The sequence below is a fragment of the Grammomys surdaster genome, unplaced genomic scaffold (genome assembly GCF_004785775.1).
Source record: "Grammomys surdaster isolate TR1022 unplaced genomic scaffold, NIH_TR_1.0 125769, whole genome shotgun sequence".
Lineage (NCBI taxonomy): Eukaryota > Metazoa > Chordata > Mammalia > Rodentia > Muridae > Grammomys > Grammomys surdaster.
Genome location: NW_021620600.1, coordinates 2,332,820 through 2,403,516, shown reverse-complemented (window position 1 = coordinate 2,403,516; position 70,697 = coordinate 2,332,820). Strand labels below are relative to the sequence as shown.

The window sequence follows — 70,697 nt, the reverse complement described above, 5'->3', positions numbered from 1 at the left end:
GCCCTGGGATTTTCTATTTCAGATTGTTTTGGTTTTTGATACAGGGATACCATGCTGGCCTTGAACTCAGAGACCTACCTGCTTCTGTTTCCCAAGGACCACCCCCCTCTTTTTAGGGCAGGTGAAGGGCGAAGACAAAGTTTTTCTGTGTAGTCCTGCCTGTCCTGGAACTCACTCTGAAGATCAGGCTGGCCTCAAACTGAACAGAGATCTGCCTGCCTCTGCCTCCCAAGTGCTGGAATTAAAGGCGTATGTGCCATCACCACCCGGCTCACTTCCTCTTTCTCGATAGTCTAGTTTCTATATGTGAGAGAAAACAACACTTGTGTTTGTGTCTGACTTGACATGGACTGCAGTTCTGTCCAGTTTCCTGCAAGTGACATAATTTCATTCTTTTTTTAATGCTGGATGCTGGGAACCAAACTTGAGCAATGTGGTTAGGATGTCTGCCACCATTCCTAGTTCATAAGATAGCAGGGATCCACCCAGGGGTTTGTACAGCCAGGCAAGCACTCGTATCAACTGTGCTATTGTATTGGTTACTTTCCTAGTAACTGAATCAGGTGACTGACATAGTGAACTTAAGGTATAGGTACCTCATAGTTTGGGAGGTAGTGTCCATCTTGACAAGGAAATCAAGGTAGCAAGAATATGGGTCACATTGCATCTGCAGCCAAGCAGCTCGTTACTCAGCCTGGGACCCTAATCCATGGAGTGCTGTCACTCACAGTTAGGTCTTCGAACCTCAGTTAACCTAATGTAGATTAACCAGGAGAGCTGTGTTCACAGTTGCATTAGAATTCACTTTCCACAGACTTTATAGATGCTACATAAACTAGAGTTGGCAGAGACTTCCTTCTGTTCTGTGGGCTGTCTACTCTCTTGTGCAGAACTTTTTTAATTTGATGTGGTCCCATTTGTCACTTGGTATTAACTGAGCTGTTGAAATCAGATTCAGAAAGTCACTGACAGCAGCTGAAAAAATGTCTCCCTCCCATCTTGAATGGTGAAGTCTCTGTCTCTCTGTCTGTTTCTCTGTCTCTCTGTCTGTCTCTCTATCTCTCTCTCCCTCTCCCTTTCCCTCCCCCCCCCCCCCCCCCCCCCCCCGGGGGGGTGTGTGTGTGTGTGTGTGTGTGTGTGTGTTGGTTCTCATTTTCACTTGTTGAAGCAGGGTCTCTCTCGTTTCTGCTGCTAGCCTATGAACTTCCATGCAGTTCAGTTGCTGCCTCCTATCTCAAGACAAGAGTGTTGGATGAAGGCCACTGCATCAGGCTTTTTACTTGGGTTCCAGAAGTTGAACTAGGGATGTCACGATTCAATGGCAAGTGCTTAGTGGTGTTAATGAAGCTTAGCAGTTCCATGGCCACCTCAGTTCTAGCATTCTGTAGAAGGATTTACACAACTCTTCAAACTCATACAGCCGCTTACAGCGAAAAGACACAGATTATAATTGGCGAAGTATTTGTGGGGAAGTTCAAGGGTTCTGAATGCCGGACTCCTACCTGAGCCTAATGTCCAGAGTTTCTGCATTATCTCCTGCAGGTCCCAGCAGAGACGGCACAATCAGCGAGGACACTATTCGAGCATCTCTCATCTCAGCAGTCAGTGACAAACTGAGATGGCGGATGAAGGAGGAAATGGATGGTGCCCAGGCAGAGCTTAATGCCTTGAAACGAACAGAGGAAGATCTGAAAAAGGGCCACCAGAAACTGGAAGAAATGGTCACCCGCTTAGATCAAGAAGTAGTAAGTAATGCATTGAAGACATATATTGTGGGTTGAATTACAGTCAAGGCAAAGGGTTCTGTGCGTACCTTGATGTACAAAGTAAAAGTTCAGTGAACGGTAGATGTCTTTAGATATCTGAACATATCTCTCTAAGCAGATTGGTGAATGTACCTATAATCTCAGTTCTCAGGAGCTAAGGCAAAAGGTCATCAGTTAGAGGAAGTACTATAGCACCTGAGGTCTCAAGTGCAGCCTCGTTGGTCTCCCACTGGAAAGTGCTATCTGGAATACTGTACTTCCTCCAGGTTAAATTACTGCCAGTTAACAGACAATAGGAATTACCGAGTACTGTGAATGGCAAAGACATACCGGCCTCGAACTACATACTTAGGAGAATTGTATTTCTAAACATTTAAGTCAGTATTAGAAATACCTTTCAGGGGCCTGGATAGATGGTTCAGTGGTTAAGAGCACATACTTTACCCAATATTGTGTGTGCGTTCTCTCTCTCTCCCTCTCTCTCTCTCTCTCTCTCTCTCTCTCTCTCTCTCTCTCTCTCTAATAAAAATGTGTCTCATCAGCTTCTTGGTTTCATCATCCAGAGACATTTGACGGCCTGAGAGCCTCATATCAATCCAGCCTGTGCCCCTTCCCTCTTCAGGCTTTCTCTTGTGTATGTATAATATACGTCATAATAGGCAACCATTTCAGTTTAAGAATGTGGTGCCAACATGATGCAGAGCCAGAGCCACCATCTGCAGTGTGTGTTGTAGCTCTGAGAATCAAATCCTTTACATAGATGGAAGGAATTTCTTGTTTCATGGTTATCTGAGGGGAAAGACTTTATTTTGGACCATGTCTGATGGCAGTACCATGTATCACTTTCACAATTATGTTCATTTTGGGGAATTTTCATCATTCCTTCACACATTGCACCAATAAGTTATTGGAAGCATTAGTCAGCTGCTTCAAATACCATCAGAGTTCGCGTTGTAGATGTGTCATAGCAAATAACCATGTACAAATCAGTATAAAGTTATGCATGGACTGTTCTGTTTTCAGGCTGAAGTTGATAAAAACATAGAACTTTTGAAAAAGAAGGATGAAGAATTAAGTTCTGCTCTGGAGAAAATGGAAAATCAATCTGAAAATAACGATATTGATGAAGTTATCATTCCCACAGCCCCACTTTATAAACAGATTCTAAATCTGTATGCAGAGGAAAATGCTATTGAAGACACTATCTTTTACCTTGGAGAAGCTTTGAGGCGGGGAGTAATAGACCTGGATGTGTTCCTGAAGGTAGGCATCCTTCCTTCACCTTCAGGGCTTTGGAGTCTGTGCTGCACTGTCAAAGTCACATCATCTAAATTTCAGGTTATTGCCCACCCCCATTTTGTTTTGGTTTTAGTCCCTTAATGGTCTTAGAGTTGGATAATTTTAGATTAGTTTTCCCAGATCAGATAATTCTACAAAGAAGTAGGCTACCCTTTTTAATGCAGATTATCTCTGACTTGCTAATAGTGTACATTCTTAGTAAGCTTTGCTTATTGTTCCTGGAGAAGATGGTTTTAGGAATAACATCCAGATACTCAGTATGTTTGACCTTGCTCCTGGTAATACCTTAGCGTTTGTGCAGGCTGGGCAGGACACTCAAGTAAGTGGCTAAACCATGTGCTTTGGATCTAGTGTAAGCAATGTGGATGGCCAAGTGTACACTAGAGATCACAAAGAAGGCTCTCTACCACTGCCTTCTGGCTGGGTGGCGAGGCATATGAAAAGAGTGAATACAGAGGCAGGAGAAGTAAATTGTTTTTGAAACATTGAGCCGGGGTAAAGTTAGTACCATTTCTCCTCAGCCCTTCTCTTCCTTTTCTCTTAATAAAGGGACAGTTTGGTAACTTGTATTAAGCATGCAGCATGTTTTCCTGGCATCTTGGTATCTCAAGATGTAGGTAGGGGCTGGGGATACACCTCAGGGAATGTTGCGTACAATGTGTACAAAGCTCCAGATTTGATCCTCAGTATGCAAAGCCAAACAAAGCATCCCAAGCCAGAACCTGCAATATAGTAGAGTTTTTAAGTTTTTGTAATGTGGAATTGTTCCAAAGGTTGATAGATGCTGTCTGACATCGTGGCTGGATCAAAAACCATTCTGAAATGTTAACATTTTCCTCCTTCCTAGCACGTCCGCCTCCTGTCCCGTAAACAGTTCCAGCTAAGGGCACTAATGCAAAAAGCAAGAAAGACTGCAGGCCTTAGTGACCTCTACTGACCTGTGCTATCAGCTGAAGACCGGCCTCTTCGTAAAGCATTCTTTTCTTCTTCTTTTTTTTTTTTTTCTCATCAGTAGAACCCAGAATAAGTTATTGCAGTTTATCATTCGAGTGTTAAATATTTTGAATCAATAATATATTTTCTGTTTCCTTTGGGTAAAGACTGGCTTTTATTAATGCACTTTCTACCCTCTGTAAGCTTCTGTGCTGTGCTGGGACTGACTGGGCTAAATAAAATTTGTTGCATAGTATTTCTCTTTCGTGGACTTGAGGAAAGATACACAAAAGAAGCCTAGATTCTCATTAATAATCAAAGCACAGTGTTCATCGTAAGTTGCAGTTTGGCATTCTGTAGGATAAAGACAGTTCCATTTAGTGTAGGGTACAACACAGAGAAATGTATATATTGGAGGACATGTTTATTTCACTCTAGAACCAACTGAACCATGGTTCAGAACTTTTTAAATCAAGAATTCAATTCCCAGCACTCGAATTAGGCAGCTCACAACTGTCTGTATTTCTAGCTCTGGGGAATCCAGTATTACTTCTAGCCTCTGTGCCCGCTACGCTCATATGTACTTTAACATAGATATATATGTTAAAGAAAAGGCTTGGGAAAATGTAGTAAGACTGTTTCAAACAAGCAAAACACTGAGCATGTTGGGCCATTTAAAGGAGGTACTCTTTGTAAACATATTTTAGTTGTTGAGGAAAAGTATGTTAAAATGTCAGGTGATTTCTAATTGATTTCTTCAAAGCTTTCCTCAGATTCCACTGTCACTGCCAACTCTGACCTAATGACAACCACAGTAGGTGCATCCCAGTGTTTTGTGCAGCAGAAGGTAGTGTCCAGCTCCCAGCTTGTAGTTCAGCATTCCCTAATGGAGTACCTGCTGCAGATGAGTGTTGTTACCAAGCAAGGCCTTGGTAACAAGGCCGTCTCTAACCAGGGAAGTTTTCCTGGTGATTTTGATGATTTTCACAGAAAGAATTTGAGAATTAAATCTTAGGCTACCAGTCACATTTCAGATCTTTATATGTTATCATTGTAACACGAGACTAGTGCTGTGTGACCAACATATGTCATAGTGAAGATGTCTTTAAACTGGTGTTGTCATCTGCATTCTTAAGACTGCTAAGGTTTGTGAGGAGTGAAGCAGCACCATGGGGACAATGAGACGTTCCACAACTGTTGAGAGCTGGGAGCACAAACGTTTGGCAAATCCAGGGTGGACTTTAGAGATGTTATGCTGGAGTTCCGGTAGTTACATGGGGTAATGATGAGACCCACCCCCAAAACACCCCTCTTACACTTAACTGATAAAATGATAAGTTTTTCTTTTTTTATTGGTTATTTTATTTACATTTCATATGTTATCCTCCTTCCCAGTTTCCCCTCCACAAACACCCTATCCTATACCCCCACCCTGCTTCTATGAGGGTGTCCCACACCCAACCCCCAATCCCACCTCATCACCCTGGCATTCCCCTATGTTGGAGCATTGAGCCTTCACAGGACCAAGGGCCTCTCCTCCCATTGATGCTAGATAAGGCCATCCTCTGCTACATATGTAACTGGGGACATGGGTCCCTCCATGTGTGCTCTTTGGTTGGAGGTTTACTCCTTGGGAGCTCTGGGGGGTCTGGTTGGTTGATATTGTTGTTCTTCCTGTGGGGTTGCAAATCCCTTCAGCTCCTTCAGTCCATCCCCTAACTCCTCCATTGGGGTCACCATGCTCTGTCTGGTTGGCTGCATGCATCTGCATCTGTATTGGTCAGGCTCAGGCAGAGCCTCTCAGGAGACAGCTGTATCAGGTTCCTGTCTTGGCATCAGCATTAGTGTCTGGGTTTATTGGCTGCATATGGGATGGATCTCCAGGTGGAACAGTCTCTAGATGGTCTTTCAGTTTCTGCTCTACTCTTTGTCCCTATATTTCCTTTAGACAGGAGCAATTCTGGGTTAAAATTTTTGAGATGGGTGGGTGGTCCCATCTCAACTGGGGGCTGTGCCTAACCTAGATACAGTCTTGACAGGTTCTCCTTCCCCTTTGTGGGGTATTTCAGCTAATGTCATGCCCTTGGGGTCCTGGGAGGCTCTTGCTTTCCTGGCATCTGGGACTTTCTGGTTGCTAACCCCAGTTCCCCATTCCCCATTGCTACACACGTCTGTTCAATTTCCTGACTTTGTACATCTCCATCTCCCACACCTGATCCTGCCCCACCTTTTCCCCTCTCCCTTCTCTCTTCCTCCCAAGTCCCTCCCACCCTCTACCTCCCCTGATTATTTTGTTCCCCCTTTTAAATAGGACTGAAGCATCCACACTTTGGCCTTCCTTCTTCTTGAGATTCATATGGTCTGTGAGTTGTATCATGGGTATTCTGAGCTTTTTTTTTTTTTTTTTTTTTTTTTTTTTTTTTTTTTTTCTAAAATCCACTTATCAATGAGTACATACCATGTGTGTTCTTTTGTGACAGGGTTATTTCACTCAGGATAATATTTTCTAGTTCCATCCATTTGCCTGCAAATTTCATGAAACGATTGTTTTTAATAGCTGAGTAGTACAATACTCCATTGTGTAAATGTACCACATTTTCTGTACTCATTCCTCTGTTGAGGGACATCTGGGTTGTTTCCAGCTTCTGGCTATTATAAATAAGGCTGCTATGAACGTAGTGGAGCATGTGTCCTTGTTATATGTTGGAGAATCTTTTGGGTATATGCCCAGGAGTGGTATTGCTGGGTCCTCAAGTAGTACTATGTCCAATTTTCTGAGGCACTACCAGACTGATTTCCAGAGTGGTTGTACCAGCTTGCAATCCCACCAGCAATGGAGTCGTGTTACTCTTTCTCCGAAGCCTCGCCAGCATCTGCTGTCACCTGAGTTTGATCTTAGCCATTCTGACTGGTGTGAGGTAGAATCTCAGGGTCATCTTGATTTGCATTTCCCTGAAGACTAAGGATGTTGAACATTTCTTTAGGTGCTTCTCAGCCATTCAAGATTCCTCAGTTGAGAATTCTTTGTTTAGTTAGCTCTGTACCTGAATTTTTTTTTTTTTCAGGACAGTGTTTCTCTTAGCTGTCCTGAAACTCATTCTATAGACCAGTCTGGCCTCAAACTCACAGAGATTCATCTGCCTCTGCTTCCCAAGTGCTGGAATAAAGGCCCTGGCTGCCACTACAACCACCACCACCACCACCACCACCACCACCACCACCCAGCCCAATCGTGCCTTCAAGTAGGGAGTCAGGTAAATAGGTCTAGAGGAAAGAAATCAAGATGTTTAATTGGGATGTATTAAAGTTGGAGGCATCTGAAGATGCCCCAGAACTGTCAAGTGAGATAGCTGATGATCCTGCAGCCTGGAGTTTGGGGCTTTTTGAATGACTGTGTTCTAGAGGCATTTGTTAGTTTTTAACCTATTCATAGGCTAAAACAGGGAATCTGACTTTGCTAATTCATTTGTATTTTAAGGAACATGGGTATTTAACCATGTTGTATTTACTAAAAGTTTCCATGGCTCCAGTATCCAATTTCAAGAGTTATTGCTGACTCTAGCTTTTAAGCAGGTCTACTTTGGCCCACAGCTTGCATTTTGAAATCCTAGGCAGTGGTTCAGTTGGTTACTGTTATATACAATTCCTTCATCTTTTATTTTAACTGTGTCATGAAGCTTATTCCACAGCACTTATGGATATGGTAATCTCTGTAGTTTTGTGACAACTTTTGAGGTGTTAGGCCCTCTAACTTTGTGGCTTTTTCAAGATCATTCTGCTCCTTTGGATTTTTTGCATTTTTATATGAACCTAAAAATCAGCTTGTCAGGCTGGAGTGATAGCTCAGAACTGCCACTCTCTTCCACTGACTGCTCTTCCAGAGGACCTGCGTTCAATTCCCAGCAAACACACGGTGGCTCACAGCATCTGTAATGGGATCGGATGTCCTCTTCTGGTGTGTGTCTGAAGACAGCTATGGTGTACTCCTATAGATAATAATAAATAAATCCTTTTTTAAAAAATCAGCTTGTCAATTTCTGGGGGAAAAAAGACAGTAGAGATTGTGATAGGGATTGCATAGAATCTACTGACCATTGTGATAGTGTTTCTGTATTGTTTTCAATCTGTCTTGATGTCTTTCCATATCGCCTAAGTCTTTTTCCCCAGTAACGTCCTAGTTGTGTACTTCTGTTCACTTCTCAAGTTGGAGCTATTCTTCAGCATTGTGTTTGTAATGCATGCCATCATGAGCACAGTCCTTTTAATTTTTTAATTGTGTTGTGTAAGTACATTGGAATATTGAAGGCCAGAGATGGCTAAATGGGTTAAGAAATTTGCTCCAGCCAGGCACATCCCTTTAATCCCAGCACTTGGGAAACAGGTAGATCTCTTAGATTGAGGCCAGCCTGGTCTAAAGATCGAATTCCAGAACAGCTAGGGCTATACAGAGAAACCTTGTCTCAAAAAAAACCAAAAACCTTGTACTAAGCCTAATGACCTGAGTTTTAATCCCCTGGACTCAAGGGGACTTGTTTCCCATACATTGTCTTCTGACCTACACACACACACACACACACACACACACACGTACACACAGTTAATGTAACTGTAATACGATTAAAAGCTTACTATTGTACGTGTGCAGTGTGGGTGTGGAGGTCAGTTCTCTCGTGCTTATGTTGGTTCTGGAGATTGAACTGCAGTCATGGAGCTTTCCCAGAAAGCACATTTACCCACTGAGCCACCGCAGTGGGTCGGAGCTGTCGGCCATGTCAATGTTGCCACTCTACTAAACCTACCAGTTCCATCTCAGTATGCAGGAAATTCCTTCAACAAAATCATGTTTGGTAAATTTTCCCCTTTCTAATCTAGATGCCTTTCCTTCTTGCCTGATCACCTTTCCCAAAATCACAACATGAGAGGTGAGACGAGGTACCCTTGCCTTGGTCCCTAAGTATGTAAAGTGTTTTGTTGTTATTAAGAATGTTAGCTTTTAAGTTTTTGAAGAGAGTTCTCTTCTGTACCTGTTTGTTTCCCCTATAATTATTAGATGTTATTTGTGTATATGTTTTGTTTTTCAAGACAGGGTTTCTCTGTATAGTACTGACTGTAGACCAGGCTGGCCTCAAACTCAAGAGATCTGCCTGCCTCTGCCTCCCAAGTACTGGGCTCAAATGCACGTGCTATCACCGATTGTCAAATATTTTTGTCAGTACCGTTAATAGAGGCGTATGTGACTTTTGAACTTCATTTTAGCATACTATGGCAAGTGGATTTTGGATGTAGGACTAGCTCTAGAAGTCATAATGTTGATGACTCCTTTTGAACATTTGTGGGTTGTGTTTGCTGGCATTTTGTAAAGGGTGTCCACATCTAGCCTCTTGAGAGATACCATTCTCTAGTTCTTGTTCTGTAGACTCTGAGGATTGAATCCAGGGCCTTGGGCATCTAGGCAAGCACTCCACCACCATCTCATTTACAGGTTTGGGGTTCTCTTTTATGTGTAATATAGACACACACAGACACACATGTATAGGTCTGTATACCATGTATGCTTGGTGTTGGCAGAAGACAGAAAAAAACGTGGGACCCCCCTGGAAATGGAAATATAGTTGTACGCTGCCACGTGGGTCCTGAGAATCCAACTGGAGTTCTTGGAAGAGCATCCAATACTCTTAACTGCTGAGACGTCTCTCCAGCTCCCTGGCCTACAATGTTGCCATATCTTTCTTTAGTATCAGGGTAACAGTGGCTTCACAGAAGTAGGAGGGTAGTTGTTCCTCTTTTTTTTAATGTGTGTGTGTTATATTTGCCCAGAGGTTAGAGAACAACTTGAAGAAACTAGTTCTGTCCTTTGACAGCGTAGGGCCCAGGGATTGGACTCAGGCCACCAGGCTTGGCAACAAGCTCCTTTTCCCCACTGAGCTATGTCACTTACTCAGGACTGTTTCTGGGGGGGGAGGGGAGTGTTTTGTTTTTGAATGTTTTGGTGAACTGCTCTGGTGGATCCAGTTAGCTCTAGCTTTGCTGTAGAGAGGGTTTTCAGATTATGGACTGCATCCGTGTTTGTCGGACCTTGTTTTTGAGTCTGTCTCAAGGGTATCTTTTTTTTTTCAAGTCCTCTGGGAGAGCAACAAGCGCTCTTATTAAATAAATAAATAAATAAATAAATAAATAAATAAATAAATAACTTTTCCGTCCTGATTATGGCCCCCCTCCTTCCTCCCAGTCCCACCCTTAGAAATTCCTCCATTGTCCCCTCCCCTTAGATGTCACCCACCCTGGGTCATCTCATCCCACCAAGACTAGGTACATCCTCTCCCACTGAGGCCCAACTAAGTAATTCACGTAGAGGGGCAGGGGACCAAATGTCAGGGAGCAGAGACTGAGATAGCCCCCCCCACTTCACATGTCAGGAGACCCACATGAAAACCTAACTCAACACTTGCCACGAATGTCTAAGGGGTCTACGTTCTGCTCCTGCCTACTCCCTGGTTGGTGGTCCAGGTTCTGTGAGCCCCCATGACCCCAGGTTAGTTGACTCTGAAACTTCTTGTGATAGCCTTGAGCAGCAAGTATTCAATCGGGGAGCCATTTCTCTAGTCTCAAACTGTTATGTACTCGAGACATCTTGTGCCAGTTTCATAAATTCCTGGGATTACAGCCGTGTACCACTGCCCAGCCCCTAGTAAACATTTCAGGAAATCAGTACTGAAGAAGATTAAAATGAGATGCCTAGTAAAGGAAGAATATTGCCTAGACACATGTGGTATAGCAGACCTTGTGGTTGTCAAGCACGACGAGCTTAGCTTTGGAGTTAGATAATCTCGGTTCACATCTGTACATCGTACATCTTTATTAACTTAAGGTCACAAATGTGCCATTTGTAAAGAGCTATGCTCAGAGTTTAAAGCTACCCGAAGTGCTGAGGACAGCGCTGGCACAGGATGGTAAGGACTTCGCAACCACCAGTGCTGCTGTGAGGAGCTGACTGTGTTTATTGTGAGAGGCCTGTGGACAGAGCACAACCTGAGGAGACCTGAGCATGGGAGACCCAAGTGGGAAGCACCCAGCTGTAGTACGAGAGCTGAAGAAGTCCTCAGAAAGTTAAATGAAGATAGTTTTCTCACATTTAATCATGTAAGAATGCTTATAATCTTTATTTGCAAAAGTAACAGCAGGGCATAGCAAAAACTGATTTAAATGGAGCCCTCCCAAGTGCTGGGACAAAAGGTGTGGGACACCACATCCCGAAGAAGAAACATTCTGAGCACTTCTGTTCGGTTTAGTTTGGGGTTTTGGTTGTTTTGGGGAGTGGGAGGGGCAGTAGTTTTTCAACAGAGGTTTTCTCTGTGTGGCCCTAGATGTCCTGGAACTCACTTTGTAGAACAGGGTCCCCCTCAAACTGATAGAGATCTCCCTCTGCTTCCTGAGTGATAAGATTAACGGTGTGTGCCTCCATCCATGCCCAGCTTCTGAGCACATTTTTTAAATTTTGATTTTATCTGTATGGGTGTTTTGCCCCTCTCTCCCTTCCTCCCACCTCCCTCAGGGTGTGTGTGTGTGTGTGTGTGTGTGTGTCTAAGGTGCTAAGTCCATGAATGAAGACCAGAAAAAGGGCATTAGATCCCACAGGACTAGAGTAATAGACTGTTCTGAGCTGCCATGTGGTGTGAGTGCGGGAACTAAACCTGGCACTCTTCCAGAGCTATTGCTCCATTCCCTTAAGTATAATTTTTTATATTGTTTTCCCGAAAGAATAATGCCTTCATGTTCTATGTTAAGCACAAGCCTGACTTAGATTATTCAGTTTATTTTACATTAATCCATTTAGCAAAAAATCCAGAGCTGCACATTTCACCTTTTTGGTTGCTTGATTGCTTGTTTTTTTGAGATATGGTTTCTCTGTGGCCTTGACTGTCCTGGAAGTTACTGTATAGACCAGGCTAGCCTCCAAGCCCCAAAGATCTGCCTTTCCCTTAAGTACTATGAGTAAAGACGAGTGCCATCACAGCCTGGCTATACACTTCACATTTTAAACTAGATCGCACCAAATTATCTGAAAAATCTAAGGTTTGTTTCAAGAAACAGGCTGCTGCTTTGAAGAGCCAAGTAAGAAACCTCCCCGTTGGGGGGGGGGGGAGGACATGTGTTAGCAGTTCAGCTGAGTGGTTCAGCCCTGTTAGTCCCAGTTTCTGGAAGGTTAAGGCAGAAGCATTACAAATTCAAGGCCTAGCCGGGCAGTGGTGGTGCACGCCTTTTAATCCCAGCACTTGGGAAGCAGAGGCAGGCAGATTTCTGAGTTCGAGGCCAGCCTGGTCTACAGAGTGAGTTCCAGAACAGCCAGGGCTACACAGAGAAACCCTGTCTCGAAAAACAAACAAAATTTCAAGGCCTGCCCATACCCCACCAGAGAGAGCGAGAGAGAGAGAGAGAGAGAGAGAGAGAGAGAGAGAGAACGAGGACAAGGTAGGGGGTTAGAGTAAGGCCAGACTGAACAGTTTAGCAAGACCTTGTCTCAGAAATAAGTGGACTAAAGATACAAGCCAGTGGTAGAGCACTTGCCTAACATTCATGAGGCTTTTGATTCAGTTCCCTCTAATAAACACATACAGCCAATATTACAATCTAAAGGTAAAATAAGATCCATGAAGCAATAAAGCTATTGATAAATAACTAGGATCAGAGCCAAATTTCCCATGCAAAAGAAAATAATACTTCAAGGGGAGAAAACTCAAACTCTCCACTTTTTTTTTTTTTTTTTTTTGGTTTTTCGCTGGGCGGTGGTGGCGCACGCCTTTAATCCCAGCACTTGGGAGGCAGAGGCAGGCAGATTTCTGAGTTCGAGGCCAGCCTGGTCTACAGAGTGAGTTCCAGGACAGCCAGGACTATACAGAGAAACCCTGTTTCGAAAAAAAAACAAAGCTGACAGGGCAAAGCAAGTCATAGCGACTCAATGATTGGCAAGCCCAGCCGCTGACAACTAGTCTAATGATTTTTAAAATGTTGAAAATTGTGTGCATGCACACACACAGGCACACACAGGTATACCCATGCACACCTGAGTGCAGATGCTTATGGAGACCAGAGATGTATCCCCATGAAACTGGAGTTACATAGGTGGCTGTGAGTTGTATGACAAGTGCTGGGAGCCAAACTCTGATCTTAACCACTGAGCCAACTCTCCAGCCCTCACAGCTGCTACTCCTAGTGCTATATGAGTACTTGTCACAAAAGGGGGAGGGGCCTGAGGATGACTAGAGTTAAAGAGATTGCCTGCTTCTACAGAGGACAGATTCAATGTCCATCACCCATGTGTCGGCTCACAACCATCTTTAATCCGTTTCCGGGGATCTGAGAACCCATTTTACAGCATCCACAAGCACTGTATGTGGTGTACACACATACACACAAGCAAAATACCCTTAAACATAAAACAGTCTTTATGAAGGCTTATGATATTTAGCTTTGAAAACCAGGCCTGTTCTTTAGTAATCATGCCAGTTTTAAAGTCCTACAAAAAGACATGCTGCATTCTATGAATAAACACAAAGAAAAGAGATACTTGAGCAGTTATGAGGGTGTCTTAGTTTACTGTTACTGTGATCAAACACCATGACCAAAAGCAAATTGGCAGGGAAAGGGTATATTCAGTTTACACTTCCTCAGCACTATTCATAACTGAAGTCAAGACAGGAGCTCAAAACAGGGCAGGAACCTGGAGGTAGGAGCAGATTCGGAAGCCATGGAGGGATGCTGCTTGCTTGCTTGCTTGCTTGCTTGCTTGCTTGCTTGCTTGCTTGGCTTGCTCAGTCTGCTTTCTTATAGAACCCAAGATCACCAGCCCCGGGTGACAACACCCACAATTGGCTAGATCTTCACTAAGAAAATGTTCCACAGACTTGCCTACAGACTGATCTTATTATGGAGGGAATTTCTCAGTTGGGGGTTTCCTTATCTAAGATGACTCTAGCTTGTATCAAGTTGACAAAATTTGCCAGCACAAGTTGATAATTTTTATCAACTTGACACACAAGCACATCATTCCATAATTCCCTTTCTTGTTCATCCCTAAGTTCATAGATTAATAAATATTGAACAATAAAACTTTATAAATTTAAAAGGCCCACAGTCTTTAAAATTCAAGCACTTTCAAATTCAGTCTCTTTAAAACTCAAAAATCTGACCTCTTCCTGCATTCTCACGGTTGTTTCTGTTTGTGAGACCTGTGGCTCTACCCTGCTGATAGCAAGATGTCTTCAGGAAATGCAAAAATTGGTTAACCTGCTCCCAACTTCAAAGCTACAGCTGTTATGTCAGATGGACAATTCAAAGATATCAGCCTAAGTGATGACAGAGGAAAATACATTGTGTTCTTTTTTTACCTTCTTTACTTTTGTGTCCCCCAAGGAGATCATTGCTTTCAGTGATAGAGCAGAAGTGTTTAAGAAACTCAACTGCCAAGTGATTGGAGCTTCTGTGGATTCTCACTTCTGTCATCTGGCATGGATTAACACACCCAAGAAACAAGGAGAACTGGGACCCATGAACATTCCCTTAATATCAGATCCCAAGCGCACCATTGCTCAGGATTATGGAGTTCTAAAGGCTGATGGAGGTATCTCTTCCAGGGGCCTCTTTATTATTGATGATAAAGGTACTCTTCACCAGGTAAAAATAAACGATCTTCCTGTTGGCTGCTCTGTGGATGAGGTTCTGAGACTAGTCCAGGCTCCAGTTCACTGACAAACATGGTGAAGTGTGCCCAGCTGGCTGGAAACCTGGCAGTGATACCATCAAGCCTGATGTTCATAAGAGCAAAGAGTATTTCTCTAAGCAGAAGTGAGCACTGGACCATTTTTCTGCCAGGCAGCATTGAGCAGCCAGGAGAAAATCTCTTGTACTGTACTCATCCTTAAACACATGTGGTGTGATTCCAGATAAGCCCTTTCTACAGGGCTGGGTGTGGTTAGCCTTTCTTCCGATATTGGTAATGGTTTGAACTGTGTTTTGGGCAGACCATCTTATATCAGTCACAGAAACCAACCTGTTAATTTTTTTCTTTTCTTTTTCTTTTTTTTAAAGTATCTGTTAATCGTGAATTCTGAGGAAAAAAACTCAAAAATCTCTCTAAAAGTTCAAAGTCTCTCAAATATGGGCTTCTGTAAAATCAAGACAACTTATTTCAAGAGGGAATGACTAATGCAAAGTCCAGCAGTGGCAGCACCCACATCACTTACTAAGACAATGTACTGGGCCTGCCTGTCCACAGCCTCATCTGATGGAGGCATTTTCTCAATTGACATTCCCTCAGATGACCCTAGAGCAGTGGCTCTCAACCTTCCTAGTGCTGCAACCCTAGTTCATGTGATGACCCCACAGCCATAAAAAATATTTCCGTTACTACTTCATAACTGCAATTTGCTACTGTTATGTTTTCCGATGGTCTCGGGTGACCCCTGGGAAAAGGTTTTTCTACCCCAAAGGAGTCTCAAACCACACATTGAGAACTGCTGCTCTAGCGTCTGTCAAATTGACATAAAGCTAGCCAGCACACAGAGGGCACTGCTCTGGCGGGGGCCAGGGGGAAGAGTCCGATTCCCAGCATCTGTGCCCAGCACCTCACAGCCATCCATTGCTCAACTCCTGGGAAACAGAATAGTAAACATTTTCTCAAGTAAAGCCAAGTCCTTGTCATAGCTAAGATTTTTATATTTAATTATAATAAAACTCAGATTATTTTCCTTTCTTCCTTTTACATTTCCTCCCAACCATGGCCTCCTTTAAAAAAAACATTTTTTTTAATGTGCTTTCACACGCATCACATGCATGAGGAAGTGCTGGCAGGTGGCCAGAAGAGGGCCTTCAATTCCCCAGAGCTAGAGTTAGAGCCAGTTGTGACCCATGTCGGAGCTGGGAACCGAACCCACGTGCTCAGACCAGCTGACCCTTCTCTGAATCCCAGGCCAGCTTTTGAACCATTGTTGCTACACACAGGCACAGATAAATAAGCAGAATACAACCTGACAAGTCACTCGTTTGCATGTGTCTTAGGGCCAACCATTTGGTTGGATAGCCAATTGGTCTCATCCCAAAGTGAAGTTCTAATCTGGTAGACAAAAGGACTTGAGTGGCTAGAGAAAGGGTTCAGCACCTGAGTACTAGCTGCTCTTACAGACGCCTGGGTTCTGATCCCAGCATCAGGTGGCTCACATTTCCTGCAACATTAGCTCCAGAGGATCCATTGCCCTCTTGTTTCTTCAGATACATGCATGCATGTATGTGGTACCTGTACAGGCAAGCAAGCACACATACACATACAAATTCATGAAAAAGGCACCCAGCAGAGTGGTGATGAAGCACGCCTTTAGGCCCAGCACTTGTGAGCTGAGGTAGTTGGATCTTTGTGAGGAGACTTCACCAGTTTTAACTATATTTTATGCATCCAATGAAGAAAGTAATGGTATGTTCACTAGATGTAAGTGGCTGAACATTGTCAAGACTCTGAGGGCCTTGAGAGTAGTAGTAACAGGCTGAGCGGCTGAACAACCATTGACTCAATGGGGGCACCTCTAGAAGAACCCAGGAGTCTTCACAGTCGTTTCCTGCGGAGTCCTGCTCTATCAGTATGTCACCTTGCACTTGGTTTCTTAGGTTTTCTTTGTCTATTTCCAGTGTCTGTCTCAAATTCTCCATGGAATTAAGGAAATCGCTTGCATGTGTAAATCAGGAACAGCACACACATTCCCACCATGGATGTCAAGAGGAAGCGACTATTCTCTAGCATTAGTGGTCAGCAGTTAAGGCACCCTGAACACAGACTCACTGGACAGAGTCCTGATCGCGGCGCAGCACGACAGTGGTAGTTTGCTGACCAAACCACCTTCCTCTGCCTACTAGGCACTGACCACTCCCCAGCCCTACCTTACTTCCAAAGTTCCATCTGTTTTTCTGCTGATATGACTTTTTTAAGCTTTATTATTAGTGTCATGTTTCACCTGCATGTACGCCTGTGCACCATGTGTGCCTGGAGTCAGGGAGTGCAGGTGGTGTCAGATCCTGAAACTGGAGTTACAGCCACTGTGTGAGTGCTGGAAACTGAACCATAGGCCGGGCGGTGGTGGCGCACGCCTTTAATCCCAGCACTTGGGAGGCAGAGGCAGGTGGATCTCTGAGTTCGAGGCCAGCCTGGTCTACAGAGAGAGTTCCAGGACAGCCAGGGCTACACAGGGAAACCCTGTCTCGAAAAAAAAACAAAAAAAAAAACAAAAAAAAACTGAACCATAAACCTCAGGAGAGGCAGCAAGTGCCCGTCCACGGAGCCATTTTATATTTAGTAAAGAGGATACACAGACTTGGGGACTAGTGAAGCAATGCGAATGTTAGCATTGTAATGGAAGAGAACACTCAGAATCACGAGTAGTTCCTGTTTTGTGAGCACTTCAGTTCTGTTGCAATGAGTTGTCACATGTAAACTTGAGATCTACTCAATTAATGGTTCCTCCAATGAAATTTCATCCTCTGCAGACTATAGCTCTAGAAAGACACAGAAAAGATTTATAAAAGGCAGAAATGTTAGCTGACCCTGGTGGTGCCTGCCTTTAATCCAGCACTGGGGGGCTAGGAGATTTCTGTTTCTGAGGTCAGCCAAGGCTATTTAGGGAGACCCTGTCTCAAAAAAAAAAAGGGGGGGGGAGATGCCTTTGGCATTAATCTTTCTAACCTTGAGACTGGTGTTACAGGTTTCCAAAATTTTATTGAACTTTTTTATGATGTGGAAACACTTGCAATGGGAATGCTATGATCAATGCTGTGAACACACATCTGTTAAACAGTTGCAGGTGGAGATTTTATAACTGCAGACCCTTCTGCAAGTTCCAGAGTATGTCCGCACTCTTCTTGAGAAGACTCTCCTCATCGGGGTTCAAGTTAGCTTTCACAATGTCTGTGATGCCACTTTGTCCCAAGACACAAGGGATACTGAGGAAGACTTCTTCATTTATCCCAAAGTAGCCCTGAAACACACAATCATATCATTGCTTCCCTTGCCACCATGCAAGAAAGCTCTAGAATAAAAACGTGTGAGAGAGACTATGGCACCAAGAAGAGCTTTGCAGAAGACATAGTAATCTTTGGGAGAACTGAGATCTTTGTCCTGGACCATGTGGATGGCTAATGACCAGGAGAATGTGCCAGAGGCCTTAAAAAGGACCAGGGAAAGGCAAAATGTCCTTCATCCTTCAATAGACCACCTTGATGTCTAAGGGGAAGGAGGTGATGCCGTCTTTGTGTGACTTTTCATCTGGTGAAGGACTAAGAGCAAGCAGCCTCTGGACACATTGAAGGATGGTAGGTTGTGACCAGGGAGCCTCTACTTTTATACCCTCGACAAAGGGCACCACAGAGCTTGAATACCAGTTGCTACAGATGGTTTCTCAAGCCTCCACGGGTGAAATCCCAGAGGAGGAGCTCAGGGATACTCTAACACACCCAGCAGAGTATGTGAAAATATGACCTTGGGATATATTCCTGCCCTTTTGTACTCCTAAACTGCCACCTTTCCTGGAGTTCCACCCTAGGACTAACAGACTGACAGAGACATGGGAGATATGCTCATCTTAGGAGGGTGTATCCTGTCACTATGCTGGTTAAGGCATTCAGCTGTGGACAGAGAAAAGATGTGAGGCTCTAACAACAACTGCAGCTGGGACTGGGGCCTGTCAACAGCTCACAGGCAGATGCTGGAAGTTGTGGGAGGGGACATGGCCTGCAAAGAAAAAAACGAGGCAGGTGGCTAACAATGTGGCTCATTATTTCCTCTGATCATGGTGGGTCTCAGAATCTCAGGGTTGTTTTGATTTGCATTTCCCTGATGACTAAGGATGTTGAACATTTCTTTAGTTGCTTCATGTGGCCATTTGATATTGCTCAGTTGAAAACTCTTTGTTGAGCTCTGTAACCCATTTTTAATAGGACTACTTGATTGTCTGGAGTCTTAATTTCTTGAGTTCCCAACATTCTTACAACTCCCATAACCAAAGCCATGCCTACAGAAACAGCTGTGAGACACTCAGAGTCTGGGCAACCTATACATCTACTGGCATAAGGCAGCATCTGCTGTCCCATACTACCCACACCATCACCACTGCTGTGATAAAAAACACCCAGTGAGCTCTGCCCATCTCCCTGCCCCGTCCCACAAATCCTTATGTGGCTGAGGCTGGACTGTGAATGGCAATGGAAGAGCTTTGACTGTAGACACATCAGGTATGAGCACAGAGGGTCTTGACAGTACATTCCAACCCCTCATACATACCCCGAGTTTCATGCTCCCTGGAGCTTTCCTGGAAGCACATCCTTTTCCTATACTTGCTTCTGCAGGGAACTCAGTCAACTGCCTCATTCTGAAATTACTTTACACTCACCCTCACTGGTAGCCAGGCATGATAAACATTTCCTCAATGCGTACCTTAACCAGTGTGGTGACAGGATGCACCCTCTTAAGATTCTTCAAGATTGATCTCGACAGATCAGTCACAGACAGCCCAATAGCCCAAGAGGTATAGCCCTTCAGGTTAAGGACCTCATAGCCGCTGCAGTTGCAAAGGAAAAAGAAAAAAAAAAAAAAACAAATTCATGAGATGTCAACCCAGGTCTTTTGGAAGAGCAGCTAGTGTACTTAACCACTGACTCACTTGCAAAATTTATTTTTGTTTTCCAAGACAGGGTTTTTCTGTGTAGCCATAGCTGTCCTGGAACTCGCTCTGTAGACCAAACTGGCCTTAAACTCAAGGAGATTCACCTGCCTCTGCTTCCCAAGTGCTGGGGTTAAACATATGAGCTCCCACCACTGCCTTGCTTAAGGTGTAAATTTTTTTATGCTTATGAATACACTGTTGCTGTCTTCAGACACACCAGAAGAGAGTAACAGATCCCATTACAGATAGTTGTAAGCCACCATGTAGTTGCTGGGAATTGAACTCAGGACCTCTGGAAGAGCAGTCAGTGTTCTTAACCACTGAACCATTTCTCCAGCCTCTAAGGTATATTCGTAATACTGATTATTAGGGTATTAAAAATGCATAACTACTATTACCCTTCCACCACCTGCTTGTGAATGTTTTTCCACTGTTCCTTATCTGAGTCAGTTCCTATTGCTGGGTTCAGTGACTTCAGAGTTACACCAGCAATGTTCACACCACTCCATATGGGCACTAAAAAAGAAAAAAAAAAACAATAAAACTCTCCACATGAGCTCCTCTTGCCCAAACTGAGTTGGGAGTGGGGCAGAGGTGGAAGACTCTGTTCTGTTCTGTTTCTGTTCTTTTGAGAAAGGCCTCAGCTATCTTCAAATTCATGTCTTCCTGTCCTTGCCCCAAGTGCTGGATGACAAGTTTGTATCACACACTTAGCTAGTGGTTAGTTTGTTGACAGGTTTAGTTTTTAAGATGGTATCATGTAACTCTGGCTGGCCTCAACTCAGTGTATAGCCAAAGATGGCCTCAAATTTCTGATCCTTCTGCCTCCACTCCCACCTCCACCCCCAAATCGTCAGATGTCAGACATACGTCATCACCACTCCTGTTTTTGGTTGGTTGAGAGGATTGAACTTGCTATGTACCTGAGGATGTCTGTGAACTCCTGATCCTCCTGCCTCTGCATCCTAAGTGCTGACATTACAAGTGTTCACTACCACACGTGGATGGAGTTTTGGTTTGGATTTAAATGTTAAGATGCTATCTGACAGAATATATAAGAACAGGGTATTAAGGCTATTTTTGTTTTTTGAGATTTTATTATTTTTGGTTTTTTGTGCTTTTCACTTAAGAACACATGTGTGTCTCTATGATGGTTTGGGCCCTGAAGAGAGTGTTGGATCCTCTGAAGTCACAGATGGCAATGAACCATCTTGGCTGTTGAGCCATCTCTCCAGCCCCCAAAGTAGGTTTTAAATGGACAGAAAGGGAAATAAGACTTATTAGAAGACACATAATTGAATTATTTATAACTATGGTACAGAAAGCATTTTAAAGCAATATACAAAAACACAGATTCTACACAGAAAAGGATTGCTAAGAAACATGTTATCTGGAACTTTAAAACAATATCTTCATAAAATAAAAAAGGGGAGGTATATATCTGAACACCACAAATTTATTTAAATCATACTCTTTTTATTTTAAATTAAAAAAATTTTTTTTGATGCCAAGGAACTTTCTGCTGAGTGTCTATGGCACCCTTTAACTAGGCATACTTATGCCTAGGTGAAAAGGAAGGATCTACTTACAGACATATGGCATGATATGGGGAAGAGGGCATGTTTGTGTTTTTTCTGCAGGATGCTGAAGGAGCATGGTGGCTGCCAGAGCAATGGGTGAGACATGCTGATGCTGAGACAAAGAATGATGCTGACCTGTGAGCTTGCTGAGTGCCCTGACAATGGTGACTGGGAAGCTGTATTGGACATATGTTCCTGACCCTCCTTTGCTTGCCTATATCACAGATATACTGCCTTGCCTCAAGTTTTTAGACCTTGTGGGACAGAGAATCAAAAAGAGAAATTATAATATTATTATTGTCCTGGGAATACTTTTATTCCTGCCCATCGTGTAAAGCTTGTCTGTAACTACATCAACAGGTTGGCAGCCAAAGTACATGACTTGAAACTGAAAATGTACCCCCAGACAGCATTTTTAATTTAACAGACTGGCAAGCCAAGGACGGGTAAGATTCTGCACAGTGCCTTACCGACCTAAGACAGAACTGCATTGCTTTTGATAATGCATATTCCACAACAAGTAAGAAAGGCATTCTTGTCAGAACGATATAAGACAGGTTCAGTCTGGTTTATGCAATAAAAAGGGAGAGATGTGGAGAGCTTTTGGGGCTGCCTGGCAGGAATCTGACATAAGGCAAGGACAAGGAAATGGACTGCAGGCAGGAATCTGACATTGGGCTGGAACAAGAAATTTCAGGCAGGAATCTAAATCTTAGGCTAGAACAAGGAAGTAATTACAGGCAGGAATCTAAATCTTAAGCTAGAACAAAGATGTAGGCTTCAGGCATGACTTTGGGCCAGGACAGGGAAGTAGCCTCAGATATTTTGGTCATCCTGATAAGCCTTTAGAAATAGTGATCATGGGACTCTGTTTATTGTCATGTGTACTCTTTGTCTATCTGGGTTTATTTTATTGTCTTGCTTGTTCCTTAACTATTTGCATCTGTTGCATTGCTAGTTCCTCAACCTAGAACTGACCTTAATACTTGCATGTAATTTAAATGGTATAAAAGCAAAAGAGGAGGAGGGATGGGATAGGGGATTAATGGGGGGATGGGGAAAGGGGATAACATCTGAAATGTAAATAAATATCAAGTTAAAAGTTAAAAAAAAAGAAAAAAACATACTATCAGAGGAGAAAGAGTTACACATTAACACCACACTTCCCCACAGCAACAGAGCAATACGTAGTCACATAAACTCTAGTATCAACTGTCCCTGAGGACTGGGATGAAATCCAAATACCTTCATAGAAACAAGGGTACAGATACAGGCATTCCCAAGCAAGCAGTCTATGCAGATTATCGGGCATTGGGAGAGCACCAGGTTCAGTGAGAGACCCTGACTCAAAATATAAGGTGGAAAGTGATGGGAAAAGATGCTGGGAGATATGAGGAGAGATGAAGAGATGGCTCAGTGGTTAAGAGCACTGGCTGCTCTTCCAGAGGACCTGGGTTCAATTCCCAGCACTCAAATGGCAGCTCACAATAGCCTGTGAATCCAGTGGAAAACAATATGGTGGTGCCTCAGAAAGTAAAACTGGGATTGCCATATGACCCAGCATCCCATTCCTGGGCATGTAATATAGCCAAACAAATGAGGTCAGGATATTGAGGACAGCAGCTCCCTAACCGTGTTTACTGCAGCACTATGCATCTGCATGACTTACAATCAGCCACAGGTCCATTAAAGACAGATGGAAAAAAGGTGGGGTGTGTCTGTGTCTGTGTGGTACAACACTGTTCAGCCTCAAGAACTGTCACTTGTGACAACATGAATACAACAGGAGGTTATGTTTAGCAATAAAAGCCACACACAGAAAGTCAATTGTGGAGTGATGTCATTTACATATGAAATCTAAAAATAAATAAATAAAACCCAACCATGAGAAAGTAGAGAATAAAAATAAAGGTTATGATACTGCAGAAGGGAGGAGAAAATGGGGCCAAGGGGCAGCAGCACACACTTCTGAGTGAAGAGAAGCAAGTACTAGCATTCTGGTGCACAGTAAGGACACTGTCCTAAGCAATTATGTGCTTTTAGGGGACAGATTTCAGCAGATAAAATACTTGAGAAGGAGAGCCAGAAGGAGAAAACTTCAATGTCATTCTCAGGAATAGAGCAAGGTTCAGCCTGGCCCAAGTCTCAGGAGTCCTTGTTCTTTGTGGTCAAGTATGGTCTCTGGCTGGAGGGTTGGCTTGGTGGTTTATAACAGATATTGGCCTTCCCAGCACCTCAGGCAGCTCACAACTACCTGGAGCTGCAGTTCCGGGAGGATACAGCACCTCTGGCCTCTGCAGGCATCAAGTACACATACCCACGTAGAAACACCAGAGTTCACATAATTTAAAATAAGGAATTTTAAAGTATTGCCTACCTCAGACTGGCCAGGCTTCACTATTCTTACCACAGAGAAATGATGGGTTTGTGAGACGACCACAAAGCTGGTGACACTGACTTGATCACTATGTCACATGCAAATGCATCAAGTCACCTCAGTGTCCACTCCATGTATGCATAGTTATGCATCAAGACATTTTATCCTTGTTTCAGACAGGATGTTGTTTTATAGCTCAGGCTCGTCTAAAAAGACACGTACCCACGAAAGTGACAAAATGAAAGCTATGTAGCTCTATTGGCAGAGACAATGTCGTGAAGAAGAGCATTGCTACACACCAGAAGGGTACCATGCTCACACAGTAACTGGGTCACACTTACCACTGGAGTCCCCATGTTCTCCGAGAACCCAGCCATGGCAGCTTGTAGGATTGACACCCAGCTTCTCCCCGATCAGGTAACGGAACCGAGCGGAGTCTAGGTTACAGCCACTTCCAATCACACGGTTTACAGGAAAGCCGCTCACCTTCCAAACCACGTATGTCAAAATATCCACTAGGAAGAAGAGTGTTAATGTTTGAGAAAGATCTGTAGCAGTTTCTCTACAGTTGCTTTTCCAAATAGAGAAATTATCTTGGGAGTCAAATGCAGATTTATCATAGTTCAAAGTCCAGTGAATCTAAACGGTGGGCATACTCAAGGTTTTTACGTTAAATCATTGACCAGCAGAATACATCTTATTAAAACATCTTCTGAGATACTCGATGGGCTTTTCTGCAAATACAGTAATGGGTCGGTTCTACCTCTTTAACCTTCTGGATTTCTCCTTTCCATTGACACGTCCTCACCTAAGCTATCAACTTATTACCTAGAATTACATGTGGACATAGCCAGGGTGGTCTGCACATGTGTGGGCAATACAGAAGATCACAACAACTTTCATAGTGAAGCTCTGTGCAAGCAGGAAGTGATGACTGGGCCACAGCCATAAGCTGCTGAGCTGGATACTGAAGACATACCATGCCCAGGGAAGGGGAGAGGGAAGCAGGAAAGATTGGGAGATCATTTTAGGTTTTAGATATTTGAAGAAAATTCTGTCAAGTCATTAACTGACCAAATAAATGCGTTGAAAATGCCTGTGCCTTATAAAACAGATAATGAAATTCAGGAACCTCAAGAAGCAACAGCAGACCTTGGAGCTGAGGAGGATTTGATTTGCAAATGCTCTTGAGGAGGCTGAGGGCTGGCTTAGCAGTTAAGAGTGCCAGTTGTTTTATGACTTACAACCATCTGTAATTCCAGGCCCAAGGGATTCAGCACCCCTCTCTTGACAGAGGTTCCAGCCATGCATGTGACACACAGACATACATGCACACAAAATACCCATACATATTTAAAAATAATGATAAAACTAAGAAGAATTAACAGAGTTAGGAAGTGTGTGACAATAGCCAGGGTGTCAACACATAATATTTGGCCAGATTTATCTTAAAAAATGAAGACACTGGAGCTAAACTTTTGAAAGGACAACAATAGGTTGGTAAGGACGCCAGGGATACAGTGCTGATGGGAATGTCAAAGGCATTGCAGAGGACTTTGAAAATCTGTGTGCAGCTTCTAATAGAGCCAAACACTTCAGAGTCTGTAAGCCCACATGTGCTCTCCTGCCCATCACTGACACCAAACAAAAGAAGATGTATGCTCACACACAGGCTTGCACATGATGGGCTTCAAGCTGGCTCAGTGGTTAAGAGCATGTGCTGATCTTGTAGAGGACCCCAGTTTGGTTCCAAGCACCTATATGATGGCTCACAACTGTCTGTAACTGAAGTTTCAGAGGACTGTATACCCCTTCTGACCTCCATGGGTACCAGCCAAGCATGTGGTATACATGCATACATATAGGCAAAACATTCATACACATAAAATAAACCAACTTTTAAACAGGAAAAATTATAGCCAGGCAGTGGTGGCGCACACCTTTTAATCCCAGCACTTGGGAGGCAGAGGCAGGTGGATTTCTGAGTTTGAGGCCAGCCTGGTCTACAGAGTGAGTTCCAGGACAGCCAGGGCTACACAGAGAAACCCTGTCTTGTAAAACCAAAAAAAAAAAAAAAAAAGGAAAAAAATCATATTTGAAATGTATAAGGACTGCAAAGATGGCTCAGTGGGTAGAACTAGATGGTCTTAGGTGGTTGAAGTCACCATGTGGGCACTGGGAATCAAACCTACGTCTTCTGGAAGACCAGCCAGTGGTCTGAACTGCTGAGCCACATCTCCAGCTCTCCACAAAATAGCAAGCATGAGGACCTAAGGGCATATCCCTAGTAGCCATGTAAAAAGCAAGACATGGTAGGTACATCTACAACCCTAGGTCTGATAAGGGTCAGGGTGCGAAGAGTCAGATTGACCTAAGAACTTAATGGTCAGCAGTCTAGCCAAAATACCAAGCTCCAGGTTCAGTGGGAGATGCTGGAGAGCAAGGAGGAAGACACCAACCTCTGTGCACGCAGGACACATACATGCTCATCACACCACACACATGCAGAAACAACAGGAGAGTCCAGCAATGCAACGGAGCACACCCCAGATGTATCCCAGACACAGATGAATCCAAAATAATCGCACTATAAATGGGGCTGGGTAGAAAAGTTTGTCTCACTGCTGGTTTTGGTCTGCTTTTGTTTATGAAGTTCCAGAAAAATGAGTCAAGTGGTAGGATGATGAAATACAAATGAGCACACAGCACTTCAGAGGTGACAGAGATTTCAGATCTTACTGTCATGACATCTATCAGATTTTATGGCATGGCAGACTTCGAAGCTATACAACCTTAGTGAGGTTTATAATGAAATACTATGAACAAATCATCATACAGAAAGGGGAGGGGGGCCGGGCCGTGGTGGCGCACGCCTTTAACCCTAGCACTTGGGAGGCAGAGGCAGGCGGAATTCTGAGTTCGAAGCCAGCCTGGTCTACAGAGTGAGTTCCAGGACAGCCAGAGCTGCACAGAGAAACCCTGTCTCGAAAAAGAAAAAAGAAAGAAAGAAAGAAAGAAAGAAAGAAAGAAAGGAAGGAAGGAAGGAAGGAAGGAAGGAAGGAAGGAAGGAAGGAAGGAAGGAAAGGAAGGAAAGGAAGGAAAGGAAGGAAGGAAAGAAGGGGAGGGGGATCTCACCTGGGTTTGTCACAATGATTATTTTACAATCCGGACTGTGTTGGACTACGCCGGGAACAATGGCTTTCATGATAGCGACATTACGTTGGAGCAGCTCAAGGCGAGTTTCTCCAGGCACCATTCTTGCACCAGCTGTGATAATAACCAGTTTGGAGTTGGCAGATACATTGTAGTCTAAGAAGGAAATAGAAGACAGTGTTTCCATTAGGCTCTGTAAGCGTCTATCCCATGCTCTTAGGTTTGAAGTATTCACCTATCCTGGATTTGGAAACAGACTCCTCACGCTGTAGCATCTTACAGAAGTCAAGCAAGGCTTGTTGCCACTTTCCAGCTTTCACATGGCTGCCTCTTACTCTGCCATTCCCTTCAACCCACATTTCTATCTGTCAGAAAGATCCAAGGCAAGAAATTCAGTAGCTCTCTGGCTTCTGTTGTTTCTCATTTTGGCGTTGCTGGAAAGTGACCCCATGGCAGACCCACCATGGAACTACATCCCCAACACTCTGGCTTTCCAGAACACCCAAACGAATTAGAAGCTTACATCCGATCATTTCCATGTCTATTTTAGGAATCTAATGGCAAGAATAGATTTACCTCTAATTATTATAAAGAACCATGCTTTATTTGATATTACAAATAAATTAGATCTTAATCCATACAAGAAAATAAACTACTTATATTTACTAAGTGTAATTACCAGTCTGGAAATTATTTTACTTACCTCACTTTTAAAACAAAGCCACAACAACATAAACAGAAACCCAGGGCTGCAGAGACGGCTCAGCAGTTAATAGCATTGTCTGCTCTTCTACAGCTCAGCTTCCAGCAACTACACGGTGGCTCACAACCATCTATACTGAGATCTCACGCCCTCTTCTGGCATGCAGACAGAGAACTCATATAAATAAACCCTCCCCACCCTCCTACCCCCGCAAAAAAGAAAAATCTCATACATACAACAAAGAAACAAGCAAAACCACTTACTGCTCTTCCAAAGGATCCAAGTTCAGTTACCAGCACCCACATCTGGTGGCTCCCCTAACTTCAGATCCAGGGGATCCCATGCCTTTGGTCTCTGCAGTTATGTGCACATAACAACATGCAGACACATATACACACATCATTTTTAGGAATAATAAAAACTGACTGGGTTTGGTGGTACACATTTAGTCCCAGCACTTGGGAAGCAGGGGCAGGCAGCTCTCTGTAGAGTTCGAGGCCAGCCTGGTTTCCATAGTGAGTTCCAGGACACCCAAGACTACATAGAAGTACCCTCAGAAAAATAGTACTAGTAGTAATAATAAAGACAGACAGATAGATAGATAGATAGATAGATAGATAGATAGATAGATAGATAGATAGATAGAGATAGACAAATCAGCAAATTCATAAGAACATTTACATGTTTTGGGACAATATGAAATGCTTATGGTACCTCTTTTTTGTTTGTCTTTTAGAATTATTTACTTGATGTATGAATACACTGTCCCTGTCTTCAGACACACTAGAAGAGGGCATCAGATCCCATTACAGATGGTTGTGAGCCACCATGTGGTTGCTGGGAATTGAACTCAGGACCTCTGGAAGAGCAGTCAGTGATCTTAACCACTGAGCCATCTTTCCAGCACCCTTATGGTACCTCTTAAGGACACTTTTAAATTAAGTGACTATCTTGAGTCCCAATCATTTTAATATTTATTCATTTACTATTTTATGTTTTGTTTTTGTTTTTGTTTGTTTTGTTTTGTTTTGTTTTGTTTTGTTTTTTTCGAGATAGGGTTTCTCTGTGTAGCCCTGGCTGTCCTGGAACTCACTCTGTAGACCAGGTTAGCCTCGAACTCTCGAACTCAGAAATCCACCTGCCTCTGCCTCCCAAGTGCTGGGATTAAAGGCATGCGCCACCACTGCCTGGCTATTTTATGTGTTTAAGTGTTTAGCCTGCATGTATGTTCCTGTACCATGTGTGTAGTACCCTTAGAATCTGGAAAGGACACTGTATCTCTTGATACTGGAATTACATACAGTTGTAAGTCACCATGTGCATGCTGGAGAGCAAACACAGGTCCTTTAAAAGAGCAGTAAGAAAGTTTGTATTGTTCTGTCTTCCAAATATCCCCCAATTATAATTTAATGCTCTTTTTTAAAAATAAGTAAATAAATTAAAAGAAAGAAAGAGCCGGGCGGTGGTGGCGCACGCCTTTAATCCCAGCACTTGGGAGGCAGAGGCAGGCGGATTTCTGAGTTCAAGAGTTCGAGGCTAGCCTGGTCTACAGAGTGAGTTCCAGGACAGCCAGAGCTACACAGAGAAACCCTGTCTCGAAAAAACAAAAAAAAAAAAAAAAGAAAGAAAGAAAGGCTTGCCAAGTGTGACGGCATATGCTTTTAATCCCAGCACACAGAAGACAAAGGCAGGTAGATCTCTATGAATTTGAGGTCAGCCTGATCTTTACAAAGAGATTCTGTTTTAAAAGAAAAATAATTTAATAATTAAGCCTTTACTCTGGGCTTAATGACACACACCTTTAATCCCAGCACTGAGGGGGCAGAGGCTGGCAGATCTGTGTGAGTTCCAGGCCAGCCAAAACCATAGTAGTAAGATTCTGTCTCAAAAGAAATCGAACAGAATGAACATTTAAATTGTATGTCCTAGTGGCAGTGATGTTTTAAATTATATACTGATTAAAGTCAATTTTGCAAAACTGATTGCCTATTCTATTTTTTGAGACAGGTCTCATGTAGCCCAGGCTGGCCTCAAACTCAGCTGAGGCTGACTTAAACCCCTGATCTATCTCCTACCTCCACCTCCCAGGTGTTGGGATTACAAAGTGTCCAAATAATAACTCATGATAGGCCGGGCGGTTGTGGCGCACGCCTTTAATCCCAGCACTTGGGAGGCAGAGGCAGGCGGATTTCTGAGTTCAAGGCCAGCCTGGTCTACAGAGTGAGTTCCTGGACAGCCAGGGCTACACAGAGAAACCCTGTCTCGAAAAACAAAAACAAAAACAAAACAAAAACTCATGATAAGCTCATTCCTTGTCACAAAGCTCTGGAAGTAATGTCATAAAACTAAAATTAACCTTTTCCATAGACGATTTTTGGAGTGCTAAGGAAAAGACTGCCATGCAGAAGATCCAGTGCCTCTCCCTTCAGTTTGTCTCCATCAGCATCAACAAGGGCAAGTTCATCAGCCAAACCCTGAAACACATAAAAGTTATGAGTACCATATTCCAAACTTTGAGAAGAAGGGTTTGGGGCTGAGGGTGGAGCAGAGCGGGCAAAGGGCCTGCCCTGTGTGTGGGAGGCCTTCAGTCTGACCCCAAACACTAAGAGAATACATTTTGATACCTTGTTGGGTTTTGTTTTGTTTTTTGTTTTTCAAGATAGTATTTCTCTGTTTAGCCCTGGCTGTCCTGGAACTCACTCTGTAGACCAGGCTGGCCTCGAACTCAAGAGATCCACCTGTCTCTGCCTCCTAAATGCTGGGATTAAAGGAGTGCACCACCCAGGTGCATCTCAAATTCATGACTCCCCTACCTCAGCCTCCCGAGTGCTGAGATTATAGATTGACTACCAACGTATCTGGCTTTATTGTAATTTCACCTGAATTTTTGTCATAACCACAGATTGTAGGACTATTAAAGAATGCATTCTCAGCCAGATATGCTTTTAATCCCAATACTAGGAAGGCAAAGGCAGGTAGATCTCTGAGTTTAAGGTCGGCCTGGTGTACATAGTCGAGTTCCAGGTCAACCACAGCCAGCTATATAATGAGATTCTGTCTTGAAAAAAATGAATGGAAAAATGCATTCTCAGGGCTGGAGAGATGGCCCAGTGGTTAAGAGCACTCGCTGCTCTTCCAGAAGATTTAAGTTCAATTCCCAGCAATCACATGGCAGTTCACAACTGTCTGTAACTCCTGGGATTGGACATCCACCCTCACATGGATATACATGCAGACAAAATACCAATGCAAATAGACTAAAAAACAAATCATTAAAAAAAAAGAAATGTATTCTCCTGGATTCCAGTGACTACATTCTAATAAATAATTCAGAGTAAGGAATAAATCCCCACCATTACTTTTATCAGAGCCGGTACCATGTGGCTTTTCTTGAAACTGACACTGAGCTGTCCTTCTGTACCTGAGAGGATGGCCTCTAGAGCCTCCAAGACTCTTATATGACATGGTAGATCATTTGCACATACCTACGCACATCTTGTATACTTTCAAATAATTTTTAGATTACTTCTAAAACATAATACAACAGAAATGTTATTTAAATATACTGCATTGCTTTTACCTTTATAAATCTTTATATGCATAGGTGCTGTGTCTGCATTTAAGTCAACTCATCCTTCCATGGAGCCCACTGAGGCCAGAAGAGGGCAGCAAATCTCCTGGAACTGGAATGTGGGCGCTGCGAATTAGACCTGGGTTCTCTGAAAGTAGAGCTAGTGCTCTTAACTGCTGAGCCATCCATCCATCTCCCCGGTCCCTAATACACTGCATCATTTAGAGAATGATAATAAATATCTTTGTATGTTCAGGACACGGGTTTTAAATTTTCAACCCATAGTTGGCTATGGCTAAATAAGCAGGTGTGGAATCTGTCTGCATACAGGGAGGATTCTAACAGCAGTCTAACACTGACGAAACTATGCGTGGTGTATCAGGAACGGGAAGATAAGCTTCACACAAGGATAGAAAACTGGACTGCGACTACGAACTCACTTTTACATCAGTCTGTGTTTACCTGGTTCTGGTCAGTAAATCAGAAATCACTTTAAGCTTTCCAACAGAGAATTTATTAAGGAGGAACTGAGAGGGTGGAGAGATTCAAAGAGAATATTTGAGGTAACCCAGAAATTGCAGATATGTCTGAACCAACCACCCCTATAGGCTAGAACACAGGAGGGGAAAGGAAGGAAAAGATGAAGCCAAGACCAGGACTTCCTAAGAAGCTGGAGGCTAGAAGTGACCTCTTAAACGGGCAGATAAAACTGCAGGTGGAGAAGCAGTGGCTAGAACCGGTGGTAGTGGAGGGGGGAGGGGGGGCCGAGGCTCTCCCCTTGCCTTGCAGATTCCTTCTAGAGTTACCTATTGCCTGAACCTAACAAGAGGCAAACTACAAAAGATGGGTTTCAAGTGACAGCAAATCTTTAGGAGTTTACTGTGTACGTGTGTGTTTTTGTTCTGAGACAGGTCATGTTTCCTAAGGATGGTTTCAAGCTTGCTATGTAGCTGAGGGTGACCTTGAACTTCTGTTCCTCCTATCTCTACCTTCAGAGTGTTGGGATTGCAGGTGTGTGCCACCAAACCAGGTGTGTTATTCAATTTTACTGATCAAACCCAGAGCTTTTTGCTTGCTAGGCAAGTACTCTCCAGCCAGGTACATTGGCCATTTTGTTTGTATGTCACTGTGTTAAAATAGAGTCTTGCTATATAGTGTAAACTGGCCTCAGACTTGTAATCCTCCTGCCTCAGGCATTTATCATCATGCCTAAAAAGACTGCTCACTTTTTTAAATTAAAAAAAAATGCTATATTTTTAAGCACTTTTAAAAAAATTAGACAAATTCATACTCAGCCTGTCATGGGCAAGCACCCCAGATCATGTCTCCTGGGAGGCTAGGACGGCCACAGCCAGGAAGCAGCAATCAGTCAGGGAAGTTGTGCTGACTACTTTGTCCTATGTGGAACACAGGCGTGACCTGTGCTTCTCCCTCTGCTAAGTTCACACCTCTCTCTCTCTCTCTCTCTCTCTCTCTCTCTCTCTCTCTCTCTCTCTCTCTCTCTCTGTGTGTGTGTGTGTGTGTGTGTGTGTGTGTGTGTGTGTGTGTGTGTGTGTTTAAAAACAGCTCTGGATACACAGTTGTCACCATTCTTTTCCTTCTTGAGGATCTTAGACAGGGCTTGTTGTGTAGTTCTAGCTGGCTTCAAACTAGCAATCCTCCTGTCTCTGCTTCTCAAATGTTAGGTCTTTGTTTTGTTTTTCAAGACAAGGTTTCTCTGTTCTGGAACACCCTTTGTAGACCTGGCTGGCCTAGAACTCAGAGATATTTGTCTGCCTCTCCTTCCGGAGTGCTGGGACTAAAAGTTTGTACCACCACATGCATCAGTGCCCACAGATGTCAGAAGAGGCCCTTGAAGTTGGGTTGCAGATGTTCCTGAACTGCTGTGAGTGCTGGGAAGCAAATCCAGGTCTTCTGAAAGAGCAGCAAGTGCTGTCAATCAATGAACTATCTCTCCAGCCCCTGGAATAGGCCTTTTTTTTTTTTGGAAGGTGGGGGGGGGTTGATGGTGCTATCACTCAATTAGCTACAGACCCACGTCCTTATGTTTCGGCTGTGTAGTTATTTCCCCTTTCTACCTACCTCCAGTTATGCTGGGACTACAGACCTATACACTAGCATGTCCAGCTTTATGTGGGTACTAGGGTTTCAATCTCAGATCCTCACACTTGTGTAGCAAGAGCTGTACACACTAAGCTATCTCCCCGGCTTGACGGTCTGCTTTCTGCCTAGTCACAGCAAAAAGATGTAATCTCCTGCAGCCAGGTGGGATTGGGTTGGAGAGTATGACCTGCTTAAGATGCAGAATAGAATCTGAAGCTTTCTGTCTCCTGAGACTTTCAACCTCCTCCCTCCCTGTTCCCTTTCCCTTCTCCCCCTTCACCTCCACCTTTGAGGCACCTGGCATTTCCAACTCCTCAGCCTTTGAGTTCTGAAATTAAGCTAACTCTGCTTCCTCCCTCCCTCTGCAAGTTTCCAATCAGGATCTGAGTGAGAGAGAGTTTGCGCTGAGTTGGCCAGGGTTGGAATCCCAGAATTCAGGCAAGCTGCTCAGCTGGGATTACAGTGTGAGCCACCATGCCTGGCTGCCTGCCTACCTATCTCTATCTCTTTGTATCTATCTCTGTCTCTTATATATCTCTGTCTCCTCTGTCTCTATGTCTCTGTTTCTGTCTCTATCACTATGTCTGTATCTGTCTCTGTTTCTGTCTCTATCTCTGTGTCTGTCTGTCTCTCTCTGTGTCTGTCTCTGTCTCTTGTCTGTCTTTGTTTCTGTCTCTATCTCTGTCTCTTGTGTCTCTTATCTGTGTCTGTCTCTGTGTCTATCTCTTGTATGTGTCTGTGTCTGTCTCTTGTCTGTCTCTTGCTCTCATCTCTGTCTCTATGTCTCTCTTTGTTTCTGTCTCTATCACTGTGTCTGTCTCTGTCTCTTGTCTCTGTTTCTGTCCCTGTCTCTATGTCTGTCTCTGTCCCTGTGTCTGTCTGTCTCTTGTCTGTGTCTCTGTCTGTCTGTGTTTGTCTCCTGTCTGTGTCTGTCTCCTGTCTGTCTGTCTCTGTCTCTTGTCTGTCTCTGTCTCTTATCTCTGTTTCTTGTCTATCTCTGTCTGTCTCTGTCTGTCTCCTCTGCCTCTCTGTCTGTCTGTCTCTGTCTGTCTGTCTGTCTGCCTCTCTGTCTGTCTCTCTCCCTGCTCTCCTTTCTCTCTCTCTTAGAATTTCCTTTCTCCCACCTTCTACCCTTTCCTCCCCTGCCCTCCCCTCTTCTCCTTTCTCCTCTCCTCTCTGAACTCTGGGCAAGAATTTCACATAGCTCAGCCTCAGATCTGATCTGTACTTGAGGATGATCTTGAACTCCAGACCCTCTTGGCCTCCACCTACCAAGTACTAAGACGACAGACAGGCAGGCCCATGCCAGAGACCACATGTAGCCAACAATTAAATCTGTCAACACCACAGGTTTTACACATTTCCATTAATGGTTATTTCCTGCCAGAAGGCTTCATTGCTTACTTACTTTCAGTAAAATACTAATAGCACATGCCATTCCCACATTTCCAACTCCGACCACAGTGATCTTACACCGGGAAAGTTTTTCTTCCGGAACTAGGTTCTGAATTAGCTGCTCCTTGACGGTGGACATGTTGAGCCTGAAAAGAAGAAAATATCGGTGAACACCCACTCCTATAGTCAAGACACTAAACTACTTATTTTGGAAGGGAGCGGGGGTTAAGGGTTTCACATTGTATCTAAGGCTAGCCAGGAGGCCAATATGTAGTTTAGGCTGGCCTTGAACTCATGGCAATCTTCTTGTCTCAGCCACTCAAGAGTGCTGGGATTACAGGCCTATAACACTATACCTGTCTAGGAGCTACCTCTTGAGTTTGCAGAGCACAGGAGCCAGGGAACCAGGGATACAAAAGCGTTCCCTAGCTAGAGTGTGAGAGTCAAGTGAAGCTTTAATGAGGCAAAGGATGGCTTACAGTGACAGGCTCCTCCCTCTCTGTAGGCTCCTCCCTCCCCGTAGTCTCCTTCCCTCCCCACCCTACAGGCATTCGCAGGCTTTCCTTCACAGGTGGATGAAGGCACTGCCCACTTCCTCAGAGGATGCCGAAAACACACCCTACAGCTGACTCTGCAGCACAGGATAACCGTTAGGCCCAGGAGCCAACAGTTATAACAGACAAGAAACGTCACAAAGCCTACGTCAGCACGCAAGCCCCGCTCCCTGCCTGGTCAGGTACGTTGGTGCGTGCACCCGCACGGCCTACCTCAGGTTTTAGGAGATGGACTCTAGAAGGTTTCCAAGGTCTCTAGTGGAAGGTATGTAGGCGCTGGGACCACACAGAAGATGGCAGCTATCTTGGCAAGCGCCCCTTTAAAGGCCCCTACATTCACTGTGCTACTCTTCTGCTGTGAAGAAATGCAGAACGTTGAGTTTGAGGGGCACACCCCAGACCCTTTGCTCTCATCTGTTTGTAAGCATTGAGGTTGGGGGGTCGGGGGGTGTTAGGCATCTGTCTGTTTGTTTGCTTGCTTTTGTTTTGTTTTGCTTTGCTTTCGAGACAGGGTTTCTCTGTGTAGCCCTGGCTGTCCTGGAACTCACTCTGTAGACCAGGCTGGTTTCCAACTCAAGAGATCTGCCTGCCTCTGGGATTAAAGGAATGTGCCCCCACCGCCTGGCTGTTGGTAGGCGTTTACATCATTACTGGTCTAGAGAGATGGCTTCTTCAATAAAGAGCTCGCTATGCAAGCTTGAGGGTTTGAGTTGCATCCCCAGAACAAAGGTGCAAGTGGTTACTTAGTAATCCATGGATGGAAGTGGCAGAGACAGAGGCTCCCTGCGGCCCCCCAGACAGCCATCTTAGCGTTAATAAATAAGTGTCCTTGTCTCACCTTGGTGTGGGGGGGGAACAATACCTGATGTCATCCTCTGGCTTCCATGTGTACTAGCTTGCACATGTGCACGCACATACAAACACACGCACGCACACACATACACACACACACAGTGTGTTAGGGTTCTCTAAAGCAACCTGTGGGTTGCTACCCTTTTGTGTGTGTGTGTGGGGGGGGAATCCCTCATCTCAGATATTTACACTACAATTCGTAACAGTAGCAAACTTACAGTTATGAAGTAACTAATGCTATGCTCTGCCGTGGCCGGAGCAGTCCCCACTCTGAAAACCAAAACTTCTAGCTAGGCCTTCAGAACTTGGGTGTCAGGAAAGAGAAGCAAAGAATTTCCTGTTGAGTCACTAGGGGCAATGGAGAGCCGGACCACTCTTTTCCTGCCTCTTAATTCCTGGATCTGTGGGTCCTGGCTATGGGAGAAACTGTGCGGTGTATGGATGTTGGTTCAAACATACTCCCTCCTGGAGAACCCTGCCCAGCTCTCCAGGCTGCTGTCACTTAATGAGTGCTGTGACTGTGTCTTCAGCTCACTCGTACCAGGGTGTGTGCTTTAGGCTGACTATGGAACATGGTAGACAGTGAGTTCATGAGGATGGTGGGCCCACTGTCACACTTCTCTGGCTGGGAAGTGGGCTTCTTGGTCAGAAGCAATGACTGTAGACATGGCATTCTGCAAGTCCACCGATGGTTTTGGCAGAAGTGTCATGTGCAGGAAAGGCAAATCCGTAACTAAAGTAATCTCCAGTAAGGACAAAGTGTCCTTTCCATGAAGAAAGGGGTCTGCAACTCTTTGTAACTCCAGACAGTGGTGTCATACTAGGGGACTCAGTGTTGATCTCTGCTTTCAACAGATCTGGCATTTGGTAGTGGCATTAGCCTTGGTGAGTGGAAATCTATGTTATCCGTGCGCAAGCCCATCTCTGCCAACAATCTGACTTGGTGGGTCACATAACATCTGGCTCATGATAGGCAGCTTTTGGTAACTTAGTGGCCTATTGTCAAACTTCAGTTTCCAGTAATGCCTAATAACTCTTATTAAAGGAAAAACAGTAGTCTGCAGATGACGGGAGAATCTTGCTCCAAAATCCCAAAGGTCTCCACTGTGATCTGCCTATTGTAGCCTGCCAAAGGCTTCAACACCATCTCTATCTGCCACTACACCCCAATTACCACTGAGTCTGCTTGATCGTATGTTTCAAATGGTAGAGCAGTCTGCACAGCAGTCTGGACCTGTGAGTCTTCTCTTGTTCCTGGGCCCACACAAAGCTAGCAGCTTTCTGAGTCACTTGGTATGTGGGCCAGAGTAACACATGCATGTGGGGAACGAGCTGCTTCCAGAATCCAAATAGGCCCACTAAATGTTGTGCTTCTTTCTTGGTGGTAGGAGGGTCCAGGTGCAGTATCTCTGTATGCTCTGTACCCCTGAACTCCTAGAAATTTTACTGGGATAGAAGGCCCTTGAATTTGGGTTGGATTTATTTCCCCTATATTTTAATGGTTGCTACCTCTGGTCGTTTGATTCAATCACTATAATGACATCAATATAATGGACCAATGTGACATTTTGTGGAAGAGACAGGTGATCAAGATCTCTTTAGGGGATGGAGAGTTGGCTCAGAGGTAAGGAGGACTTTGTGCTTTTGCAGAGACTCTGTGTTGTGTGTGGCAGTCCAAACGAGAAAGTTGGATCCCCTGGAACTGAAATTACAGGGCTGTGTGTGTGTGTGTCTGTGTGTGTGTGTGTAGTTACAGATGTATGGATACAAACCTCCATACCAGCATATAGGTGGGAATCAAACCTGGGTCCTCTGGATGAGCACTCTCTCGGAGCTAGCCTGCAGCTCAGTGTGTCTAAAGGCTCTGGTCCACATGACAAAGTTACAGATCACAGTAAGCACAAGGGCAATTAAGAGTCCTTTTTTTTTTTTTTAATTCAAGCTAGCTACTGAGAGCAGGCTCCTCCCACACAGAACCCTCATCTCTTCCCATGAGTTGGGCAGAGTAAATTTTATAAAGCCAAACCACAATTATGTCACACCAGGTGCAGGCCAAGAGGTCTCTTTTGCTTTTTTCTTTCTTTTTTTTGTTGTTATTGGGGTTTTTTGTTTGTTTATTTTCTTTCTTCTCTTTTCTTTTTATTTATTTTTATTTATTTTAAATGTTAATCAATGGCTTTATAAGTTCAGTAATGCTCAATAACAAGATGCCCATACAATCAGAAGTGTAACCAACCCAACCTAGATAAACCAACTATCTTTGAGTGGCAGAGACAGTCTCCATGTCTCTCCCCCCTTCTCTCTCACTCTTTCCCCCTCTCTCTCTCTCCCTCCCTCCCTCTCTTTCTCTCTTTCTCTCTCTCATCTCCTAGCTCCTCCTCCTCTCCTTACTCCTCCTCCTCCTCTCCTTACTCCTCCTCCTCCTCTCCTTACTCCTCCTCTTCCTCTCCTTACTCCTCCCTCCATAGCTCCTCCTACATATCACCCTTCCTGTTAAGATAAAACTTTTCTCTAAAAATACAATTAGTGCATAACTATATGCTCTAATTTGTATCAGTAAGGTACAAGGAAGACCTAATACCCAGTCCATCATTTTGTTGACTAACCAGAACCTCTGTCATCTCTCTTAACTAAAAGACTTAGTTCTGAACCTGGCTTTTTTCTTGGCTTTAGAATGAATGTCAGCTGAAAACCATCCTCTCAAGTCTTTTCTCTCAAAGTAAATAGCCGGGATTGGCTATGAGACTGTAAGTCTTCAACCCCGTCAGAAATCCAGAATGACTGAATTAACTAAAATTATGGGAAGCACAAAGCATAGCTTCTAAAACTTAGCCAATTTATAGAGACCGCTGAACACCTGGACAGTCCCTATACTACAAAATGTTGGAGCATCCGATTGTCAGCCTTCTGGCCCAGGATCATCTGACAGACCTTGTGATGCAGAATTATTGAGGGCTGATTACTCTGTCTTGGCAGATATAATCAGTTGACTATTCCACAAGTGTGTCCTTTTCCTGGACAGTAATTTGTCTGTAGATCAAAAGAGGCAATTCTTGGTTTGTTTTTTCAATTTTTGTTTTTTGTTTTTTTTTTTTTTTTTTTTTGAGACAGGGTTTCTCTGTCAGCCCTGGCCGTCCTGGAACTCGCTCTGTAGACCAGGCTAGCCTCGAACTCAGAAATCCGCCTGCCTCTGCCTCCCAAGTGCTGGGATTAAAGGCGTGTGCCACCACCGCCCGGCCGAAAAGAGTCAAGTCTTGCCTAGTGTCTGTCTCACCACAACTGGAGTAACTCCAAAGACGCTCAATTTCTTCTTAGAATCCAAGACTGGAAGCTTTCAGGAGCAGATAGGCCTCTAATCAAAATGAACCTTAATGGAGAAATGTTTGTAACGTCAATTCTGTGGACTAATGACGTTTTGAAAACCAACTATCCATGTAAGGCAATCTGGACTGTTGTCTTTTAACTCCTCTCAGCTATTTCTAAATAAAATATAGAAAACACCCTAACAATAAACTCAGAGCCATGAATTTGCTATAGGCCCTTAACTCACAGGCTAACCATCTCAAATCAGTTAAAAAAAAAGTTAAAGAAGGACTGGGTCTAAGCCTTGTATTCCTAAATGTGCTATATAGGCACAATGCCTATGAGAGTAACAGTATTAATCTCACTTTTATATCAATAAGAAACTCGTACCAATGAAAACCTTAAATTTGAAATCAAAGTAAATTTTGTACCATTTAAGAAATTATAGCTTCAGCTTAATAACAATTATACAGATTTCTACCAATACATTATGGCTATGCAGTAAATCCTAGCTATTCCTCCCTGTTCCAACAAAACCACTACTTTTCCCTAAAAAGACAGCCCAATATTAACCACCTCAGTCCTCAAGCCCAGGGAATAGGGGCGCTGACTCTTCATTAACTTCTTCAAGCTGATTACAGGCCTTGAGATATTAGAAGAGGGGAGGGGGGAAGAATAAATTGATAAGCCTCTGGCATCTGTGTCTTCACTGCATTCAGCTGAGATTCCAGGACATCAGAGGTTCAAGCAGGTCTGCTCAGCTTGCTTGATGAGTAGATACACCAAGGCTGTGTATTCTGCAATATACAATTCTCAAAACAAATTTTAGTATCAAGATATTTTTTGTTTGAATTCTGGAATCTAGTCTTCTGGTGACCTGTCTCTATCATATCTAATCCATATTATTCTGGGAGTTTCTATGAGGGTGTGCTCTCACCATCCTCCCATTCCTGCCTCCCTGCTCTCAAATTCCCCAACACTAGGGAATCCAAACTATTGGGTAGCAAGGCCCTCCACTTCCATTGATGCCTGAGAAGGCCACCCTCAACTACCTATACAGGTGGAGCCGTGAGCCCCTCCCTTTGTGTTCTCGAGCTGGAGGTTTTATAATGGCTATTCCAGCTTGTTTCTTAGGACCATTTGCTTGAAAATTTGTTTTCCAGCCTTTTACTCTAAGGTAGTGTCTGTCTTTGTCACTGAGGTGGGTTTCCTGTATGCAGCAAAATGCTGGGTCCTGTTTACATACCCAGTCTGTTAGCCTATGTCTTTTTATTGGGGAATTGAGTCCATTAATGTTAAGAGATATTAAGGAACAGTGATTGTTTTTTTTTTTGAGACAGGGTTTCTCTGTGTAGCTCTGGCTGTCCTGGAACTCACTCTGTAGACCAGGCTGGCCTCGAACTCAGAAATCCACCTGCGTCTGCCTCCTAAGTGCTGGGCGTGTGCCACTACTGCCCATGTTTATTTCTTTTTTCTTTTCTTTTTTTTTTTTTTGTTTTTTGGTTTTTTTTTCGAGACAGGGTTTCTCTGCCATGTTTGTTTCTTAATAGATTATTTCAGTGTCTTTCCACGTTAGCCCTGGTTTGTTGCACAAACCCATCTCCAGTACAGTTGTCACAGCAGGCGTCTCAGCTTTCTATTGCCGTGATAAACACCATGAACGAAAGCAGCTTGGGAGGAAGTTATAGTCGGTTTACACATCCATATCCTTAGTCCTTCATCCAGGAAATGACCACAGGAACTTAACACAAGAACTGAAGCAAAGGCCCTTTGCTCCCTAAGGCTTGCTCAACCTGCTTTCTCTTACTCTCCAGAAGGACCAGCCCAGCGGTGACACCACCCACAGTGAGCTCACCCTCCCACATCAGTTACAAAGGAAGGAAATGCACTATAGACTTGCCTCCAGGCAAATCTCCAGGTGGTTTCTTTGTTCCTCTTCACAAATGACTAGCTTGTGTCAAGTTGACCTCAAAGTTGCCAGGACGCCTATGGAAGTTACCAAGTACTGGGAGGACAGCTGAAGAAATGAATAGAGCCAGCTAGGGCTCTCAAGTTTGAGTTGGACAACTTGCAGGAATCAGTTCTCCTTTAACTATGTGGGCTCTGGGGGTTAGATTCAGGTCATCAGGTTGCAAACACACCTTTACCTGCTGAGCTTTCTCACTGGGCCCTGTTTAGAAGTCTTCAACATATGTCTGCCCGCTTTGTAACGGAGTTCTGCTGCTGCTGGTCAACTGGTAAGTTTTTACATTGATTTATAAAATGCCTACATGAATGCGTGGGACATCATAGTTATGATTCTCGTAATTCCTTGTGCTTAGAATACAAAAACCATCAATAATGGAAATCTAGTTACACCATCAGTATAAATTCATACCAAATAGCTGCTCATTCAGCAGTACCCAAATACTGGAAAGTCAGCTCAGGGTTATGATCACCTGCTGCTCTTGCAGAATACCTGGGTTCAATCCCCAGCACCCACAACTGTCCTAACTATAGTTCCAGGGAATGGACCTACGTACAGGTAAAACACTCATACACATTAAAAAACAAAACCCCACCCCCAATACCCTGAAAAAAAACCATTGTCTCAGGACTTACTCCCAAAGAACTTTTTAACTCCTATTTATTACAGCTTTGTGTATAGCTCACATGAATGTATAGAAAGTTTAACCTGAGATGTCTTCTAATATCCATTTTAATTTTTTGAGACATAATTTCTCACTGTGGTGGTGGTTTGAATAAAAATGTCCCCCAGACTCATACTTGAATGCTCAGGGAGTGGCAGTGGCCTTGTTGAAGTGTCATGGGGTGTGTGAGGGGGGACAACTTTGGGGTTTCAATACCCAAGGCAGGCCTAACTAGTTCTTCCAGCTGCCATAATGGACAAAACCTGAGCTGTGAGCTAGTCCCAATTAAATGGTTTCCTTTCCAAGAGTTGCATGTGGTCATGGTGTGTCCTTGTTGAATCTGCAGTTTGTGAGTCCCAATTCTTTGTTTTTTTGAGACAGGGTTTCTCTGTGTAGCCCTGGCCGCCCTGAAACTCACTCTGTAGACCAGGCTGGCCTCAAACTCAGAAATCCGCCTGCCTCTGCCTCCCAAGTTCTGGGATTAAAGGACAATTCTAACTAGCCAACAAGCTCTAGGTCTCTACCTCCCCAGTGCAGAGATGAGTGTCCTGAGGACTGCTTTAGCAACTCTTTCCAACCCAACTTTTCCTTTTTGAGTACACTGTAGATATCTTCAGACACAGCAGAAGAGGGCATCGGATGCCATACATGAGCCACCGTGTGATTGCTGAACTCAGAGCCTCTGGGAGGAGGCAGTGTTGTAAATTTCTCCAGCCCCCCAACTTTCTTTTTAATCTTGATACAGGGCCTCACTATGTAGCTCCAGCTGTCCTTCAACTGTATAAACTAGGCTGGCCAAAATGCAAGAGATCCACCTGCCTCTGATCCTGAGATGAAATGCCTTCTTCATCTTGACCAGCTGCCCAACTTCATCTCAATAAAAGAGCAAAGCCATCACTGTTCAAGGTTTATTTGGTGTTTTCATTGGCATGACACTTGAGTGGTTGGTTCCATCATCCATATGCAGATCTTACATTTCACATAATATTGCAATGTACACTGCAGACACATATAATACATAAAATATCCTGTAGAACACTTATGCACAAGATATGCATAGTGGACTTACACACTGGAGCCGGGTTATGACTGACTGGGAACTCGTTGGCCTAGGCATGTGTGGTGAGAGTGCGCAGGGCAGCAACGCAGCAGGCTCACAGGGTAATCCAAGCCTGCACAGTTGGCAGTGTGTCTTGGAGACAGTGGGACTGTCACACTAACCAGGTTACCACTACACAAGTACCACTTGGCAGCAGGGTAGAGCTGTGGGAACTGAGATTTTTTTTCCCCCACACCACAACACAATTGTACTAAACACAGCTCAGATGAGAAGTGTGTGGTCTCCATAGAAACCCTGCTGCAGCCTGGACAGTGAAGTGCTAGGACACTGGGAAGACTTTAGAACTGCAGCTCCTTCTGGATTCCCCAGAGGGTATCTGCACTCTTCTTCAGGCGAGCCTCTTCCTCAGGAGTCAGTGTCACCTTCACAACATCTGAGATTCCATTTTGTCCCAGGATGCACGGGACACTGAGGAAGACATCATCATTGATTCCGTAGAGACCCTGGACACAGAATGGCAGGCGTTACATTGTCTGCACCTCTCCTAAGATTCTTCAGAATTTAGACCTTTACAAGTATAAAGCTTTTTTTTTTCTTCTCCTTTTTTGGAGATCTACTTGCCTCTATCTCCCTCCCCGAGTTCTGGGATTCAAAGTGTGTTTTACCACTGTCTGGCTTATAAAAGCCTTTATACACATTTAAGTGTCAATGCTATTCTATTGCAGAGATGTCCAGGTATAATAATGAACAGCTAGGTTTGGTACATGCCTCTAATCCCAGCAGAGAGCTAGAGGCAGAAAGAGTTCAGAATACTCCTCAACTACCTAACAAGTTCAAGGCCCGGCCAGCAGGCACTATTTAAGACCCTTGCCTCAAGAATACCAAAGCAAACCAAATCACAAAACCCCAAACTAACCAAGGTACATAATAAACCACACTTCCCTATTTCTGTTAGACTGTGGTAACTGGGAGCAGGGCGTCCCACCTGACTCAGCCTAACTCAGCTAAGGTTCTTTGAGTCAGACATTACAATGCCAGTGTCCATATAATTCCACAGGTCATTATTATGTTCCAAAAGAAGAAGACGAAAGGATGAATTTACAGCTAGTGATATAAGGCCTCCATCAATCTGCTTTGAAAGCCAAGAAACAAATTTCTCAAATACAAAATACATCTCCACAGACCCATTACCTTAATCATGGTGGAAATGGGATGCACCCGCCTAAGGTTCTTCATTATGCTCTCGGCCAAGTCTGCCACAGAGAGGCCAATGGCCCAGGATGTGTAACCTTTCAGCTTGATCACCTCATACGCACTGTGGGATAGGAAGGATGGTGAAAGGTTGAGGGAAGGGAGAGACAAGGAAAATAAAGACTTTACTGAACACTCTTTACAATGTTATACATTCAGGACAAAAAGTCTGACCCCCAGTGGACTTGAATCTTGTACATTGGTAGAGGAAGTATTACATTGTCAAGACAATTGAACCCCACACCAACAAGACTGAAATGAAATACGGAGAGGCTGAAAACCCATCCTGTCCCTAGTATGCATGAGACTCTGCTCCATTCATGTACCTCAAAAAAAATCTATGGTGACTTCCATGAGTGAGATGTCCCCTGTAAGTCTAGGTCACTAGAACATTTGGTCCCCCCGTTAATAGGCTGTTTGGGAGTGATTAGGAGGTATTGTCTTGTTGGGGCAAACATGTCACTCTAGGGTGGGCTTTAGGTTTCAAAGTAAAGCCGTTGTGTTAGCTCTCTGTTTCCTGTCTGCGGATGAGGTGAGCACTCCCTGCTGCTGAGCCCGCGTGCTTCTTGCGGCTCATACCTCTGTCCCAAACAGTGAGACTGTAGTCTCTAACTCTTGTCTTGGAAAAAAAAAATCTGAACCAGACTTAAACTACATTAGTCAAATAAATAACTTGGCTATGCTTCTCTTATTTCTGGGAGCTGCAAGGTGGCTCAGAGGTTAAGGGCACAAGCAGCTCTTCAGATGACCCATAAGTTACAAATGTCTGTAACTCCAGTTCTAGGGAATCCTTTACCCTCTTCTTTTTTTTTTTTTTTTGGTTTGGTTTTTCGAGACAGGGTTTCTCTGTGTAGCCCTGGCTGTCCTGGAACTCACTCTGTAGACCAGGCTAGCCTCGAACTCTCGAACTCAGAAATCCGCCTACCTCTGCCTCCCAAGTGCTGGGATTAAAGGCGTGCACCACCAACAGCCAGCTCCTTTACCCTCTTCTGAATTACCTGGACAGTGCATGCATGCGGTGCAGACATGTAAGCAGGTAGAACACCCATGCGTTACCAACAGGAGACTCTAAGAAGCTAGTGTCAGCACACCTTGCCTGCATTTCCTGCTGCTTTCATCTTAGCCTTTTGTTTATAGCATGAAGATTAACAAAATTTAAGAAAAAAAAAATTGGAGGTTAGAGAGATGGCTCAGTGGTTAAGAGCACTGACTGCTCTTCCAGAGGTCCTGAGTTCAATTCCCAGCAACCAGATGGTGGCTCACTACCATCTGTAATGGGATCTGATGCCCTCTTCTGCTGTGCATGAAAACAGCTACAGTGTACTCACATCCATAAAGTATTAAAAAGAAAAAAAGGGGGGGTAATGTAAGCAAAAGCACTCAAATGAAGGTGCTGTTAAAATCTTAATCTTTTAGAGATGCAGAGACTCACCCCCAACATTAGATGGAGCTCAGGGACTCTTACAGAAGAGATGGGAGTTTTGAGAAGGACTGAGGGATCCTAAGAGGACAGAGACTTCACAGGAAAACCAACAGTCAACTAACCAGGACCCTCAGGGGCTCCTAGAGACCAAACCACTAATCAAAAAGCAAACACTGGCTGGATCTAGCTCCCCCACCCTCTCACACATATGTAGGGGATGAGCAGCTTGGCCAACAAAGGAGTAGGGGTGTCCCTGAGCCTGTAGCCTGCTCTGTGGATCCCGTTCCCCTAAATGGAGCACCTTGTCTGGCCTCAGTGGGAGAGGATGTCCCCAGTCCTGAAGTGACATGATGGGAGAAAGAGGGGGCTAGAGAGATGGGAGGTGGAATGGGGAGGAGGGGGAGGCTGATGCCGGATGTAAAGTGAATACATCTTCAGTCTCCCATGTTGTCTATCATGAAGCCTCACCTGTCAACCACCTGCTTGTGAACCTCCTTCCACTGCTCCTTGTCCGCATCAGTACCCAGTTCTGGGTTCAGAGACTTCAGGGAGACACCGGCAACATTCACACCACTCCACACAGGCACTGGAAGAAACGGGCAGCTTACAGTGTTTCCACCCAACAGCCCAGAATAGCAATTGTGTCCCACCTTTCTCCTCATCTGCAGAGGAAGGTTCCCCAGTTCTCAAAGATGGCATGGATTACCCAACCCCAGTACATAATACCAACTGTACATTCTAACCCACTTCCTAATCTACTAAAAGCTGTAGGCTATGTACTTACTATTAGTGTTCACAGTTAAAGGAGATTTCCTTGGCATAGGACCTCTAAGAATACTGTATAAACAAATGTCACCTTCAATTACTCCCTAACAGGGTTTTCTCCACACCTGGCTGATCCTGTCAGGGGCAGGCATGTCAAGTGTAAACTGCTGTATGCAGTAAATGACTACAGTTGTCCTAAGAACCGTGGTCAGCACGTCCAGGGGCTGAGGGCAAGGCTCAGTAGACTATGTGCTTAGCACACATGAGGTTCCCTGCTCTACAGCTGGCATGAGGAGTGTCAATAGGCACAACTGTGGCTCACGCCTGAAATCCCCATATCCGGAAGACAAAGGCTAGACGGGTAGAAAAGAAATGCCTTGGGGCTGGAGAGACTGCTTACTAGTTAAGAGCACTGACTACTCTTCCAGAGTTCAATTCCCAGCAACCACATGGTGGCTCACAGCCATCTGTAATGGGATCTGATGCCCTCTTCTGGTGTTGTCTGAAGACAGCTACAGTTTGCTCGCATAAATAAAATAAATCTTTAAAAAAAAAAAGAAAAAATGCCTAGAGCCTTCTTTATGCTATGTTTTTGTTTTCAAAAAGAGACTTACCACTGGAGTCGCCATGCTCTCCCAGGACCCACCCGTGACAGCTCAGCGGGTGAATTCCCAGCCTTTCTCCCATCAGGTAGCGGAACCGAGCCGAATCCAGATTGCAACCACTTCCAATAACTCGGCTTTTGGGAAAGCCACTGATTTTCCAAGCCACGTAGGTCAAGATATCCACTATAAAACACAAAACACTTGCATAATGGGTAACTCAAGGAACACGACTTTGACCTTGTTGAACATGGCTCAGTAGTTTGTCACAATTCATTACTCTTAAAGCTACTTCTTCAAGATCATAAGTAAAATCTCCAAGTTTTGCAACTACATTCAGAGGAATTTATGCTTTAAAATGATGTTTTATAAAAACACAATCCATAGAAAATGAATGAGCATGTATTTCCACAGTGCAACGTTCGGGTGAAAACCAGCTGTTGGCTCCTACAGTGTGAAAGCCTCACCGGGATTCGAGACAACAAGCAGCTTGCAGTGTGGACTGTACTTCACAATGTTGGGAATGATGAACTTGAAGATGTTCACGTTTCGCTGGACCAGATTGAGCCGGCTCTCTCCCTCTTGCTGACGGGCCCCCGCTGTGATAATGACCAGCTTGGAGTTCGCAGTTACAGAGTAGTCTAGAGAAAAGACCAGAAATGAAGGTCCCCTCAGGGAACTTTTCCTACCCAGCAAAGCTCATTGCATAAACCTCCAGTGTAGAGTTTTATTCCGACCTCTGTAGAAGGCTGACCGAGCCCTGTGCCATTCTGACCTTCCCTTTGGTATATAGTTTTAACAGCAGTCTCTTAGAGAGGAAGAAGTAGAGAATCCCTTTCTCATACATCAACAGGAAGGAATCTAGTGCATTTGATCATCATATCAACTTCTTATATGGCAATTATTTTCTGCCCTAACATAGCACATGCACCACCACACCCAGCATTCTATCGATTCATTTTCATCAGCCATTTAATTGTTGCCAAGAGCCCAGCAATCTTCTCCAATTCCCCTTTACCCTCTGGTGACACGGGACAGCTGATACAGAGTTGCCTAGGAGGTAGGAGGTCAAAGACTTTCAACCCTGGGTTCCCAGCTATGCCAGGGAAGTGTAAAAAGTCAAGCCAAGAACATCTGTTGGTCAGGCCCTGAGGGCAAGTCCTCAATTGTTTTGTATATAATACAGGGCAGCAAGGTTGGGGCTGACACTGTGCAGGTAGAGCTCATGCCTGATGGGTACAAAGCCCCAGGCTCCAGCCTAGTAATACACACTTGAAACCAATAATGTAGATCTGGAGCTTACTCATGTCCTAATTCAGAGAATTCTCATGTACGTGCAAACTAGGCTTCCACTGAAAATCCTCTGCTAACTATCAAACCTTCGATAAGGTATTGAGAACCAGCACGAAAGTATGCCAAGGCCCTTCTGTCTTGAAAGAACTACAGAGATGGGGTTTCAGGCCGGAGGAGGAACTTAAGTCTGACAGCAAGAGAACCTGGCCACAACCAACCTTTGCTGGAGACAATTTTTGGTGTTCTAAGGAAAAGGCTGCCATGCTGGAGATCCATCATCTCTCCCTTTAGCTTGTCTTCTATGACGTCAACAAGGGCAAGCTCATCTGCCAAGTCCTGAAAGACAAATGGGAAAATAATGTTGATCCTTCTCAGGACATGCCATGTTCTGTATTCCAGGCATAGGAGGGTAGTGCTATTTTAGTCTCTGTTGGGATACATTCAAAACCATTGCTTCCCCAAAGGCCCTGTGCAGCCTCTCCTCTGCAAGCCCTGCACTGGAGTGGTTTCTGTGTGTGGATGTCATTAACTAACTAGGCAATGTTGGCCAGTACCAAGGCTTGAAACTAGGGCTAGGCACAAAGTCCAGGGTAGACTGTTGCTTGGCATAATGAGACCTTTATGGTGAGGGGAAAGAATGACTCAAAGCAACGCTCCAAGCCAGGACTATCAATCCATGCCCTTAATGGCAGTACTAAGACGGCAGGAAGAAAAAAAAAAAAAAAAAAAAAACCACCACCAACAATTACTTAATGACTGGAGACCCTGTCTTTAAAATAAAAATATTGAGAAATGTTGCCTCAATTTTTTACATAAGCCAGGTTTTTAGTTAACACCTGTAGAATAATAGTATTCTGCAAAGCTAGGTGTGACGTTGCAGACATATAAACCAACACCCAGGAAGATTGTTCCAAGTTTAAGGCTAGTGTGGGCTACATACAAACCAAGTTACCCTGTTTCAAAGTGTTTTCTTGCCTTTTTTTTTTTTAATTTTTTTTTTTTTTTGTTTTTCGAGACAGGGTTTTGCTGTGTAGCCCTGGCTGTCCTGGAAACTCACTCTGTAGACCAGACTGGCCTCGAACTCAGAAACCAGCCTGCCTCTGCCTCCCAAGTGCTGGGATTAAAGGCGTACGCCACCACTGCCTGGCTCAAAGTGTTTTCTAATTCAATGATAAAGTTATGACTAATTAAATTTTAGCCCTACAATTGGAAAGAAAATTAGGTCAGATAGCTCAGTGGGTGAAAGCAGTTCCTGCAGTCTGCTGAGCTGAATTTCATCTCCAGAACCCATAAGGTAGGAAGGACAGAACCAAAAATTACCCTCTGTGCTCACACACAATTATTTTTCCAAAGGAAAATATATACAACAGGAGACAATGGGGTTTGGACAGAAGTTCAAGATAATCTACTCAGTAGGATTTTAATGTTTAATCACATGCACATATAAATTTCAATTCAAAAATCACTTTAGATTTGGGTATACAGGTCAATGGTTACCTAACACACTGGAGGCCCTAGGTTCATGTAACTGAAAAAGTATAATAAAAGGTATATAAAAATGTATAATAAAAGGACTGGTTGTTAAGGCATGCTAGCTAGCACACTGCAGAGCATTTTAAAGCGGCTGCGGTCTGATAATCTTTGATACTGTGACTTTACAGTCCTGTTCTTATGTATCACTATGTTGCAAAATGTTTCACAAATGACTCTGAATGAATGCTTGCAAACCTTAATAGTTTTATATACAATGTGACAATGTAGGGATGCCCACCCATTCATAGGCTTGGGACATGAAGGATCCCCAACTTACCTTCATTAAAATACTGATGGCACAAGCCATGCCAACAGCACCAACCCCAACAACTGTAATCTTGTTTTGGGGGGCCTGTTCTTCCTTAAGAAGATTCACAATCAGCTGGTCCTTGAGGGTTGTCATCTTGGGTTTTGAATCTTTTGGGACCTAAGGGGGAAACACTGTGTGTCATTGTAGCCTGTCCAAGGTGTATTCACCAAGTCTTTGTCTTTAAACTAAAAAAAAAAAAAAAACAAAAACAAAACAAACAAACAAAAAAAACACTGACTTTGCTACCTTTGGACTACTTTCCATTAAGTGACAATGTGACAAAGAACAGAAGTGGAAAACCAATAGCCACAGAATGTAAAACTCAACGCCAGGGTGTGGTCTGAACGTGAAGGTCCTCACCTTGAAATGGAAAAATAATACTGAGGTCTCCGTGTATGTGTAGCCGCCTGAGGACTTACTCATCTTGATGTACCCCAAAAGGGGATGGTCTCCCCTCTTATACCGTTAGAAAACTGCCCTCCCGCTCTTCTCCCATCACCCAGAGTCCTACAGCAAGTAGGGCGCCAAGTTGCTCCAGGAAGTACCAAAAATCAAGAGCAGAGGGCGCCAATAACGGCCACAAGGTGGGACCCTAAGGCATACCAACGTGCTTAAGCCTGCGCACGCGCAAGCTTGCTTCCTAACCCCCACCCCCGCAAGAACCCAAGTTGTATGACCAGCCCAGATCTGTAAGACTGGCAGGCAGGGGAAGCCGGTGCGCGTGCGCAATTTCAGAACAAGGTGTTATACATACATAGGTCTAGTGGCTGCTGCCCATAGACCTCTGGCAGGCAGTTCGAGGTCTGAGTTCGGCCCTTTCTAGAGCCCAAAGCACAAGCACGGTGAAGTGGGGCTGGCAGCCACCTTAGCCTGGCACCAGGGTGAGATCTCAAATGCCACTACCAGGAACCAGGGCCTTCACCCACCGGGGCGGGGCCTCTTTGCTCAGGATGTGGCCAAGAAGAGAAATTTCTTCAGTTCCAAAATGGGGATACAGTTGCGGAGGGCCTGAGGCCTGGAGCCTCCCACCTAGAACCACGAGGGCTACCTTCCCCAGCAAGCATGTCTATTTTTGAAATCGTTCCAAAGTGCAAAAGGACTCGGCAAGATCTCTGGGCAAGCAGCCTAGGGCTATCAAGCAGGAATCCGGTCTCCTTACAACCGCTGCTATTTCTAGACAGCCTTGCGAGGTCTCTGCAGGCTGGGGGCAGGGCGGGGGGCTCCTCCCGCAGAGAAGCTGCCTCACGCAAACCTCATTTCCGTGAGGTGACTGGGTGAGTCTACTTCCCACCTACGACCCGATGGGTGTCGCAGGCCTCTCAGCTACAGGTTTCCTCCTTCCGTCTAGGGTGCAGAGGAAGGACTGCGGCTCTTCCCGCTTCCTCTCCGCACGCAGTGCGCTTAGCACGATCCCCAGACACACCGGAATCCTCTTAACAAGCTGCATTTAGGGCAAGAGCTCCCTATAATCTGCAGGAAACAACCGATCCACCGAGCCTACGCAAGGGAAAATGCTAACCGCCCGGCTGTTCCGAAGTACCCGCCCCGGACGTGCTCAGGCTTTTTCGGCCCCCATGGGCTCGAGTTACCGGACCTCAAGTTTCGCATGGCCCCTATTCGGTGGCTCCCAACCTTCAGGCCAGCCATCCCCCTAGTCCTTCTCACACCCGTCTCGCCGCCCCAGGCTGGGTGGGGCCGCCTGCTCCGTTCCCCAGAGCACAGTAGCCCACGCGTACCCAGGTCTGAACACCCTGCACCTCCACCCCGGGTAGGGATCCCCTGTGCGGGCAGCGTGGGACCCAACCGTACCGCTAGTGCACGATGGGGGGCGACGGGCGAGCAGCAGCAGCGTGGCCTGGGCTCGGCGACAGTGGCTCCAGCACGCAGAGCTGCACGCGGGCGGGGCCTTAAATGGAAGCTCCGAGCTGACGTCAGAGTGGGAGCCCAGCGGACGTGCGGGAACCCACGTGTAGGCTGGGCCGGGGGCGGGCGTCCAGCCGGGCTGGGCCCCGCCAAGACCAGGGCGGCGCGCGCAGCACGATGGCCCTGCAAGAGTGGCTCCACGTGTGCCGCGACACCTCTAAGAACCGCCAACCCGACCTGCTCCTCAGCCTTAGAAACGGGAGCCCGAAACGCATTGATCCTCCGCTTCCTTCTCCGTAAAACTTGTGAGACGCAGACAAACCCTGGTCACTTTCTTCACTGCTCTTCCCAGCGCCGGGGACAACTTCTGGCAAGCAACAGGCCTTCAGTAAATATTGCGTGAAAGCACATGCCAGCACCGTGTCGGTCTGCCCGCCATAGCAGTCTATCAGATGGGCCTTTCTCCTCCCCGCTTCACTTACATCTCCCAAACCATGAGGGGGTCTCAGCATCTGAGAGCTTGCGAGTGACTTGGCGGCTTTACATCTGACCTCTCCCATGCCATCCGGCAGGCGTTTGTGTTTAGCCTTACCAAGGAGTACCAGGGCCCTGGTTTGTTTTCACATCACTCTCTGCCTCTAAACTTCTTTCTGTAGGCTTCATTACTCTGTAGGTCAATTCCTATTCCTCTCCCAGCTTCTGCTAAATCGTATATGAATCTTAAGGTACTCCACCACTGATAGGATGTGAAATAGGGTTTTAACTGCTTTGGTTTCCTTAGTGATGGGAAGAACAGTGACTTTCAACCCTGCTCACCCATCTCCCTGGAAGAGATGCTGCGTTCACTGCAGATTAAGGTCAATTACAGTCTTGAACAAGACTTGAAGGGCTTCCGGTTGCAGGGTGCTGGAGGTGCAGGGGTCACGTGAGAACGATGAAGCTCACAACCCCTACTTTCGCTCTGTATCCATTATGATATCTTTTATAAATAAACAGAGTAGGCTAGGATTGTGGCCAGGGCAGGGGCACTTGCCTTGCATGCACAAAGGTCTGAGTCCCATCCTCAGCAGAGCGCAAATAAAATAAATTAAAAATTAAAACATCACAACAGTTGGACCTGGAGAGGTGGCTCTGCCATTAAGACCACAAAAGCTTGTAACTCCAGATCCAAGGAGTCCAATACCCTCTTTAGACCTTCACAGAGTCTCCCTCCCCTATATATAGTTAAAATTATTTTTTTTAAAAGTCAGAACAAGAGAAATGAATTTAACTTTATAAAGAAAAAAGTGAAGGTCCGTCTATGAGTACTAAGAAACACTAGAGCAAGTAGTCGAACAGGAGGAAGGGGAGGGGCTTGGGAATACCTCGGTTTATAATGGTGAGGGAGAAACACGGAATCTAGTAACTACTTGTGCTTATGGTCTCAAGTTGGGGGCAGTCCTGTGGGACTGAACTTTTTTTTTTTTTTTTTTTTGGTCTTTTTGAGGGGACTGAACTATGAATCTGTGGAATACAATGCTCTAAACAGAATGTAAACTGGTTTATTAGATGCTAGGCCAGGTTCATCTGCTAGGAGATTGCTTTGTGTGGAAAATACGTGTGCAGAAACCACATGTGCACACACACACTCCTCTGACCCCAGGATTCTGGAAAGAGATAGTGTCTCTTCCCTTCCCTTATGCCTACCTATATACACACAGAGTAGAGACTCCCTCTTCTCACCACCCTACACTGTGGCCAGTGCACCCTTCAGGGAAACCCCTTGCAGGTAAGGAGTAGGACTCTGGACCCCTTGCAGAACACATATAGGCCTACTTCCTCTCAGCACTGTGCCATAGCATAACATCTCAAGGCTAGCCTCCAGAAAGACCCATACTTGTACTTTTTGGGTGCAGAGGGAAAAATTCACCCCAGTTCCAGGAAAATGGGACATCTGTGTAGCTCACTACAACCAGTTTCCAGACACTACTGGGTGCCTAGAGACCACAAACACAGCTGGAGAGGGTGAGGGTGAGGCACAGGGTGTCCTGAGGCAGCTTTCAACAATGCCTCAGGTCTCTAGGCCTGTGGGACAATGTTCTTATTCAGTGAAGGATGGGGCCTGCCAGCTTGTTAAATGTGTCCCAGTTGGGAGAAGAGGACTGGCAGGAAGCCAAGAGTAGGATGGGGTAGAGAGACAGGTAAGACTCTCAGGAAAGGCCTGTGAAGATGCCTCAGGCAGGTTCCATTCCACTACATCAGGACACTTGGACACTTGGTGATAGCCACTCCAAGCACAGCCTCCCTCCTCTAGGCACATCGGCCACGTTCTGAGTCCAGGATGAGTAAGACAAATGCCACTTGTAGGGACTAACGGTAGGCGTCTTCTGGGCTTGTCTTCATCCTGACTCTGGGGTAGACAAGATCCTTCCCATTTTCCAGATGAGAAACCAGGACTCAGAAAGAGTACTGGCTTTGCCAAAACCATGCCATTTCTAAATGATTTCAGGCAGGACTTTAAACCTGGCACTGACTGGCTCAAAGCTTGTTTTTCTCTCTTCAAAGTCCTATGCTCACAAAATATAAGGCAAGAAACTACTCAGGGATTTCAAGGCAGTTTTAGGTGCAGGAGCCACATAGCGGGCAGTGGGTGTCTCTGATGTCTGGCTGCTGTGATGTCATCCTTTTCAGCCCTCGCCCTGGCCGGACACCGTCTTGGTTCTGATTTTCATGTCTGGGCAGGATCCTCTATCACCTGGTTTCCAGAGTCTCCAGCTTTAAGCTGGCAGATGGTGGAAATACTCACCCTCCATGGTCACGTAAGCCAGGTCCTCAGAATGAATCTATGCCCGTCTGCCATTGCTTCTGCTTTCCCAGAGAAACGTGACTGACATGGTCTATACAACAGAACTTCCATGCCATGCCACAGAGTGTGTGGAACCCACACAGTGACCCAAGAAACCTGTCATAAGAGCCAAGCCCTGCCAAGTGTTATTTGGGTACAGTCTCTTTCAAAAGAAAATCTACAAAGTATTTTGACTCAGGTACAGTCTAGGTTCAAAGAATGTTGGGTACCCAGCATGTACCGTAAGATGTTTCCTAGATAGGCGTAGCCAAAAAGATGGTGCCACCCAAAACAGTTCTGTGCTACCCTTCCATTTGGTGTTGGTTAAATGACAGCTTTCAGTGACTTCCTGTTGCCTCCAGGATAAAAGTCAAATCCTTGGGTTGCACATCAGACTCTCCATAGAACAGCACTCAAAGCCCTCCCTCTCTGACCTTATCTCCTGTTTTCCTTTGTGCCTCCTGTATACCAGAGTCAAGGCTACTCCTCACACTCCTCGAATGCATCGTGCAGTGTTCCATTTCCAGTCTTCCACTCAGGCCGTGCTCCTTCTACCTGAATACCCTCCTCTCCCTTGCCACCAGACCTGACATCCTGAGCCCACATAGTCATAGGCAGAGATTGAGTGCCAGGGGTTCAGAAATGAGCAAGTCAGTCAGCTGTGGCGCATGCTTGTAGTTCCAGCTTCTCATGAGGTAGAGAAGCTGGAAAGAAAGCTTAGGCTCATGAGTTTGAGACCAACCTGTCAACCTGTCTCTCTCTCTCTCTCTCTCTCTCTCTCTCTCTCTCTCTCTCTCTCTCTCTCTCTCTCTCTCTCTCTGTGTGTGTGTGTGTGTGTGTGTGTGACAGAGAGAGAGACAGAGAGAGACAGAGAGATATTTATAAGCCTTCAAAGACCAACATGGAGGGAACTGAGAACATCCTCCTCCATAGTTAAAATGCAAGCTAGAAGACACTCTTGGTGATTTACACACCAGTGTGGGAGGTAGAAGCAGAAGGATCAGAAGTTCAAGGCAGCCTTGGATACACAGTGAGTTCAAGGCTGACCTGGGCTGAAGGAGACTTAGTCTATAAAACAAGCTCTAACAAAGCCAAACCAAGCAAAAATCAAATAGTGTTCCACTGCCACAAAGAAGTTAAGAATGTTCCCCATTCAGGGGAGAGAGCACCAGCTAAAGTCACAGTTGGTATTTAGTCTAGGCTCTGCCCTGCGGTTAGTTAGACAACAGCCAGGTGAGCCTGACTCACTATAAGAGGGGCTGCTTGCCTCCTCCTCTCTCTCTCTCTCTCTTGCTCCTGCTACTTACCCTCTCTCTCCCCATTTCCTCATTTCCCTACCCCCCTCTCTCCACGTGTTCATGGCTGGCCTCTACTCCTCTTCTCTCTCCCTCCCGCCCCCCTGCCTTTCTCAGTCTCTACTACCCTCTGCACTCCCCTCCCCATGCTCAGAATAAACTCTAGTCTATACTATACCGTCATGTGGCTGGTCCCTCAGCAGGAAGGGATACCTCAGAATGGGCTCACAGAGGCACCCCCTTCCCCCACACCTTACTGCACCTCCAAACATATCTCTGGCCTCTCCTATCTTTATAAAACACAACAGTCACCTGAGCAAAGAAACCAGAGAAGGCTTTCCAGAAGAGGCAGCATCAGGGCTGGGGTGAGAAAAAGATTGCAGCTGGTGGATTAGTCGTTGAGAAACCAATGGGGATGGAGCTATCTATGCAGAGACCACAAGAAGCAAGGTGTGTCTGTCGGGACATCCTTAGCCGACAATGCCAGGCTAAGACGATTAGGTGTGTTTTCTTTTATTCAGGTTTTGGCGGCCAGAACTCACTGAAGTTTCTAAAGAATATGCAAGATGGGGTGAAAACAAGATGACCGAAAGGCCGTGGGAAAGGGGGCGCCTGGTCTGGTGACCATATACAGCACACGCAAGGACACTTGAGGAGCACTGACTTCTCTAACCACATCTGTCAGGGACATACATTTCCCTGACACAACCCTCCACACCCCAAAACCCCTCTGAACACTCACTGGCAGCTTGCCTGTTTTCACCTTCTCCATGACTGCAAGGTTGATGACTTCCCTGAGTTGCAGGGCCCGAGATGCAGAGAATCTCATCTGTCTCCGTCCTTGACCTGCTAGGGAGTGCTGGGTACAAGCCAAAGCAGAGGTTCCCCCACCCCTCTCTCCCAAGAAAGTGCTTTGTGTCACACACCCCCTCCCCCAGTCTTCAGCCTAACCACCCCCCTGTTGATGGGTGTGAAGTGTGAAGACTCCACCCCCTTCTCAGGCTTTCCTGGTGCCACCTCCTGGGGTCTGGATGACACACCTCCTAGGTTCCCCACGACTTCTTCCCCCGCTTTTCCCCTCTGCTTTGCCAGGCCAGTGATAAATGGCACTTCTGTTTTCTTTTTGGGACTTGGCTTTTCATTACTCTTCTCTGAGAGACTCCATCTCCAACTCTGTTCCCTCCCAACCACTTATTCCTGGGGAAACGCTAAGGTCCATGCGCTCTACTCTTCCTGGGATGTCCTGGTTAGCAGGTCCCAGAAATACACTGTCACAAGGAGGCAAGTGACTTTCAGACTGAGGTCAGTGCTGCAGAGGGAGCCCCAAGTCCTGCCAGTCCCCAGTGTGGGTTTCCATAGCAAAAGATGTCCTTTGACTAACCACAGCAGGGGAGAGTCATGGACAGCTGTGACAGTCTTTCCTTCTGTTGCTTTGGGTAACAGGAACAGTGACAGATATGCTTAACAAAGCTGAGCATGCAGCTTGCTGATGAGGGGACAAGGGTGGGCGGTGTGCGTGTCAGGAGCCCTGTCTTGTTGAACAGGCAGAGTGGAGCACATGAATAATCCCAGCACTTTGTGGGTGGAGGCAGGAGGATCAGGGGTTCAAAGGCACTGTGGGCTATGTAGTGAAGTTTGAGGCTCACTAGGCTAGTGGGAGTGCAGTGGGGGTGGGAGTAGGGAGATTTCTTGATAAGACCCTATCATTCTTTGACCTCTGAACTTCTCCTACAAAATGGAGAATTATATTTTAAGTCTTGGCTCAAAGAAACAATGGTAAATTATTGAGAAATAACAGGGGATACAATCCAATTAAAAGTATAAATACAGTCCTAGAAGTCTATTTGTCATTTCCTGGGGTTGCCATGGGAAGGGACAAAGGCTTATGTGAGGCTGCTGGCTGCTTTTCCTTTAAACTGTTTACACGACACTTCTGTGGTCAAATGTCAGAAAGCAGGTTCTAGCTGGATGTGAAGCTAGGCTAGGAACCATGTGGCCCTGCTCCTTGAGCATGCACAGAAGTCTCCTGCCCTAGAAGGCAGTTTAGTCTTTTTGTAGGGGTCCTAGGGGCTCTGGTTCTGCCTCTCAGCCTAGGATTTTACTAAGAGGGGTTAAGGGAAACTCCAGGTGCCTACAGCAGAGACCTCAGGCTGTGGGAAAGACTCTGCTTGTAAAACCATGATCCAGGGCTGGAGAGATGGCTCAGTGGTTAAGAGCACTGACTGCACTTCCAGAGGTCCTGAGTTCAAATCCCAGCAACCACATGGTGGCTCACAACCATCTGTAATGAGATCTGATGCCCTCTTCTGGTGGGTCTGAAGACAGCTACAGTGTACTCATATATAATAAATAAATAAATAAATCTTTTAAAAAAAAAAAAAAAAAAAAAAACCATGATCCATTCACTGGGTCCTTTGTGTATGGCTCCTGATGGTTTTCCCATGCATTCATATGTATGTATGTATGTATGTATGTATGTATGTATGTATGCATGTATGTACATATGTACTGAAACAGGGTCTCATTTATCCCAGGCTGGCCTTGAACCTTGAACTCACTTATGTAACCACGAATGACCTTGAGCTTCTGCTTCTATTGCCTGCACATCCTGAGTCTTGTGACTACAGGTGTGCACCACCAGGCCTCCTGTATGTAGTACTAGCAATGAAACACGGGGCTTGCATGATGAAGGCACCCAGCATCCACAGCTCCCCACCTCCCACCATTCTCTGTCAAATCATCTTTACCCTAGTCCAGGAACCAGAATAGGAATTTGAACATTTGTTGATGTCACCAAAGCACAAACTATTTAACAGCTTCAGATCACACAAATGGGGACCACCACATGCCTTCCAAACTTCTATACTCTTTCCTCGGGCAACACTGCTGCCTGGACGTCCCTGCTGAGCTTCCTGGGAGGACAGCAGGGAAGCAGTCGCCCTTCGTTCTCTAAATATCCAAGGGCAAAGGTAACCGACTGGTCCTGCCCAGCAGAATTACCCAGGACTGTGGCAGGAAGGTCCAGGCAGCTCACTAGGCCACAAGGGTACTTTGAGGTCATCTAGTCAGTTGCCCTTTCCTGGCACCTCCTAAATTTTGTATGACCCACGTGTGTGTGCGGGGACAAGCCCTGGCTGTTGTGCAAATGGTTGCAACTATGTCCAAGCACTTCTGAAGGTTCCCCATCTCCTAGCTGTAGTTACGTAAGAGACAGATGCTTGAAAGCTCTTCATAGCTTGGACCTGTCTATACTCATCAACTCAGAGGGTCACGTGGCTCTGCTTCACTTGGTCCTCAGGGGAGGACATTACTCATTCAGGGGGACCCAGAGAAGGGAAGAGAAGTGTTCTTGTCAGTCAGAATCAGAGTCTCAGACCCAGTCTTAAGCTTTCTCTGACGAATCTGCAAGCCCGAACTTCTTCCTGGTCTCAGGGTGTGGCTCTGCTGCCAGTCTCTGGCTTCTGGGTTTTTCCACTGTACCAGGCAGCAGCCCTTGCTTGGGAGTAGGGGTGGCAATTGGACATTGAGGATCTGCTCTGCCAGGAGGCCACACCCCAGCTATTAAGGCTGCTGGCCTAGAGGCTACCTCCCCAGGTCCCTTAGCCCCAAGCTGAGCTGGCTCTCCAGCACCCAAGTCCCTCCTCTCGCTTCTTAAAGAGGCTGCTTGTCAACTGCAGATAGGCCTAAGCTCTGCCAGCATCTCCATGACAACTAGGGCTCACAGCTTCTTGTCTTCCTGCCTGGATCAAGTGCTCCCACACTCACAGGGCTTCCTTGTAGACCCCAAGATTGGCTGTGGCCACGGGCCCCAGGCTCACTACCCTACCATCACATGTGCCAGCATTTAAGGCAGCTTCTCAAAAGGTTGCCCTGAAGACCTCAGACCCAGCAGGAGCTGTTTGAGGAAGATCTGAAATGAGGAAGGTTAGAAGCTGTCGTTTTTTGGAGGTTGCCTAATTGATTTCTTTTGGTAGGCTCCGGTGTTTAACCTTTTTCAGGGCACTGGGTGAAAGTTAAAACTCCACTCTGTTAGTTGGCTTTAGACTTTGTTCCTTGGATGTGGAAATGGGGATGACAGGAGCTGGTCTGCAATTCTTAGGCCACTATCCTTCCAGAATTTTTCCACCCCCATTCCATCAAATGGTCCTGGGGCTGTAGAGGGACGCCAGGCTCTCAGCGGGTCTGCTAATCAGGGTGGAATGAAAGATTAGGAAGAAAGCGATCAGCAGGGAGGGGAAGGAGGAAGGGAGGGAGGGGGAGGGACAGAGAGGGAGGGGGGAAGGGGAGAGAGAGGGGGAGGGGAGAGAGAGACAAGAGAAGGAAGGAAGGAAGGAGGGAGGGAGGGAGGGAGAGAGAGAGAAAGAGAGAGAGAGAGAGAGAGAGAGAGAGAGAGAGAGAGAGAGAGAGATGCCAAGCCAATCTGCACCCTGCACCCTGCACCCTGCACCCTGGTTGGCAAGTCGACTTCCAAGGGGTGGGGGTAAGATGAGGAGAAGGAAGCCGAATAGGAAGAAAGTAACAAAGTGCGCCTTTTGGCTCCCGTGCCTGTCTCCTGGGCTTCTAGCCGTGGAGGAGGCGGAGGCAGAAAACAGGTCTGAGCTTCTTCCGCCCCGTCAGTGTGGATCCAGCAATTCACAGCTTCCCTGCCTCCTTCCCGGACCTGCCTTCTTTTCCTCTTCAGCTTCTTTCCCTGTCCCTCAGGGGAAGTTGCGTCTTTGTTTGACTGGCTCTTTGAGTGTCTGGGAAGCAGAATCTGGGAAGAGAACCGCAGGGAGGAGGATTTGGGTCTCTAGTCATTAACTGACATACTAAAGGGCTGGGGAACACCTCAGAGGAGCTGGGCCCTCCGGAAAATGGGGGTTCTCTGTTAGTATTCTGTCTAAACTCCACCTCCACAGTTACCTGGCAGCGGCCAGGTACGCTCCTCCCCACAGTTACCTGACAACAGCCAGGTAGGCCTGCGCACTATAAAGAGGGCTGCCTACCCCATCTTGCTCTCTCTGTTCCCCTCGACCCGCGCCTGCAGGTTCGCCCCTCCCCCATTCCCTTCCCCCTCTCTCCACGTGGTCATGGCCGGCCTCTACTCCTCTACCTCTCCGCTCTCCCTCCCTCCGCCCGAATAAACTCCCCCTCGTGGAACCGTCTGGTCTGCTGTGATCTGTCCAAGCTGCACGCGACAACCTTTCATTCTCCACTCTTTAGAGTAAGGCACAGATTTGATTGTTCTGAATTATTATTATCATTATTTTGTTTTGAATTATTTTTATTTTATTTATTTATACTTTTTTTTTTTTTGAGACAAGGTCTTGCTATGTCTTTGAGCTTCTTATCCTCCTGCCTCCACCTCCCAATGTTAGATTCTCCAGTGTTAGAATCTAGCCATTGCTTTGCCTTAGTTTTCCTGGCCGACTAAGGTATTGACAGGCACCTACTGGAGCACTGCAGACGGGGCTTCTCACCTGGAAAGTGAGTTGACATCAAAGGGTATTGATGGTAAGATGTAGGCCCAGACTCATGCTTCAAGCCTCTGACTGATGGATGGGGTGTCACAAAGCCTGTCTACCCATGCTGTGAATCTCACTCAGGAGGAACTAGAGGAGCCTACCCCTCCTGTCTTCACAGGATCTCTGATTCCCTTCAGAGACTCTGACATAATGTCTGTCTCTGGTGCTGGGGCTTAAACACTCCTCAGAGGCCCTGCCATGCTGTTGACCATCTGTCTATCTCTAGCATTAATAAGTCTTGTAATAAACTCCTTAGTCTCCTCTCCAGTAATCCATCTCAGGAGACTCATGCTAGGATTACAGGCATAACCATAGCCACAAATAGCTTGAAGTTATTTTTGATTATTCTTTTGTTTGTTTTTCAAGACAGGGCTGTTGTGGAACTTACTATGTAGACCAGGCTGGCCTCAAACTTACAGAGATCCATCTGCCTCTGCCTGCCAAGTACTGGGATTAAAGGTGTGTGTCACTTGGGCTAGAGAGATGGCTCAGGGGTTAAGAGCACCCTCTGTTCTTCCAGAGGTCCTAAGTTCAATTCCCAGCAAAGACATGGTGCCTCACAATCATCTATAATGGGATCTGATGCCCTCTTCTGGTGTGCCTAAAGATAGTGACAGTGTACTCACATCCATAAAATAAATAAAAATGAATAAATAAATAAAAAAGGTATGTGCCATCACTGCCAGCTGATTTTTTTTTTTTTTCAGGGTTTCTCTGTGTAGCCCTGGCTGTCCTGGAACTCACTCTGTAGACCAGGCTGGCCTCGAACTCAGAAATCCGCCTGCTTCTGCCTCCCAAGTGCTGGGATTAAAGGCGTGCACCACCACCACCCAGCCCCCAGCTGATTTTTGATTGTTCTTATTCTGTTCTGTTCTTATTCTGCTGATAGAAAAACCATAGCTTTCATCTTAAAGGGAACAAGAGAGAGTTTATTCTGGAGCCATTTGAGTGGCCCTGGCCTGGCGACACAGTTGTGGGTTACCCCAAATCCATGTTCCAACATGAAAGCAAGCAGTCTTACAGAACAAATAAAATCATACATCAAAGCAAGTTGGAAATTGTTTGGTGGGTACACCAGGGAGGCAGGAACCGCATGATGAGGGTGGAGTGGGCTGTCTAGGCCTGAACCCTAGGTCTGAGCTGTTTGGTGGAAGCTATCCATTAGTCTTTAGATTTTCATCTGGCACAGAGGTGGGCTGGGAATGGCTAGAAGTGGCCCAAGATAAGGCAACTAACTTCTGGACCAGCAGCATACCGCCCTCTCTACAGCATTATAGTTCTGTCAGTCTCTGCAGACATGGCTGGCTTCCTTCCAGAGATTCACATACCAGGAGAGCAAACCTCATGGGCCCAGTCCATGTAAGGCTTGTGAGAGAGCAAGGCCAGAGAGACAGCTGCGTGGCTGAGGCACTCGCTCCCAGACTCTATGGCCTGAGTTTGATCCCCACATTGGATCCCACAAAGTGGCTGGAGAGCCAGCTCCCAAGAGTACTGGCTGGTCTTTCTGAGGACCCAGGTTCAATTCCCAGCACCCACATAGTGGCTCACAGCTGTCTGTAACTCCAGTACCAAGGGATCAAATGCCCTTTTTTTTTTTCTGATCCCTGTGGACACTGCGCAGATGGTGCACAGATACACATTCAGGCAAAACACTCATACACACTTAAAAAACATCCAAAACCAACCAAACAAACGTTGTTCTCTGACTTCTACACACTTGTGCCTGTGCTTGCACACCCACAAGCATGGACACACACAGCAGATTAAGTAAAAATTAAGAAAGGATTTTCAATAGTAATCCCTTATGCTTATTGAACATTTCATGTACCATAACCCTTTTAAATCTAATTTGTTTATTATGGTCCTTTTGTTGAGTGGGGACTGTCACCACCGTTTTACAGGATTACAATTTTAGGCAAGGTGACAAAGTCAGATGTGTTAACATTCTGTCTAAGCTCCGCCCCACAGTTACCTGGCAGCAGCCAGGTAAGCTCTGTCCCACACAGGTATGCCTAACTAAAATGGGCTGCTTCCCCCCTCCTCGACCCTTGAAGTCTTACTTTCTCTTCCTTTCTTTTGGTATCCTGGCATGTGTCCTTTGTGGAGACCTCTAACAAGGGTGGGGACAGGGCACTGGATGTAGCTCAGAGGACAGAGTACCCAGTTTAGCAGACCCAAGGCTCACTCCCTCAGCACCCCATAATGGGGGTTACACACCTATAAAATTCCAGCCTGGGGAGGTAGAGGCAGGAGGAGATAGAAGAGGTCATTCTTAACTATTCAGAGTTTGAGGCCAGCCTGGGATATGTGAGTCTGTCTCGAAGGAACAAAAGAAAACAAGAAAAAAAAAAGCCAAAACAAATAAACAAAACAGAGCAGAGACAATGCCTCTTAACAGCTCCCAAGTGAACTGCCAGGCCTCGCTGAAGAGCCTCTCAGAAATCTAATGATGCAGAAAAAGCAATGAGTTTGACAGAGGGCACAGCTGCTTGGAGGCTGCTCATTCACTGAGCTAGGCAGCAGGAATGTGCTGGCCCAAGTGAGTATCAAGAAGAGCCCCTGTCAGTAATGCCGCTTCATCAAGACAGGGATGAGAGCCCAGGGGGAGGGGGGCGAGGGGATGGGATGCAGGGCTCAGTGGGGAACTCAGGGCCTAGAGGGTGGCCTAGGGCAGAATGCAGGGCCCAGGAAGGGAGGACTCAGGGCGTAGGTAGGATACAGAGCCCAGGTGGGAGAGATGCAGAAAGGATGCAGGGCCCAAGGGAGAAGGACTCCGGGCCTGGGTGGGGGACAATGCAGGGTTCATGGATAGTACAGATCCCAGGGGGACAACACTGTGATGAAGGTCCTCCCCCTTTCTCTCTCTCATTTCTCTCAAATCTAGTCTAGATTTCTTTTTTTTTTTTCTTTTTTTTTCTTTTTTTTTTTTTTTTGGTTTTTCGAGACAGGGTTTCTCTGTGTAGCCCTGGCTGTCCTGGAACTAACTCTGTAGACCAGGCTGGCCTCGAACTCAGAAATCCCCTGCCTCTGCCTCCCAAGTGCTGGGATTAAAGGCATGCGCCACCACTGCCCGGCTAGTCTAGATTTCTAAGAATATAGACACAGCCCCTCTTCCTCACTCCAGGGAGAGAAGCTCGTCACTTTCCAGGGGGCAGGGAGGTATAGGCAGTAGGCCCCAAACCCAGGCCCTGTCCCCCAGGAGTCTGGTCACTAATAACCACAGAGATGACCTTGGAAGGAGGAGCCAGACAGACTTTCATCCACTGTTCTGAGTTTCTAGGCAAGTCGTTTATCATAAATATTTTATATCCGTGAAATAAAAGTAATAGCCCTACCTCATAGCTACACTATTATTACTACTATTTGATTTTTGTTTTGTTTTTGAGATAAGGTCTCATTATGTAGCTCGGACTGGCCTGGAATTCGATGTAAACCAGGCTTACCTTAAACTCATACAGATCTCAAGTGCTGGAACTAAGGGTATGCACTGGCAAGTCTGGCCTGACTACATTTACGGAAACCACAGCTCTGGTGAAGGTTGAGGATGGCTCATGAAGCCGCACATTCCTGTCAGAAATGGGTTGGAGAGGAATTTGTGGCCAACTCTCTAGAGTTTATCTGTTTTTGACTTCCAATGATGCTCTGAGTTTTTATTTATTTACTTACTTACTTTAGAGGCAGGATCTTATTCTATAGCCCAGGCTGGCTTAGAATTTACTATTTTGTAGCTCAGTCTAGACCCCAACTCATGGCAATCTGTCACCTCTCCTTCAAGCTCAGAGTTCTTGGTCCTGCACCAAGACCTGTTCCAACTGCTTGCTCAGGTGAGGGCTATCCCAGAGCCTGCCCTTTCTGTGTTTTTGTTATGTTTTTTGACTCTTAAGGAGGAACAGACTATAACGCAGTCCTAGAGTCCTATAGTACAGGTTTGGGCTGTTGAGGAAGGAGCTTCCTGTTTCCGTTTTCTTTCTTTCTTTCTTCTTTTTTTTTTTTTTTTTTTTTTGGTTTTTCGAGACAGGGTTTCTCTGAGTAGCCCTGGCTGTCCTGGAACTCACTCTGTAGACCAGGCTAGCCTCGAACTCTCGAACTCAGAAATCCACCTGCCTCTGCCTCCCAAGTGCTGGGATTAAAGGCGTGCGCTACCACCGCCCGGCTCTTCTTTTTTTTTAATGGAGTCCTTAATCTATGATGTAAGTGCATGAGTGTTTATGGCTATTGCCACACCCTGGCTGGTCTCTGCCCCTCACAAAAGTTCAGAAAGGCATTTCTGCAGAAAAGGCTGTGGCTTGCAATCATGCTTGCAATCATCTGATTAGAACGATGCAGCCATATACTTTTCCACAGAGCAAGGAGAGCAGGACTCACATCTCTGACAACGCACTCACTCCATACGCTGGCCTGATGAAATCCTAGGTTGGATTCTTGGTTCTGCCATCCTTGGGAGAATTTGGCAAGTTCTTTGATTTTGTAGAGTCGGCATTGAATGATAATGACATTTTGTAACTTGTTCTGAAGGTTAAATGTAAAGATCTAGGCACCTAGTAGGTGTTCAATTAATGTTAATCCCCTTTTCAAACCCTTTGGTTGCATGGAATGTTGACCTGAACACACTTTTACACTCAGAGCCAGGAGACCTTTGACCCCACTGCCTATCAAACCGCTGCTGTCTAGTCAGGGCAACTTGACTCAATATCAGCTGCTGTCTCTAAGGGTGAGAAGGAAGTTTCCAGTTGTCAATTACCAGCTCCTCCCACATCCTCAGCCTGCTTATCAGAGCCTCTGCACAGGGTGCAGAGTTCAGTAGTTGCTGAGGAGGCTGGCCCTGCAGGCCTTACAGATTTTTTTCCAGTCAGGGGACCAGGAGTAGGAGAGCCCCAGTGCTGAGCTGGAGATGTGTTCCTAAAATCGTTCCTGAACAGCGCCTACAACGGTCCAGCACGCATCTTTAAAGTGTCTATTCCACTTGTAGCCCTCCTATACAAGTCTCACTCCTTTATTCTATGTTTTCTTTTTCTTTCTCTTCTCTTTCCTTTTTGTTCCCTCCCTCCCTCCCTCTCTCCTTCTCACCCTCCTTCTCTCTCTCTCTCTATCCCCCCACCCCTTTCTTTCTTTTTTTCAACACTGGGTTTCTCTGTGTAACAGCCCTGCCTGTCTTGGAATTCACTCTGGAGACTAGGCTTGCCTCAAACTCACAAGGTTCCACTTCCTCTGCTTCACAAGTGCTGGGATTAAAGGCATGAGCCACCACCATCTGGCATTTTGTTTTCCTTGTTACATTTCTTAAAACTAGAGTTGAGATATGTAACTACTGTTACATATTGATTGAACCAGGGCTAGTGCATGCTCAGCGTACTGTACCCTCGACCCCATGCCTGTCAAAATACACCTCTTTCTCTCTCTCTCTCTCTCTCTCTCTCTCTCTCTCTCTCTCTCTCTCCCTCTCCCTCTCCCTTCTTCTCTCCTTCCCTCCCTCCCTCTCTCTTTCTTTCTTTCTCTTTTTTTTATTTTGTTTTTTTGAGACAGGGTTTCTCTGTGTAGTCCTGGCTGTCCAGGTTGGCCTCGAACTCAGAAATCTGCCTGTCTCTGCCTCCCAAGTGCTGGGATTAAAGGCGTGTGCCACCACCACCTGGCTCTCTCTCTCTCTTAAAAATATATTTATCATGTATACAATGTTCTGTCTGCATGGCCAGAAGAGAGCATCAGATCCCATTACAGATGGTTGTAACCCACCATGTGGTTGCTGGGAATTGAACATAGGACCTCTGGAAGAACAGCCAGTGCTCTTAACCACTGAGCCATCTCTCCAGCTCCAAAATATACCTTTTTCTTAAACAAAAAAAAAAAAAAGAAAGAAAAAAAGGAAGAAAGGAAGAAAGAAAGAAAGTCGGTTGATTCTCCCATTTTCAAGAAAGAAAGAAGAAGAAAGAGGAAGTCGGCTGATTCTGCCATTTTCATCCTCCTTATAGTATTTCACCACAGCCAACTTAATCTTCTTCCTCCTATGCTGATTCTTCTTGGGAGTTGTGTAAGACCTCTTCCTTTTCTAAGCACCACCATGAAGTCTCAACACAAGATGAAGGGTAGACTCCTTCTGAATGTTACAGTCAGACAAAGTATGGTCATCTTCCAGGTGCTTGCCAGCACAGATCAGCCTCTGCTGCTCAGGAGTTCTCTCCTTGTCCTGAATCTAGGCCTTTACATTTTCTATAGTGTCCGAGGGTTCAACCTTGTGGTCTTCCCCTTAAGGGTCTTCATAAAACTCTGCATCGTGGTGGCAGTTCCACCCTTGGGTGGCCTCAAACTTGCTTTGTAGCTGAGGATGTCTTTGAACTCCTGACCCTCCTGATTTCAGCTCCAATGTGCTGTATTACTGTTGTGTACCACCACGCCTGGTTTGTGAGGTGCTCAAAATTGAACCTGGGGCTTCCTGCATGTTAGGCAAGGACTCTACCACCTGGGCCCCTAAGAGCTTTGATATTATCAATGGAGGGCAACTAGCTTACGGGGATTGTATATACACAATCCTCTTAGAAAGCTAGCATTCAGGTTTCTATTCCCCAGATGAAAATCTGAGGCTAGCCCCATAATACTGGTAGTGGAGGGTCTAGCCTGGGTGGGAGAGCAATGTTTACCCATTAAGCTAAGTAAACTCTATCCTTCTGTGGACACTGAGTGTGTGTGTGTGTGTGTGTGTGTGTGTGTGTGTGTGTGTGTGTGACATGGCAAAGACTGGCCCTCAAGGTTGATATATGGCTGGGGCTGGCCTTGAACTCCTGATTCTCTTGCCTCTGCCTCCTGAGTGCAGAGATTGCAGGTGTGCACCTCCAATCCAGATTGCCACCATATCTGGTCCTGGTCACTGAGTTTTCTGTCATCTTTAAAGGATCTTGGAGCCCCTCCAAGTCTCAGTTCTTTAGTAAATCTGTTTTGACTCTGGAAAAAACCAAAACCAAAACGACCTCATTCAAATCGAAAGTGGCAGCTAGGGCTTTGGCTGAGAAGGTCCCCTGGCCAGCTGTAATGCTGGTCTTTCATACCACTCTGAGGTGTGGGGACTGACTGGAACGGAGCACACAGAAATTCATCCCATGCAAGTGTGGAGAATGGGAGGGTAAGCTGCCTGAGGGAGCGTGGCAGACTGTGTCCTTAACTCTTCTTGGCATCTTCTCTCTTGGTAACACCCTTTCCAATTGTCGTACAGGCCAAGGCTTGGGTTATATACATCTGTAGTTACTTTATGTGCTGGGCACACCTCCATGAAACAGTCCCCTCAGTAAGCCCCTCAAATTAGTCAGTTTAAAGGTGTCAGGGCCCTTTTACTATTTTGCATAAGAAGTGTACATACTATTAATTGTTGAAAAGTCTGTGAAGTGACTCTTTTTTGAGAGACAAGAGCGGAAAGGAAGTGGGGTTTAAGGGCAGAACCAGTTCAGGCCAGCTGCAGTGGCAGTCAGGAGATAACAACAGCTTGGCAGGCTCAAGTGGCCGACTCTGAAGTGATAAGGCTCAGCAGACACGAGGCTTTCACCTGCCTTTTGGCTCCTTGACCTTTGAAATTATGCACATGTATAATTTTGCAAAAAAAAAAAAAAAGTTATCTCTCCATCAAAGTCGCTGTCACCCGGGTGGAGCTAATAAGCTTTGACCTGCAGCCTGGAGATGGTGATAACTAATGAGCAACAGGACACTGGGGACCTCTCACTTGGGGCTAGACACTAAGTGAAGGGCCTCACACTTATTAGCTTATTTAATCTTCCCAATAAATCTGTGAGTAATGCTACCGTGCCCATTTTACAAACGAGGACGTGAAAGCACCATCAGATTAAGTCCCTGGCCCGGGATCTGAGCTCAGGTGCTTCAAAGCTACGGTTTGAGCTCTGAATGTTAAACTATTCTTTTTCTGTTAGATTTTTTTTTTAAAGATTTTATTTATGAGTACACTGTCACTCTCTTCAGACACACATCAGAAGAGGGCATCAGACTCCATTACGGATGGTTGTGAGCCATCATGTGGTTGCTGGGAATTGAACTTACGACCTCTGGAAGAGCAGTCAGTGGTCTACACCGCTGAACCATCTCTCCAACCCTTATGATAGATTTTTATTTATCTATTCACGGGAAATGGAAAGTTGTTTGTTCCGCAAGACATTTTCCCTTCTCGCCTATGTTACTGTTTCTACAGGAAAACTCCATATTTAGATCTCAGGATATGGAGCTGAAGCCTGTAGCGATGGTCTTGGAAATAAGTCCCATAGAGCCAGTTATGTCCAGGTGGCTTTCCTGTCAATGTCACATCTTTTTCTCTCATCATGGCTGGGGAGTGAACTAAGGCCTCCGGTCATGAAGGCAAGCATTCTACCCAAGGCATATCCCCAGTGCCAGCCGTCACGATGGGCTTTTCTCCTGTGAGGTTCCTCGGGTGAACAGTGAGTTCATAGTGCTATGGTCCTGTCCCTTAGAGACCATCAGATGGTTTCTGTAGAACAAACACAGGCGTGGGCGGGCTGGGTAAACTGCTCAAGGCCACACAGCCAGTGAGCTTCAGTAGTTGGGATCGGAATCCAAAGAAGCAGAGTCCAGAGTCTGTGCCCTGCTGGACAGCTCTGTGATGCCAAGGCTAACTCTGTTACCCTCAGAGGCCCGCTGAACACACTTCTCTCTGCTCCCTACTCTCTGAGTTTCAATGTAGAACAGTAAGGACCTGTTGGTACAAACAGAAGTCCAAGGATTTGTTTGAGCTTGGGTGCCCGTAAGAACAGGTGCTGGAAACTGTCAATGGATAAATCCAAACTTTACAAGAGTCTGGCTTGGAAAGGTAGGGCTGCTATTGGATTCCTCTTCCGGGTCAAGCCCCTTTGCCAAGCATTATCTAAAGGGGCGTGGGCATAAGTCTCTGTGTCTGAAAACCTCAGGTTTCTGGTTAGAAAAAAGAACTCAAGTACTGAGAACTGTCTATAAGGAAGTGTGGAGTGTTACAGCCACCATGAGACCTAGGTCAAGGTAAGCAAACAGTTTTTCTACTTTACATACTTGACTATGACACACATCTTAAAAAAT

The 70,697-nt window shown here is 45.4% G+C and overlaps 3 protein-coding genes and 1 pseudogene across 4 annotated transcripts in view; 2 read left to right on the top strand and 2 right to left on the bottom strand.

The window, feature by feature from the left end:
* Tsg101 (tumor susceptibility 101) overlaps nt 1–4,254 on the top strand; it is a 30,896-nt gene extending 26,642 nt beyond the window's left edge. For both annotated transcript variants that reach the window (XM_028788973.1, XM_028788972.1), the window contains exons 8-10: nt 1,543–1,745; nt 2,790–3,029; nt 3,913–4,254. In XM_028788973.1, coding sequence (XP_028644806.1) covers nt 1,543–1,745; nt 2,790–3,029; nt 3,913–4,002 — 533 coding nt within the window. In that variant the 3' untranslated portion in view covers nt 4,003–4,254. The remainder of the gene's footprint in view (nt 1–1,542; nt 1,746–2,789; nt 3,030–3,912) is intronic.
* A 9,997-nt stretch (nt 4,255–14,251) lies between these two features.
* On the top strand, nt 14,252–14,844 carry LOC114640009 (annotated as a pseudogene).
* Nucleotides 14,845–17,573: 2,729 nt separating this feature from the next.
* Nucleotides 17,574–35,221, bottom strand: LOC114640008 (L-lactate dehydrogenase C chain). The gene is made up of 8 exons (XM_028788874.1): nt 35,124–35,221; nt 34,592–34,724; nt 29,866–29,983; nt 26,789–26,962; nt 23,995–24,168; nt 20,095–20,212; nt 19,468–19,591; nt 17,574–18,013 (listed from the first exon to the last, which is right to left on the bottom strand). Exons 2-8 carry the CDS (start codon nt 34,715–34,717, stop codon nt 17,849–17,851), a joined length of 999 nt encoding a protein of 332 aa, XP_028644707.1. The 5' UTR covers nt 34,718–34,724; nt 35,124–35,221; the 3' UTR covers nt 17,574–17,848.
* A 7,590-nt stretch (nt 35,222–42,811) lies between these two features.
* Ldha (lactate dehydrogenase A) lies at nt 42,812–52,087 on the bottom strand. The gene is made up of 8 exons (XM_028788948.1): nt 51,964–52,087; nt 50,122–50,271; nt 48,530–48,647; nt 47,486–47,659; nt 47,031–47,204; nt 46,120–46,237; nt 44,169–44,292; nt 42,812–43,480 (listed from the first exon to the last, which is right to left on the bottom strand). The coding sequence occupies exons 2-8, from the start codon at nt 50,245–50,247 to the stop codon at nt 43,316–43,318; spliced, it is 999 nt and encodes a 332-aa protein (XP_028644781.1). The 5' UTR covers nt 50,248–50,271; nt 51,964–52,087; the 3' UTR covers nt 42,812–43,315.
* Nucleotides 52,088–70,697: the final 18,610 nt, after the last annotated feature.

Coding starts and splice junctions, on each gene's coding strand:
- LOC114640008 (XM_028788874.1), bottom strand. CDS start 34,717: ATGTCCACCGTCAAGGAGCAGCTAATTCAGAACCTAGTTCCGGAAGAA. Junction 26,963..29,865: donor AAAAATCGTCTATGGAAAAG/GTTAATTTTAGT, acceptor TTTCCTTCTTAG/ACTACAATGTATCTGCCAAC. Junction 19,592..20,094: donor CACAAGCAGGTGGTGGAAGG/GTAATAGTAGTT, acceptor TTGCAACTGCAG/CGGCTATGAGGTCCTTAACC.
- Ldha (XM_028788948.1), bottom strand. CDS start 50,247: ATGACAACCCTCAAGGACCAGCTGATTGTGAATCTTCTTAAGGAAGAA. Junction 47,205..47,485: donor GCTTGTTGTCTCGAATCCCG/GTGAGGCTTTCA, acceptor TGTGTTTTATAG/TGGATATCTTGACCTACGTG. Junction 43,481..44,168: donor CCATTTCCACCATGATTAAG/GTAATGGGTCTG, acceptor TTCTGTGTCCAG/GGTCTCTACGGAATCAATGA.